The 72,089-nt window shown below is 39.1% G+C and overlaps 2 protein-coding genes across 4 annotated transcripts; one reads left to right on the top strand and one right to left on the bottom strand.

Annotated features, from left to right (window-relative positions):
* Positions 1–17,387: 17,387 nt before the first annotated feature.
* Positions 17,388–47,992, bottom strand: GPR180 (G protein-coupled receptor 180). Of its 3 annotated transcripts, XM_044249956.1 has the most exons (9): positions 47,761–47,992; positions 44,820–44,978; positions 36,987–37,187; positions 29,584–29,764; positions 29,393–29,442; positions 26,163–26,320; positions 22,974–23,165; positions 20,815–20,892; positions 17,388–19,682 (listed from the first exon to the last, which is right to left on the bottom strand). In XM_044249956.1, exons 1-9 carry the CDS (start codon positions 47,903–47,905, stop codon positions 19,524–19,526), a joined length of 1,323 nt encoding a protein of 440 aa, XP_044105891.1. In that variant the 5' UTR covers positions 47,906–47,992; the 3' UTR covers positions 17,388–19,523. The 3 variants fall into 3 exon arrangements, with proteins under 3 accessions (XP_044105891.1, XP_044105892.1, XP_044105894.1); XM_044249957.1 differs by lacking the exon at positions 22,974–23,165; XM_044249959.1 differs by lacking the exons at positions 29,393–29,442; positions 29,584–29,764.
* A 2,028-nt stretch (positions 47,993–50,020) lies between these two features.
* On the top strand, positions 50,021–66,126 carry TGDS (TDP-glucose 4,6-dehydratase). The gene is made up of 12 exons (XM_044249955.1): positions 50,021–50,235; positions 52,468–52,534; positions 53,539–53,607; positions 54,758–54,848; positions 57,202–57,344; positions 58,474–58,572; positions 59,463–59,522; positions 60,738–60,781; positions 61,392–61,557; positions 63,401–63,459; positions 64,090–64,187; positions 65,376–66,126. Exons 1-12 carry the CDS (start codon positions 50,150–50,152, stop codon positions 65,444–65,446), a joined length of 1,053 nt encoding a protein of 350 aa, XP_044105890.1. The 5' UTR covers positions 50,021–50,149; the 3' UTR covers positions 65,447–66,126.
* The last annotated feature ends 5,963 nt before the right edge of the window (positions 66,127–72,089 follow it).

The following is a 72,089-nucleotide window of genomic DNA, read 5'->3' as shown; positions in this document are numbered from 1 at the left end:
AACAACATCCCAATCAAGATGGGAGTGTTTCTAGCCCAGAAAGTTCTTTTGTGTCTCCTTCTAATCAATTTTCACTGTTAATGTTTCTATAGCCATAGATTAGTTTCGCCCATTCTAAAACTTTATATGAATGTGAGGATACTCAATGTATGACTTCTGCTTAACATAATACTTTCGCGATTCACCTATGTTGTTGTGTATATCAATACTTTATTCCTTTTCATTGCTGAGTAATATTCCATAACATGAATATACTGTAATTTATATATTCATTCCCCTATTTACGGGTTTTCCCAGCTTTTGGCTATTAGGAATAAAGCTGCTATGAACATTCTTATTCAAGTAAAAATGTCTTATGGCTATACAGGATTTTTCTCTTACAATAAAGACCTATGAGTGGAATTGCTATCCTAGATCAGTGTTTTTTTTAACTATACATGGAACTGACAATACATTTTCAAAGTGGTTGTGTCAGTTTACATTCCCAAAAGCAATGTATGTGAGTCTGACCTTCACATTCTCACCACTTAGAAACTCATCAGTCTTAATGATTTCAGCCATTCTAGTGGATGTGAAGTAGTGTTTGGCTGTGATTTGTATTTCCCTGATGGCTAATGTTGTTGAGCATCTTTCTATGTGTTTATACATCATGCACATAGCTTTCATTATAAAGGGTCAGTTGAAGATTTTTGCCCGCTTTTATAAATTAGGTTGTGTTTTTTCTTATTTATTTGTAGGGCTCCTTTATTTATTGTGGATAAACTCCTTTGATGGATGTATGTATGGTGAATAGTTTCAGCCCTATGACTGGCCATTCATTTTCTTCATATTATCTTTTGAAAAGAAAAAGTTTTTATTTTGATGAAGCCCGCTTCACCAACTTTCTCTGATGCTTAGTGTTTTTTGTGTCTTAAGAAATTTTTTGCCTACCCAAAGGTCATAAAGTTTTCTTCTAGAAGTTTGGTAGTTTCAGCTTTCGTATTTTAGGCATACTATTCCCCTCAAATTAATTGTTTGGGTGTGGTATAAGAGAGGAGTCAGGGTTCATTATATCATTGGTTTTTTTTTTTTTTGCACATCTGTGCAGTTGTTTTAGTAGAATTCGTTGCAAAGATTTTTCTTTGCTTGTTTAACTGCCTTGGCATTTTGTTGTAAAGGAATTGGCTGTATAAGTGTGGGTCAATTTCTGGACCCTATCCTTTGTCCCACTGATCTATGTTCGCAGCAAGCCATATCATCTTGATTATTGTAGCTTTGTAGTAAGTCTTTTTTTTTTTTAAAAGCTTTTGTTTATTTATTTGACAGAGAGAGGTTAAGAGCACAAGCAGGGGGAGCAGCAGGCAAAGGGTGAAGCAGACTCCCAGTTGAGCAGGGAGCCCAATGTGGGACTTGATCCCAGGACCCTGGTATCACAACCTGAGCTGAAGACAGAAGCTTAACTGACTGGGTCACTCAGATGCTTTATATTAAGTCCTAAAATCAAGTCATCTGAGTTCCATTTTGTTCTATTTTTTCAAGATTATTTTTTCTACATGTTTAAAATTATATACTGTTTAAGGGCACCTGGGTGGCTCAGCTGTTAGGCATCTGCCTTCCGATCGGGTCATGCCTGGTCCCTCAGTCCTAGAATGGAGCCCCACCTCCGGCTCCCCGATCAGCAGGGAGCCTGCTTCTCCCTCTCCCACTCCCCCTGCTTGTGTTCCCTCTCTCGCTGTCTCTCTCTCTGTCAGATAAATAAATAAAATCTTTTTAAAAAATGAAATTATATACCCTTTAATATAACAAATACAGTCTTTGGGAGAAAAAAAGTCAATTTTAATAAATGAACAGTTCCAAGATGCTTCTTTTAGCCAATAAAACAATAACCAATATTATCCCTCTTTATCCTGAGGGTCTTGCCAAGTCTGTTTAAATAGATTAGCAGCCTTATATTCCACATTGATATTTGTACCTAAAACCATCCAGGGAATAGTGTGAATGGAACAAACACTGAGTCAAATTTTAGAATTTCACTTAAAAATATGTCAAAAAGCAGCCGTGATGAGAGAGTCCCACGGCGATGCCGACATGTGTCGCTGAAGGGAGCCTTTCATTGTTCTAACAAATGACATACCTCTTTGAGGCTACGATCAACCTCTTTAGGGAATACAAGGTTACATGTCTGCAAAGCGCTGTAAAGAATGCTGAAAAACTACACTTGTTAATAATGGGATGAACTAATGGACAACTTAAAAAGTAATAAAAAATGCAAGAAAAGAATCTAATTTTCTTTAACATACCTCAAGAAAGGGATAATATTTAATAAAAATAGTAAGAATGTAATAAAGAATGATCTGGTTGATAAGAAAGAGGCAATGCTACCAATAAAAATCAGACATACAGTGACCTGGGAAAATGGAATGGCTTTTCCCCTCCCCTCGCCACAAGCCCAGCACAAGAGTAGCAGGGACAGACTCCTCCCCTCAAGTGTTTCCCCTCCTACTTCTCTCCCAGAGGGGCTGTGGACATTCTGGCAAGTCCGTCAAAGTATCTCGTGCAAACACGTGAGGCCCAGGATGCTCCTACAAAGTACCTCACTCAAAGTTTGTTTTAATCACAAAAGAGGAGTGGAGTAGAGCAGCTAACAAGCTTTCGAGTCTGACACAATCTGTCACTTACCTGTGTAACATTGGGAAAATTCCTGAATCTATTTGAAATCATTTCCTCTCAAGGTTGTGGAGAGGATTTCATTAAATAACGTGCCCTTGGTAGTAATACACTTGGACTCCAAGGGATGAATAAGTCGCCAATGCTAGCTTCTTTTTCCAGATTTTCCCAAAGTAGGTGAAGCAAACACTTAAAAACATATACGCCAAAATAACCACCTGATTTATAAATTCAGGCTCTCAAAATTACTTAATGACCATAATCTTCATCACTTCCCTGAATGCCGGGAGTATGAAACAGCGGGGAGGGTATACCAGAATGGGACCCCTGGGCCTGGCTTCTATCTGGGCTCTGCCTCTATGTGACCATGATCGTCAGCAAATTATTTACCCCTGGAGGCTCTCTAGGTTCCTTCACCATAAAACGAGGGGGTTGTTTTAAGAGAATTTCTAAGACTTCTTTTCAAATCTACGATTTTAAGATTTTAGCTAAGCAATATGATTGCTATTGTGTCATCTCTGACAAGTCAAATGTTTAGGATAAAGTATCTCACATACCCTCATTCCAATTTAGACGTGGGAAAGGTGCCGAAGCTAAGGCAAAGTAGGCACCAGAGTCATTTAACCAACCTCAAAGCTTTGGCAGAAGAACTCTTGCTGGCTATAAGGCATTATGTTTAATATGGCAAAAACAAATGTCTGCAAACAGGTCATTTGAATGTTACTCAGACTAGTAGGAAGACCTGGTCTCTGAAAAGTCTCAGGTTCGCCCCCCTCCATGATAATATATTTATCATCATGTGGACTAAAGAAGTCTCCTACCAAATTATCATATGAAACCTTTCTTCACTAATCTCAGTTATAACATCTACAACTTAACTGCAGTGTGTAGAACAATCTGGATATTGAAGTTCAAATTCTGGATGGATTGGACAAGAAAGTTTCCTCATCTTCCTGTATTCTCACTTGAAAGAATAATGGCTGTGTTTCATTGATGCTAAGATATATCTGTTTTTCAAATTTTAAGATCTTGAAATTGGACGCATCTATAGTCCATGTGTTTGGAAAACACTGTATCATAATTTGATTAGAAGCACTTTTTTTTTTCTGAGCAAAATTAATGGCGAGTTTTAAAAGCAATGGAATCTTAGATTGAGTTAAATACAGTAAAATCTTCCAACTTAATACAGGGATTTTTGTAAGGCTCTGATGAAATTATCTTCAGAGTCTTTTCAGTTGTAAACAGGAGAATGGACCGACCATTGTCTAAAGTTCTTAGTTCCTAATGTCTTTAGGAATCTGATATGAATGTAAGATTTTATTATTAAATTGATCTCCCTATGCAAAGTGAGCAAATGTGCTAACACAAGCTAAGATAAAACCATACTGTTATGAGTCTCTCATTGACCAAAGAAACCCAAATCTGTAATATTTAGATTCTTTTTACCAATCTTCTCCCAAATTATATTTCATTCTCAGAGAAAAGTGAAATAAAAAATTTAATAAACTCAAATCAGTTATAAATCAAATCAATATAGGTATAAAAATGGATAAATATCTATTTATTTATAAAAATACAAACTTAGGAAATCTTATGTATACCATGCATATGTCCTCATCTAACAACATACCTTTGCAAACTATAGCTTTATGATTTTGTCACAGTTAAAATATTTCTCATACTCATCTATGCACTGTTTAAGAAATAATGACTATAAATTAATCTTTCAAAAAAGTTAAAGTTCTTTTGTAACCATTTTTTTATTATAAATAAAATATAATAATTCTGCTTATAGAGAATTTGGAAAATGCAGAAAAAGATAAATAAGAAAATTTAAATCTCGCCACATTGAAATAATCACCATTAAAATTTCAATATGTTTTTTAGTCTTTTACGTAGTACTATATACATTAGTGTAAAATCAGAATTAGAGAGTACTGTCATATGTGCATACATACGAAGTTTGTATCAATATTTTTTCACTTATGCTTACTTTATCATCACCACTTTCATATCAGTCAATATTTTTCAAAAGCATCTTTGAGAGGTGGATCGGGACAATTTGGAAAAATAAAACATTGGATCCATACCTGACTCTGCATATTGATTCTTGACTCTGGTTGAACATCACAAATCATTTGCAGAAATTCTAAAACAATGCAATGGTTAGACCCTACCCTCGGAGATTCTAAATGAGTTTTTCTGGACTGAGATCTAGGCATGATTTGTGTTTTCATTTTGTTTTGTTCTGCTTTTTTCTTTTTCTCGTATAATTCTAAGGCATAGATTGGATGCTTCATGCATAGAATGGATGAGAACTATTGCTTTACATTAAGATAAATTTCAAATAGAATAAGAAATGATTGTAAAAAAAAAAACCCGTGGCATTAGTTAATAAAAATATAGGTGTACATGTAATTTTAGGGTACTAAAGAACACCAAAGGCAGAAACATAAAAAAAAATTAATATATTCAACTACATAAAAACCTTTAAATTTCTGAATGCCAAAAAATATCACAAACAAAAGCAAAGAGCAAATTGCAAAGTAGGAAAAATATTTCCAATGTAAAGTACAGGTGAGGCTCTTAGGAAATACAAAGGAAAAGATGAAGAACAGAAAGGGTTAGGTATAGGTAAATCACCCAGAAAAAAAAGTCACTACATATCTGGGGATAAAAAAGCATTTCCTTCTTAAATGAAAAACAAGCTGATCTTCACTTCAGAATGTATTTCTCTCTTCCAGACTCTTTCCCTGCCGCTCATAACTCGGGTTATACAGCAGCACTTACATTCATACCCTGAAGCTTTACCTCATTAAAAAAAAATCAAACTCTCAGCAAATATATTAAAACTAAAATATGAATACATAAAGAGGAAAGTCACACTGACACATAAAGGTCTCATAAAATCAGATGCAAAGGAACACAGCACCACTTTATTACTGCCTGAGTCCAACTCTGCCCAGGTTCAACTTGCAATAAAAGGAAGTCTTTTCAATCTTCCGGAGTGACTTGCCCCTTATTAGAATGCATGCTCATTATTTTCCGATTACTCCTCTCCATCAAACATTCCATTTTGTACGTTGGTTTCCACACCCCTTGTACAGTATTCATATTTTATCTCTAAAGATTGTAATAAATCACTTCAAACACAATAACCCGTTTAAGAATGGGTTTTATAGGCAAAAAGGCGCACCTTTTCGCGCTGCGATTGCAATCTCCAGATGCGCGCGTCTCCCCCAGCCCGGATTCGCCGGTGTGCATGCAAAGGATGCGGGAGCGCGGCGGGGACTCTCACCCGCTGAACAGGCCAACTCAACCCAATGGGTACGTCCTGGTTGCAGGATGTCGCCATAGGAACCCTTCGAGATGTTTTGTTTTATGAATTTGGCTCCTTCTGTTTCTCGCAGTGCCAACGCTTTCAAGATAATGCGGTTTAGACATGTCACAGCTGTTGAAACTCAGAGCACAAGCTTACGCTGACAGCGGTGTATCATCAAGCCCCAGAAACACCAAACATTATGATAAAGAGCAGAAGTATGAAAGATAAGAAGAAGACAAAGGGCAGGAAATATTGCCTTACCGACTTAAAGCAGAGCCTTGGGGGGAAACATCTGGCTCAGAGCAAACAGGGATCCTCCTAGCGCGGTGAGGGGGTCTTGCTGGAGAGAGTGAGGGCTGACCACAGGTGGGCCATGGGGACCCAGAAGCTGAAAACCGGGCAGTGGGGGTTGTTATCTGGAAGGGAATTTGGGTATTTAAGGAGGCGAGAGATCTAGAATCTTGAAATCCACATAGGAGCCCTAATTTGCGATTTCTACTCTTGTGTTTAAAATCTCACCTGGGACCCCTGAATGGCTCAGTTGGTTGAGCCGCTGCCTTCGGCTCGGGTCGTGATCCCAGGGTCCTAGGATCGAGTCCCGCATGGGACTCCTTGCTCGGCAGGGAGCCTGCTTCCTCCCCCCTCTCTGCCTGCTTGTGTGTACTCTCTATCCCTCTCTCTGGCAAATAAATGAAAAATCTTTAAAAAAATAAAATAAAATAAAATAAAATCTCACCTATGTCAGGGAGCTTTCTCTTGGAGCTCTCAGGTTAAGTTTATGAACCATTTTATACACATTGAGGAACAATCCAAGGAAGACTCTCCAGGGTTTTAAAAAGTATTGTTAGTTTGGAATTATTAAACATTAACAACTACTGAGTATCACTTGCTTCTACAAAACCTGATGTCTTTACAAAATGAAATAAAGAATATTTACTGATTTCATGAGGAACTTCAGTCCTAGCAATTGGTGATCTGAGGAAAAACCACTTTTCACTTAAAAAATTCACCTCCCTCCCGCCCCATAAACCTTTTACAGACACTCTAACTTCTGGGTAAGTCTTAAAAACTTATCTTCTGAAAGATCTATAAAGCTCACAGGCTAGGCAAGAGATTTAAAAGTTTATTTTGTGTGGGTGTAAGTTGGAATGTAGTCGTGTGTAAATTAGATAGAATCTTGAACGTTTTCCAGTCACGCCTACTTTCTGTTCTAACCACATATGTATGATTATTTAAAGCAAACACTTTCATCTCATGGACATTTAAATATTATCTCCGTGAATGAATAGATTAGGAAGAACCTCAAGTTCACTGAAAGTTTTGCACACAACCTTCAGGTCTGTAAATAAAGACATTGTACTGAGTAGGAATGAGCACATGCATGATCTTTACAATAATCCCATGAGTTAGTAATATTAAAACCCATCCCTCACATCTGGCCATTCCTCACTCTATTCTGGAGGACCCCTTCTCTGTGCCAAAAGAAGCACTATTTGCTCCAAAACCAGATTACGTATGAGAAAATCATCGAAACATGGCAGAGTCAGGATTTGAAATCAGTCTATTGTGCCAAAAAGTTCCCACTCTTTCCAGTAGGTCATAATACCTCCTAAATATCAAAGAATTCAGCACAAGCTATACTCTCAAATACCCACTGGCAATAAACCTGAAATATAAGTGACACATAAAGCAAATATTCTAAATAATACAACTGACTTTAAATGTACTTTTCAGAACAAACACGAGTTTTGTTTTTCCAGAACAGTCTAAAGAAATGAGAGATCTGAATATTTTCATTCTCCAAACAGCCCAAAGTTTCTACACTTTTAGAGATCCCAGATTTTCATTTTTTAATTTATTTTAAAAAAGATTTTATTTATTTATTTATTTGACAGAGAGAGAGAGAGAGACCGTGCATAAGCAGGGGGAGAGGCAGAGGGAGAGGGAGAACTAGATTCCTTGCCAAGCTGGGAGCCTGATGTGGAGCTTGAGCCCAGGACCCTGGGATCATGACCTGAGCTGAAGGGAGAGGCCTCACTGCCTGAACCACCCAGGTACCCCAAGATTCCAGGTTTTTAAAAATCTTATCATACTGGGTGGTAAAACTTCCCAAAATATATTAAATGTTGATTCTAGATCAGGAAATTTGCTAACACTACTCACCATATTAATAGAACAGAAGAAAAATTGTTCTATCATATTTTTGGATGCGGAAAGGATTAGATAGCACATCCAACATCCATTTTTAAAATTTTATTTTATTCTTTAAATTATGACACAGCAAAATGGACTTTTTTGATGTGTAGTTCTTTGAATGTTAATACATGAAACCAAACCACAATCAATATAGGGAAAATTCCCATTACCCCTCAAGAACTCCTTGCTGTTACCACTTTGTTGTCTTACTTTCCTCCCACCTGTAACTCTTGGCAACTACTGATCTTTTCCATCACTAGTTTTATTTGAAAATGCCACCTAAATGGAATCATACAATATATGACCTTTTAAGGCTTAAAAAAAGATTTATATATTTATTTATTGGGGGGAGAGGCAGATGGAGAGGGAGAGAGAGAGAATCTCAAGCAGACTCCCCACTGAGCATGGAGCCTGATGTGGGGATTGATTTCACAGTCCATGAGATCATGACCTGAGCTGAAACCAAGAGTCAGATACTTAACCAACCGAGCCATCCAGGGGCCCCAAGACTGGTGTTTTTACTTAGCATAATGTCTTTGTTTATTCATTCAAGTTGTATAAACCAATAGCTTGGTTTTTTTTTTGTTTTTGTTTTTGTTTTCTTTACTACTGATAGTATTCCTCTGTATGAATATATTATACTTTGTCAATGCAGGACATTTGGGTTTCCAGTTTTTTATGATTGTGACTAGAACTGCCATAAACATTTGCATACAGATTTTTGTGGGTATATAATGTTTCACTTTTCTAGGATTAATACCCAGAAGTGGGACTGCTGGGTCATATATTAATTTATTTAACTTTATATGCAACTGCAAAATTGTTTTCCAAAGTGGCTGTGCCATTTTGCATTCCTACCAGCAATGTAGGAGAGTTCTAGTTCCTCCACATCCTTGGCGGGACTTGGTATTTTTGGTATTTTTATTTTGGTCATTCTAACAGGTACACAGTGGCCATCTCACTGGGATTCTAATTTACAGTTTCCTAATGGCTAATTACATTGAACACCTTTTCAGTGCTAATTCGTTATCTGTGTATTCTCTTTGATGAGTGCCTGGTGAAGACTTTGGTCTATTTTTTTTAAACTGGGTTATCTTCTCATTGTAGGATTTTAAGAATTCTCTATACATTCTTTATGTAAAGTCCTTTATTGGCTATGTGATTTCCAAATATTTTTTCCAAATATTTTCTCCCAGACTGTAGTTTGTCTGTTCATCCTCTTTTTTTATTTTTTAAAGATTTTATTTATTTATTTGTCAGAGAGAGAGAGCACAGGCAGACAGAGTGGCAGGCAGAGTCAGAGGGAGAAACAGGCTCCCCACGGAGCAAGGAGCCCGATGTGGGACTCAATCCCAGGACACCGGGATCATGACCTGAGCTGAAGGCAGCCGCTTAACCAACTGAGCCACCCAGGTGTCCCGCCTGTTCATCCTCTTAACAGTGTCTTTTGTGAGCCTAAGTTTTTAATTCTAAGGAAGTTGAATTTATCAATATTTTCTCTTGGGGTTTGGGCTCTTGCTGTCTAAGAACTCTTTGCCTAACCTTAAGTTATAAAGACTTCATCCTATGTATTCTTAAAGTTTTATAGTGTTATGCTTTACATTTAAACTTTGATTAATTCTGAGTGAATTTTTGTATAAGATGGGAGGTTGCAGTTGAGGTTCATTTATTTTGCATATGGATGTCCAATAGTTCCAACACTGTTTGTTGAAAAGGCATTCACTTTTCCACTGAACCACCTTTACTTTTTCTCTCCCTCAGCTTATACTTTTTGGAAGAGATTGTGTAGAATTGGTGCTATTTCTTTTTTAAATGTTTCAGAGAATTCACCAGTGAAACCATCTGGGCCTGGAGATTTCTGTTTCCAAAGGCTTTAATTCCTTAGTTGTTACAGGACTATTTCGGACATTTAGTTCATCTTGAGTGAGTTTTGCTACTTTGGTGTTTGTAGTAGTATGCTTGGATCTCAGGCATCCCTGTATGGCCTTTCTGGGTATGCTAATAATACAAAGCTCTAACCTCTGCTCTAATAATGCAAAGCTCTAACACTCCTTCTCTGGGCTCTTTCTCAGGGCTATGTCTGCAGAGAGCAGGATTAGGGGACATTTTCCTCTCAACACAGTGCCAGGGGTTGGTTTGTTTGGTTTGTTTTTTAAGAGAGAGTGGGGCGGGGCAAGGGGCAGGGAGAGAGAGAATCTGAGCCTAATGTGAGGCTTGATCTCATGACCCTGAGATCATGACCTGAGCTGAAATCAAGAGTCAGACATTCAGCCCACTGAGCCACCCAGGCATCCCCACAGTGCCAGTTATAAAAGAGATAAATTTCCAAACTGTGGTGTTCCTTGGGGGCTATCTGAATCTCACTGCACATGTAACATCTATCTAATCCCACTGCAGAATATACCTATTGGCCTGATGGATTTAGGAGTTATGTGTACCTCATGCCAACCAATAGGAAGCTCACGATATTTGCTATACGAGGAGTAATGAAGTCCTTCATCTCTGACCTAGGAGTCTCCTGTGCTCTGCAGCCTTTATGAAGCAGTAACAGGTTAACCAGTTAGCTTGTAAGCAAAGTAAAATATTGGACTGTACATAGTTCTTGACATACACATTCCAGAGAATTGGTATTCAATCTAAATTGTCATATTTACATAGAGGATTTTTTTTTTTTTGCAGTATTTCCTTATTGTCCTGTTAATGTCTGCTGAGTCGGAGACCTCCTCTTTCATGCTTATATTAGTAACTCATGTTACCCCTTTTTTCCTTTGTCAGCTTTGCTAGAGGTTTATTAATTTTATTGATCTTTTCCAAGAACCAGTTGTTGATTTTCTCCATGGATTTCTGTGATCAAGTTCATTGACAATTACTCTAATCATTATTATTTTCTTCCCCCTACTGCTTTAGGTTTATTTTTCATTTCGTTTTTAAGTTAAAAGCTTAGATTATTGACACGGAGGACATGGGGGGATGGAGAGGAGAAGGGTGTTGGAGGAAATTGGAGGGGGAGATGAACCGTGAGAGGCTCTGGACTCTGAAAAACAATCTGAGGGTTTTGCAGGGGCGGGAGTGGGAGGTTGGGTGAGCCTGGTGGTGGGTATTATAGAGGGCACGTTTTGCATGGAACACTGGGTGTGGTACATAAACAATGAATTCTGGTACACTGAAAAGAAATTAAAAAAAAAAAAAGCTTAGATTATTGAGTCAAGACTTTTTTTTTTCTCCATAAGTATTTTTGGTTGCTTTTTAATTTTTTTTTTAAATTTTTTATCTTCTAAAGATTTTATTTATTTGAGAGAGAGAGAGAGCACAAGTGAGAGGAAGGGCAGAGGGAGAGGGACAAACAGACTACCTGCTAAATGGAGATCTTGATGCAGGGCTCAACACCAGGACCCTGAGATCATGACCTGAGCCAAAATCAGATGCTTAACTGACTGAACCACCCAGGTACCCCAAAGATTTTATTTTTAAGTAATCTCTACACCCAAAGTGGGGCATGCACTTACAACCCTGAGATCAAGAGCTGTATGTTCTGCTGACTGAGCCAGCAAGACGCCCCTCTTTAGAAGCATTTAATGCTAAGAAATATTCTTCCTTCCATACATTTTGATATGACAATTTTACATTTCCTCTGTCCAAAATATATTTAGTAAGCCACAGTTAATTTAAAAGTATTTTTTTTAACTATTTGTAGATTTTCCAGCTATCTTTTTGTTATGGATTATGATCAGAGAGCATATTGGCATAATTTCAGTTTTTTTTGGATTTGTTATGATTTATGACCCAGGTTATGGTCTATCTTGATGAGTCGTCCATGCGTACCTGAAAAGACTATATTCTGCTGCTGTTGGGTTGAGTGCTCTATAAATGTCAAGTAGATCACATTGATAGTCTTTTTCAGTTCTATACTCCAGCTTATTTTCTACTAGTTCTATTGATGATTGAGAGATGAGTATTTAAGTCTCCAACTACAAATATGGTTTGTCTATTTCTCCTTTCAGTTTTGTCAGTTTTTGCTGTATGTGTTTTGAAGATCTGCTGTTTGATGTATACATTTAAGATTGTGAGGTCTTCTTAGTGAATTAACTTTTTAATTTTTCTATCCTTTGTTTATCCCTGGTAATTTTCATTACTCTGTAGTGTACCTTGGTATTCATATAATCATTCTAGCTTTCACTTGATTATTATTTGCATGGGTGTATCTTTCCTGTCATTTTACTTTAACACAATATTTACATTTAAGTGAGTTTCTTGTAGATAGCATGCAATTGGGATATTAAAATATCTATGCTGATAATCTCTTTTAATTGATAAATTTAGAACACTTACATTTAGTGTGATTATTAATATTTAGATTTGTGTCCATCATTTTATTATTGTTTTCTGCTTATTTTTGTTTTAATTCCTCTGTTTCCCATGTCCTCTCTTCTTCTGGGTCATTTGAACATTTTTTTTAGCATTTCATTTTAATTTTCATATTGGAATTTGACAAAAGATTGGTGTGTGTGTGTGTGTGTATAGCTGTGTGTAGCTGTTGCTCTAGGGATCACTATACATTTCCGCCCCCCAAGTCTACTTGGAATCACATCAATGAGGAACGTAGAATTCTTACTGCCATGTTACCAAAACTAATTAACATGGTTTTGAAGATACTAGGAATAAGAGGGTAAAAATGAGAGGTAAAAAAGAGAAAGGATAGGATAAATATGATCACTATATATATGAGAACCAGCTAGAAAATTATTACAACTGTTAGGAGAATTCAGTTAAGATTGGGAGCAAAATTAAAATACAGAAATCAACAGGCATAACATGTAAAATAACAGCTATTTGCAAGACAGAATGAAAGAAAACACTAAAATACCCAGAGAAAGGGCACCTGGGTGGCTCAGTGGGTTAAAGCCTCTTCCTTCCACTCAGGTCATGATCCCAGAGTCCTGGGATCGAGCCCCACATCGGGTTCTCCACTCCGTGGGGAGTCTGCTTCTCTTCCTCTCTCTCTGCCTACCTCTCTGCCTACTTGTGATCTCTGTCAAATAAATAAATAAAATATTTTAAAAAATAAAATAAAATATCCAGGGGATATCATGAAATGTACAAGGTCTATATAAAGAAGTCCTTAAAAAATGACTGACAAACACATGTTCACATTAAAGAAATAGAAAGGTATTTCATACCAGTTTCTTAGATCGCTGACAGCAACCACAGGTTCACAGTTAATGAAATGCCCTGCTAAGGAGCCAAAAAGATGAGCAACCATCTATGGACTGAATATCTAACATGTTAAGGAAGTCAGATCTCCCTAAACTGATATAGAAATTTAATTCATCAAACTAAAAATAGTAAACAAGACTTTTCTTTTGAAAATCAGAAAAGTTGATTCTAAAGTTCATGTAAAAAACCTGGTAGGTATAATCATAAAAATTATAAAAGAAGAAGAGCAAGAGTACTGAGTTAACTCTCCCCACCAGACAGTATGGCATATTTTAAAGCTACATTAACTGAAATGGTTAATGGTTCTAGATCATGAATCAGACAGTTCACTGGGACAGCCTTAAGTCCAGAAATAAACTAGCAACAAATCAATAAGGAAAAGGTAGAATACACAATCTGTGACACTGTAAAGGTGGGCAACTATATGAAAAAAAAAAAAAGTTGGATCCCTAGTTCATATTTTTATAGTAAAAGGAATTCCAGGTACATCAAAACTTTAAACACATAAAAGACCAACTGAATCGTTAGCCACAAGATTGAACTTAATCTCTTTGAGTCCCTCTTCTCTCCCCAGAGGGCAGGCCACTATCACTGTGACTCAAAGCCCCAACTCCTAATCAGATGGTTGGTCTTTCTGGTGTGGTCAGTCTTCATCCAGAGTCATCTCATTAGCATAAACTTCCAGGATCCACCATGAATAACAAAACTCTTCTTAAACTCAGATAACTTGGGAAGAGGGGAAGAGGGCCAGGCAAATTTTTATTCATTTTATTTTATTCCAGGTATTTAGAAGCTAACCAAAGAGTGGAAACCAACATTGTCCAGTGACAGAGAACTGATTTAAAAAAATTAAAATATACCCAATTAATGGGGTTCTATGCAACCAAAGAAAAAAATGGGGCAATTCTGTAGACAGGGAAACAGAATAAACTGCTGAATGTGCGTAACATTGTATATGATATACTATAATCTGTGTTTCATATACAGCAGGCCATCCAGAAGAATAAACAAGAAACTGATAGTGGAGGTTGGATGCAAGGAAGGGAAATGAATGGTTGAAAGAAAATTTTTTTACCCTTTTTGACCTTCTGATTTTTGTACAACATGCATACATTACCTGTTTAAGAATAAAACATTACAATGTATTTGCACATTTCTCTGAGGATACTGAACATAATGTATAATTTAATCTTTGACTACTAAGAGCCATTGTAATATAGCTCTAAGAGTCTACTCGGCACACAGGGTTGTTTTCATCCACACTAAATGATCCCAGGCTCCTGTGATATGAGTTAGTGCCGTTTAAAAATTTTTTTGACTTCTCTCAGCTACTTCTCACTACCATCAACCTTCTTCCTCTGGTTGACTCAAACTTCTTTTAAATGGTTGTTTTCATTGTTGTGGGTTAAGAAACAAGGCACATGGTACTAATACTGTATAGAGGGAAATCTCCTCTTTGACAGCTTGAGGAAGCCTCTCATAATTGGTGAGTTTTTGAGATCAAACTTCTTAACAACTACTTGACTACTCAAGATTTTTACACATTCTTGGTTCCATGTAACTGAATAAAGAACAGACAAGGCATTATTTTAAGTCATTACGGGAGTTCCTATGATTTAATTAATGCTATATTGTCAAGTACATATCTGAAACTTTTTCAAAACTGCTGTCAATCATTAATTGAGAATATATTTTCGAGCATTTAGTGTGCACCAGGGAATGTCTGAGGTTCTAGGGAAGAGCAATGAACAACAGAGACAATGGCCAAAGTCCTTCAGAATGTACACTCTAACTGGACAGACAGGCAGCAGGCAGAGATCAAGTGGTAAGTAGTGTAACAAAAAAAGGGGAAATGTGACAGAGCAGTTAGGAAAGGGCAGCAGCAGACAGGATACCTATCAGTCAGCACCTCATCAGAGAACACTAGGGAATCACACACACACACACACACACACACGTGCACACACCATTTTAATATATAAAATAGTATATAAAGTAAAGGACTATAGGAGGCTGTTCTTTTGGGTCAGGCAGGTGGGAAAGAAGATGGGTGTGAGGTGGGGGAAGCGAAAACATACTGGGACCTGCCAGGAGGAGCAGAACCCGCGGGGACTCATGCCAGTCTCTCATTGCCGCCAAGCCTCCAACTCAATGAGGGGGCCGTGCGGCGCAACCTGGCACCCTCAGTCACACCTGGCTGAGGAGAAAATAAAGGAGGTGATCCAGTAGGAGCTGCCGTTCCTGTGTGCCCGGTTGTTGGCCCACGGACCAAAAAGATAAGCCTGCTGATAAGCAATGATGTGGGTGAGCGGCAACAATGCATGGTCTGCTTGGACCTTTCGATTATAAAAAGAATCTGGATCCGGCTACTGAACTTCTGCTTTCTAAAGGTCATACCGCACATCTCTTGGGACCACACTATCCTAGAATTATGCAGGGAGAATTAAGAGGAACGTATCTCCAGCTTAGCCACAGTGGCACTAGGTAAAGCCACTACAGATGGTCAGAGGTCTCGGAAAGGTATTTGAGCTGAGAACCTGCGGTGAGGAGGATTCAGTCGCACAACCACGCCAAGATTTGGAAGAAAGTATTTCAGGCAGAAGAAACAGCTACTGCAAAGCCCTGGGGCAGTGATATAAATGAGGTATTTTTTAATGATGAGGCTGGAGTATGGTGAGAGGGAGAGTGGTATGAAATGAGATCAGAGATAGGGGTAGGGAACAGATCACCTGGGGCCTTGGAGAACACAGAAACGAGCAGGGATGACTTTTTTCAAAGTGCAATGGAAAGCAAATGGAGAGTTTTTAAACAAGTCAGTTTGATCTGACATATTTTTAAAAAACTTTATTTTAAAATAATTTCAAACTTAAAAAGAGGCATAAGACTACCATAGAGAATGCCATTATCCAATTAATTTCCCTTCCCTTTGCAGAGAATGGACTTCGGTGGGCAGGGCCACTCCTCCATCTCCTGGCGTCCTATGCGAACAACACTCCCAGAGGACAACAGGCACGATGCCATGGGGGTTGTGCGGAAAAAGCTGCCCAAGGACGGAAGCAGGAATATTCCTTCGAGAACTTCTGCAAGGAGTTCAGGCTACTGTGCTTCCACAGTAGTTTTCAGATTTCACAGGAAAACCGATCTTGTTACTTGTCTCAATTCTCGAATTCATGTTGGTCCAAAAACCAGTATGACCTCTTAGATCTAGTGTCAGATTGATTGGTTACTGCATTACTTCTCAAAACCAAACAGAAAACCTCAAAGATTTGATACCAGTGAAGCTATTCAAAGAGAATGTTATTCAAATAATTCCAGAGACTAGGCAGAGTCTCCTAAGGGAAACAGGCAGAAGGGCCACCGTTCATGTTACTGTATACGTTCCAGTCTCTACATTCCAGTTGGCCTTACACTTACAGATCTTGTTTCAACAGACTTGGCTTAAGAGTTCAGACCACAGAAAACCTTCCTAAAACAAACTCTTCTGTCTAGATCCTCTCTCCCTCTAGCTGAAAGCCAAGATTCAAATATTGACATGTGCTGAGGTCCATACTTACAGATAGATATGCAAGCTCATTTCTGACTTTAGTACAATTCCTTAAAGTCAACAGCTAAAATTAACTACAGATGGCCATGCATTTTCACTAAAAACATGCACACCTAATAGGTGCTCATTAAGTCATGAGGGTAAAAAGTAGAAAAGTGAAAGAGAAGTCTGGTGCTTTAGAGAAATCATTTTTTCTTATACTCAGGTAAAGGGGGGCTCTGCTAGCACAGCAGGGCTCAGTGACAAGAGGAAGTGCTCGACGCACAGCAGACTTTCAGTTAAGTAGGAGCTAATATTATTACATGTGTCAATAAAGGCAAATATTTTCCACACCTTCCTAAGAGAAAAAACAAAAATGCATCTGAAAAAAAGGAAAGAAAAAGAGCTCTGGACACAAGCATTCATCTTCTTTAAGAAAAATATAAAAATATATTTTAAAAAAGCATGCTCTGACAGAACAAAGAGTAGGAAAGTTTCGATCTTTAATGAGAGTTTGCAGTATATCCTTATCCCTCACGCTCCGTGCCGACAGAGCTCCAGGTAAACGTCCAGCAAGAGAACAGCGCACGCTGTGCCACGACTTACGGACTATAAATTTTCAGTTCCGATTACTAAATTTATTAACAATGTTTTCTACGTTATATGTTCATTATTAACAATCGTTTTCCTTCATTTAACAATGGCTCTTGAATAACAAAATAAATTATCAACAAATTCAACCATAAATTAAAAAATAATAAAGTAAAAAAAAAAAAAAGACCTCGTAAGTTTCATATACGCAAGACCAACAACACATCTCCTGTATTTGGATTACAGTTTCTATGTTCTTGGTGTAAGGTAACAGAAAAATTGTTCCCTATTTCTACGGGTGCCAAGTTCACAAAATTTATGAAAAGGTTTCCCCATCTTTGTTCTGTTTAACTCACAGGCAGTACCTGGGGTTATGAGTGAGATGTGGGAAAAGGAAAGGTCATGATCACACAGCAGATCATGAAAACCTAAAATAAACCTCAGACTTCCTAGAGATACCCTGTAGCCCTCCTTTATTAAATAATTTACAAAGACCCGTTAGAAGGAAGACTTCATGAGCAGGCTGACCTCTGTCACTCTGTCAGTTTGCTATTCATGAACATATATATTTTGCCTTTAAAATGAGACGGAAAACTGTTCATTTCCACGGAGACTAGGTGTAAGGTAAGAACAAAGACGAAGCCATAAGTACTTACAAGTTATAGTGTGTTGTTTTAACTATTTCATTAAAGACTTTAATTACCAGGTCAGTGCATCATTCCTTGCTTAAAAATGTAATACTTTGGAAGTAGATAAAAAATATTAAAAAAAAAAAAAAAAGCCAGATGTAGAAATGAAAAGGCCTGAACAGCACGGCACGCAGAGTAGTTTCCAGTCAGCGGCCACCAACGGGAATACTCGCTCTATACGGCGCGTATTGACATTCATTTAGCAATTCTTTAAACAGGCACTTGATAGAGTATTTCGTCGCTAGCATACTCAATACTGGGGCATCACATACACACAAAAATATGGCTTTATTACAAAGGATTCAAGATGGCAACTACTTAGAATCCAGTGCCAACACGGATTAGAACAAATCCAGTGAGTATTTTGTTTTTCAATTATTCATAGAAAATTTAATCCTGATTAAGTATCCTTGGGCAGGAATTCATGGGTAGTTGATGACTGAAACCAACATTTATGTGAAATGCTTCTGTTAATTTAATCTGTGTATACGGCTTAATTATGATTGGGGATTCAATGTAAGAGAAATGAATTATACCGGGATTAGAATTTTAGTACCATATCACATAGTACGTTTTTCTTCTTTCTTTTTAAACACGTAACCCTGCTTGTCCCTTCACCTAAGTGTTCAGATTTTAAAACTCTTTATAAGGAACAGCCAATAGTAATGTATCTAAGCTTTATTTTTCATAAATTATATGTCAAAAACCCTTTGCTAATCAAGCCAGAACCTGAACGACAGCCAGAAAGTGATAGAAGATGGAGAAGAACCCTACACACAAACAAAGAAACACTTACTCATTTAGCTATAAATACATTTTATATTCACATTCTGAAGTAATCTCATTTTTAATTCCTTTAAACTCCAATATGAAATGCATTTTCCTTAAAGCATAAAAAGAAGCAGTTTTTAACCAGTGTTACACTGATTTGGAGTCATTGGAGTTAGTTTAGATATGTACAAGCAAGTAATCATTTAACTGATTACTCTGCACAAAACTATCAAACCTGAGTTAACTATTGATATAAGATGATGAAGCATTACAAGTGGTGAATCTTTTACCAAAATATCATGTAATTCTTTTTCATCTTAATTTCCACAGAGAAACTGCATAAGTCACCTTAGAACAACACACTTTCTTGAAAGTTTATTAAACATATTTCAAAACATTTCATTTATTACCTTTTTTCAGTTTGCTACTGCTTAAATGCAGCTGTATAAATACCATGCTCTGCCTTCTGGGTTGTTTTTCATACCAAAGTATGAAAAAAAAAAAGTCACTGTATTTGGATCCTTATTGCACTCTGAAATCAATTCACTTTTCCTTTAAAGAAAATCAAGTATCAGAAGTGAGGCCGACTTTTGTGTCCAGATGATATGGTCAGTGGTAGTGTTACTGAAGAAAGTGAAGAAACTTCCCAGTATAGACTGTGGGACAGAAAGAGTCTGTAGAGAATAACCATGGAAACAGACTGGCAAAGGATAACACCTATTGTAATAACCTGGAAAGAAAAGAAAGGGAATGCTTTGACTGCATGCGGAAACAGACAAATTACATTCAATTTATCATGAGCCTATATCCGTCCCACTTACATACAGAACATATATACACGTACCCTGCTCTGTCCTCTGTCTTTAACATGGGTATGTTTTACCAAAGAAACTTTCAGTAAGAAAATACGACTAACATTCAGAACTGTCATCGTTCAAAGGCAAAATTTATTCAACAGTTAGTTTACAGACTCCAAAATAAGACACATTCGGTTTGCTAAAGCATTTTCCCCTCAGGGTGCACACACTACAGAAGGTGGGAAGAAAAACCAGGTTCAGGGCTGATCTAGTAGGCGGAGTAGGGCATGATGCACCTGAATCCTGAAAAGTATTCTAAAAGCTCTCTCAAAAACTCTCAAGTTGTGGGGCGCCTGAGTGGCTCAGTGGGTTAAAGCCTCTGCCTTCGTCTCAGGTCATGATCCCAGAGTCCTGGGATCGAGCCCCACATCAGGCTCTCTGCTCAGCGGGGAGCCTGCTTCCCTTCCTCTCTCTCTGCCTACTTGTGATCTCTGTCTGTCAAATAAATAAATAAAAAATCTTAAAAAAAAAAGAAAAATTCTCAAGTTGCTTCTTTCTGTCGACTACCTTCCTACCTATTTCCCCTTTGTGAACACCTCAGGCCCGAGAGCCATCTGTGTGCGTTCAAGGCCACACTGCACTGCTTGGGAGCGGTGGCTGGCAAAACGGCGGCAGCTACACAATCAGGTGCGGCATCCTTGTGCACGGCACTCTGGTCTGTGTCTTGTGCAGCCACTAGGTTGACTTTTCACAGATCTACCCTGGTTTTTAACTACTGTGTTGTAAAAAATTTTAATCAATTGTTCTTAACAAAGATGGATCATGAACAAATTTATAAAACAGTGTTACAAAATAGGTTGAGATAATAAAAATGATTCTCATCATTTTTTAATTAGCTAAAATTGAATGTTTTTCTTTCAAAGTTTTAATTTATATACTCACCAGTTCAATTATCTTGTTTCAAAGAACTCAGAAAACCTGGTACGTGGATAAATATGCTTTTCTACTTTAATAATTTGTTAATAAAGACAAGAAAAAACTATTGGGATCAGGTGTATTACTTACCTTATCTCTTTGGTAGTCACTAAAAATGACAGAAATACATGCCAGACCTGGATGGCATAAAAACCACAAGATACAGCCCTGAAACAAATGACAAATAAGTAAAATGAGTACAGCTGTGTGTTTATTTCCAGAATATGCCAGATAAAAAACATTACTAACCTCTTTAGGAGGTCCTGATTGACCTCAACTGGTCTTTAAAAGTTCTATCTAATAAAATGTAAAAATAAATTTGCTATTGCTATGATAATGTTTCGTTTCTCACCAAACGCAGACTTTAAATTTTATAAATCTCTTATATATACACATTTTAATATATTACATTGTATATATATTAAATATTTAAACATGAAAATGCATTAATAGAACATTAAAAATTAAAACATTAAAAATTGAGAAAAGCAAGGTACAAATGTGTAATATTCCCATAAAAAGAAATAAATACGAATTGCATATAGAGATACACAAAGAAATTCTGTAAGAATACCCAAAACACTGACTAATAGCAGTGGCCCGTTTGTGGGTTAACATATGAGAGTAGAACTGGGCAAGTAAGGATGGGATACTTTTGAACATTAAACTCTTCAAGCATCTCTTTTCTATTTTTCCAAGAGCTGCCATGTGTTTTCTTTTTCAAAATTAAATTTTAAGTAAAAGAATAAGTTAATAAAATAGTAGCTGTGGAGATGCTCAGTATGTTGAAGATACGGGAAAAAACATGATGCTAAAAAAAATGTGTTTAGGGGCACCTGGGTGGGTCAGTGGGTTAAGCCTCTGCCTTTGGCTCGGGTCATGATACCAGGGTCCTGGGATCGAGGCCCGAATCGGGTTCTCTGCTCCACGGGGACCCTGTTTCCTCCTCCTCTCTCTCTCTGCCTGCCTCTCTGCCTACTTGTGACGCCTATCAAATAAACAAATAAATAAATCTTAAAAAAAAAAATGTGTTTAGCATGCTACTGTTTGTGTAGATAAGGGAGGAAATACACAGGAATATTAAAAATTCTCTAGGAAGGTAAGTTAGGAATTAATAGCAGTGATTATATAAGGAGATAATATCTGAGTAGATGGGAGAGATGTAAAAAATATGTTTCTTTTTAAATATTTTCAGATGTTTGAACCCATTTAAAAAGTTAGATTGACACATATAAAAATAATTTTTTTAAGGTCAAGAAAAAGTTCAGAACAAAAGAGGAAATTTAGTTCTAAAACACCGTAAATATATGTTAGCTTTCCGAACAAAAAGCACTTCTGTCCCTGCGCAAAATTCAAAAGCGAAATGGCATTTTCTTGCCTGTCTGGTACACAGAAAGCTGACGTGGGTTCCAGGGGCTGCCTGAGCAGCTTTAAAATGCTCATGGCTGGGACAGGACGCCGGTGCTTTTGCCACAGCCGCCTTGGAAGGCGGAGCCCTGGCACTCTGGTGGGGGCGGGAAGGGGCCGCTGACGGAACAGCTGATCTGAATGCTGTTCTGAGGCACCAGGATGAAGGTACATGGATTCCCTCAACCTGACAGAGAACCAGAACCTTCTAGGGAGATAGGCTCCTGCGATGTTACTGCCCTGACTTCTCTCATCTTTTCCTTTGTTAAATGGGTAGAGAAAAAAAAAAATTCAATTTGCTTTGAGATCCCACCTGTACAAGAAGGACATAGAAAGGAGGAATAAAGTCAATGTGATCTCACACGGAGGTGGTGAAACGGCTGAAACACAGTATGTCCTCAGTCTCCCGCTTCATCTGCTTATGCCACAGAGAGCTCCTCGTGGTTAAAAAACACTGCCACTCTGATGGTAACAGTTCACAATTAAGAAGTGCTTTTTGAGAAATGTAAACTGTTTTCTAACTTATATTTTTAAAACCTTTGACACTACAGGAAAAAATGTGAAATTCCTATTGATAAAGAAATTATGTATGACCCAGGCAAAACTGACCTATCTAAGATTATATGGAACTACTATTTCATAGGTTCTGTAAAATGGGATAATAATATCTACATCTCATAGGCTGTAAAGATTAAATGAGTTAAAGAACACGAAGGGCATATCTTCGTGCTCTAATGTGTCAGAAGAGTTTAACCAGCATCAGCATGGGGTTGCTTAACCTTCCCAAAACAGCAGAACAAAGCTGATGATCAGAAGAAGCCATTTTCTACCCAAACCCATACTTTGGCAAACGTGATGTAAAACTCCCTTTTCAGCGTGCTTCTCTCCACTGTGATGATCTGGTAGAGTCCACAGCCTAATGACAAGGCTAGGCAAATCCTTAAAACGATTAGCAAGACCCCTGCTAAGCTGTGATGCGAATGGTAGCTGTGAGGACTGGTATCTTCGAACTGTTCCCAGAGCAGCAAAATACTCTGCAAAATACAATATTACATTTAGAGAAAAAAAAAATCTTGTCTACCCATATGTACTTTGTCAACTCTTTTCAAACATTCCCTTAAAGAGTATATAACCATTCCTAAGAGGTTCTAAGATTTACCGGACTATAAATGCTGCTGACTAACAAAGCACAGGTATTAGGCACAGACTTTTCCTCCCTGATGCCCTAAGCTAGAGAACAGGGATTTTTATCAAAGATCACATACAAAAGATAAAAAATGCAATTGGGACTACAATTCAAGTAAAACATTTCTAAAGATGAAAATAAGCTGGGGCACCTGGGTGGGTCAGTGGGTTAAGCATCTGCCTTTGACTCAGGTCATGATCCTGAGGTCCTGGGATCGAGCCTCACATCGGGCTCTCTGCTCAGTGGGGAACCTGCTTCCTCCTCTCTCTCTTTCTGCCTGCTTCTCCGCCTACTTGTGATCTCTTTCTCTGTGTCAAATAAATAAATAAAATCTTAAAAAAAAAAAAAAGAGAGAATAAGTTAAAACATTAAGAGAATAAACCTAAACTTTCTTCTAAATCTCTCTTCCTTCAGCACCATATTAGGGATCAAAATTAATTTTGAATTTTGAATACAAAAGTTTGATATTTGAATACAAAAATGTACTCAAGCCCATCACCTCAGGATAACTTTGAAATTATCTTGGTACCTTCTGTAATCCAGAAGTGAGTAAGTCGGACTTGTTGATTTTAGATGTCACTCCCCAGGATAAAGGGGAGAGAGAGAGAGAGAGAGAGAGAGAGGGAGAGACTGTGTATTTTTTTGTTTTTTTTAAGTTGAGAGAGAGAATGAGTACATACACACACACAAGCAGTGGAAAGAGGCAGAGGGAGAGGGAGAGAGAAACCCCAAGCAGGTTCCACATCCAGTGTGGAGCCCAACAGGGGGTTCAAACCGAGGACCCTGACATCATGACCTGCGCCAAAATCAAGAGTCGAATCTTCAAGTGACTGAACCAGCCAGATGCCCTAAAGGAGAGTATAGCTTTAATATTCACTCTAAGTACCCAGGCTATTCCTGCATAATGGCAGTTACTCATCCTTTTGTTTGTTGACCCCCCCAATATTGTTACCATTACAGTAGAAAGCTCAGCAATTCCTCATTAGCTCTTCTATTTATTGCTATTCAGTAGAAACACTTTCCTTCCATCTTTTCCAAACACAAATTTTCAATCACAAATTACTATGATGTTTTTGCCATCATAGTATCAGTAGCTCTGTGTATCCTTCATTTGCCAACTCAGCCCTCAGAATGGTTTTCAGTGGCTTCCAAACAATTGAGATCGAAACTCAGTCATTAAATCCAATTTTTAGACTTTACAGGGTTTGTCAGCAACCCCTTCCTCTTCTTACTCTCAGATCATCTATCCTGGTCTTAGACCTACCTGGGCTCCTCGGCCATGCTGCACACATGCATTTCCTCCTTAGGCTGAATATTTGCTCTCCATTACTGAAGTGTTAGTTCTTCACTTCCCCAAGTTACTATACCCATACGATTCCTTAACCTCTATTTCTAAACTTAACTTTTGCAGTGAAGAAGTGCTCTTGTACAACTACTATCTCCTGGTATCTATGTAGGTGATGGATATGTTAACTAGTCTGACCTGGGGGATCATTTCACAATGTATACATATATCAAAACATCAAGTTGTATACCTTAACATGTACAACTTTTTTTGTTAATTATACCTCGATAAAGCCAACAAAACTCCATCACTTGCCATGATTCACATTTGTACATATTCAAACTCTACATTTTCCTGATGTGTACACTAACATGTGACCTGTGGGAAATACGCATGTATTTATGTAGTCATGTGGACCTCCTCCGGGTGCGTACTGAGAACCAGCGCTGATATAAGCTCTAGAGCAGTGTCATCATCTCGGTTCTCAATTCATATTTGTCTAGGATAATGGATTCAAATTATAATGAAATAATAAAAGTTCATTTCTTAAGAAAGCTCTTTATTGAGAAATGAGAATTTGATGTTATTAACACTACTCTCCATAAGCCCTAGATTAGAAACAGTAAGTTGGTAGAATCTTGCCCTTATCTTAATCACTTCTAACACAGTGCCTTAGAAAGGCATTATTTCCTATCTAAATATCATTACTTGTGACATGATCTCTTTCTAACTCAATCATGAAATCCAATACACCTATTTCACATGGCACCTACTTTACTAAATACATACTATGAGTATAGAGATGAGCAAAGCACAGGACTTATCCTTAGTTAATGAATTTTTCACTCTAATGTATTAAGATTTAGATTATAATGTCCTTTGTAGAGCCCAGGTACAGATTTCATTTTCATCTACAGCTAATGATGGTCACAAACTCAGTATAAATTTTTGGTTATATTTTTCTTAATAATTTTTATAAAATCCATTGCACATAGGCATATGGAGATCCTAGAATAGAAGAAAACAATCAAAAAAAGGCCTAAGAGGACTAAATTTTCTAAAAGACTAAATTCGATCTTGGACTTGTTTTCAAAAACTAGATCCTATTCATTCTTATTCCATTTTTTGCTTTTTCATTAACCTCAGATTTCCTTTGAATTCTCTCATGTATAAAGTAACAGAACTGGACCTAAAAATCCTTGCCCATGGATGAATCTCAAATTCACTGATGCACTCATTTAAAATGTTAAGTTCTTACTATGTGTTAGAAATTATGAAAGAAAGCTATTAAGTAGGAAATGAAAATCTATCCTAATATTAAGCATTCTGCACATTTAAAATAAGCTGATTGAAAGCTCAAAGTCAAGTAAATTATAACTAAATTCTGCAATCAACATATACAGCACTCAATACTGTACATTATTTGATCTATCACTCTTTAAATTCATGCTTTAAAATGACAAATTCCTCATGGGTCCCGTTTCACTTTTCAAATGAGGTTTATGCTCAAGGTCACAGTATTGTATATTTGAAGTACAAACACTGAGCATCAACACTCACCTGTGTGACGACAATGAACACCGCAATGCCTGTGGATGCGGGAGTTGAATCCCACTGGAGAGGTCTGCTTTGAGACTTCTTCATTCTGACTATCGTCCAACCCATGCACAGACTCAGAAGCAGGTATAACATTTGAATTTGGGACGCAATGTCAAAAACTAATGGGAAATGAAAACCAAAGTCAACCAAGTTTTCATAATACAAAGGATTAGGTCCTTTAAGCATTGAGAATATAATTATCTTTTTAAACGCAAAAAGATAGGCATTTTCGAAGATTAGTTGATAAAATCCAATAATAAATATTCAAGTAGAACTCTAAAAATTAAAATGTTGCCACTAAGTCTGTAAACATTTCTGAAAATAGAACAATGGCAATATTCCCTTTCTCTCTCTCTCTCTATAGATATATCTTTATTAAGACCAACTTTAAATCTCCTTGTGTTTCCCATTTTTCTTAGCCTTTCTTACTATATAATACTGTTCTCTATAACTGACTGCTCATTAAAATAAATTTAAATAATTTTAAAAGTAATTTCTGCAATGTGGAGAATACTAGTGTCATTTCCAGGTCATTATTTTTTGATGGTTGAAATCTATAATGTGACCTCATCTTCTAAAATTACTAATAAGAAATAGCATGACAATAAAACACATGGCTACTGTAACATTCAAATTTGTTGGCTTTAGTGTTAAGTCCCGGGGTATGAATGAAACGCTCCGTGCGTTAGTGTGATGCGCCACCACGTGGCCGTCACCGACACTGCAGGGAAGGCTGCTACTTCAAAAAATGAGACCACCCATCCAGTTCCCCATTTGGAAAAGACAACACTCTAAAAATACCCTAAGTTCCACGCATTTTTATTTTGGAAACTAGTATTTATTGATTTAAAAAAGATGATCACTTTCTCATAGGGTATTCTGATGTGGATTTTGGAATAAACGTGATTAAAATTTAACAAAGTGAAACTTTCTTCAAATTGTCAGCTGTACCTTGGACATCTAAGACTTTCACTTCTTTTATATAAAGCAATTTTTGCCGAAACAGGTAAAAGTAGCTGTACTATAATATACTAAAAAGCTGCAAGCTTAAAACCTTTTAATGATACACCTTTTCACATATATTTTTTACCATTTTCCCTCTTCTCTGCCATCCAAATGAAAACCGGATACTCGACATTTATGCTCATGTATTTGTAACAGTGAATTCTGATAATGAATTGTTACTACACTGGAATAGTGCAAAATGCCATGGCCTTCTAGATCAAGCACAATTTTCTTTCATCACGGGTTGTAAATGACTGTGATGCCAATTATTTTATCAAACATCTCACAAATACATACTCAGTTACTTAAAGAACTCACTCAAAGGAATAGTCCTGCATAAGTTGCTAATTAGCAAAAACAATACCTGGGGGGAAAAACCCTGATGTTCTGGCTCTTTCCTTTGTATACTAAGACACACACTGACAGAATGCCGTAACTGTATGTATAGGTAGAACCCTGCTTACCTGTCACTGAAAAATACCCAGTTGTAGATAAAATATACACATCACACAAAAATCCCACTCTTTGTTATTTTATTAACAATCTTGGCATTTTAACCATTTAATAATCAAACCTGTTGTTGGAACACCAAAATTAATCAACATTCATTGTTAGTTTAATGAAAAGAAACCTTTTAACCTTTAACCTGCAGTGAAGATGCCAGACAGCCTCAAACACTACTCTGTGCGCAGCAGCACTGACAAACATGCAAAAGACCCTGGTTATAGTACTGGCTTCCACTGATGGGCTTTTGTGTGCTTTGCCTTTCAAAATACAGAAGCTAAATTATTTCTCAGGTTCTGTTCAGCTTTAAAATTCTATGGTCCTCGGGCGCCTGGGTGGCTCAGTTGGTTAAGCGGCTGCCTTCGGCTCAGGTCATGATCCTGGAGTCCCGGAATCGAGCCCCACATCGGGCTCCCAGCTCCACGGAGCGTCTGCTTCTCCCTCTGACCTTCTCCCCCTCTCAAGCTCTCTCTCTCTCTCAAATAAATAAAATCTTAAAAAAAAAAAAAAAAATCTATGGTTCTCTTGAACATCCTGAGTGACCGAAGAGACAAGAGCAGGAGACACCAGAGCTCTCAATACTGTTCAAAAAGGAGAAGCATCTTATTCGTGTTGAAGAGGTGACCAGCACACATCCTTTGCAGTAGAAAAACAAAGGTTCTAAGAGGTTTAAAATCTTAAAATAGGCAGCAAGATGATAAATGGATCTGAGATCACTACAGAGATGACCATGAGCTACCCTATTAAATAGAGATGAGACTAGAAGAGAACTATGGAAATATTTTAAAAAGTAAATCATAGAATGGTTTCATATTCAGAATCTCCTTTTTTAGAGTAAATCTTGACTATTTTTCTGGGACTAAAAATGGCATTATAGATTATGGAAACTTTTAAATATTTTCCCCATCACGCTTAGTTGGAAAATTACGTCATCAAAGTTCTTCATATATATAAAAGAACGAAGCTGTGAGGTCAGTTCAATGACAGGTATCATATGCGCTCTGGCTTTTATTTCTGTGTCAGAAATAGGAAGAGTCAAAAAAGGGATGAAAGTAGGAAAACCACCTTCAGCTTTGGGCTCAGAACACTTGGCTCTGACTTTGGTGTCTCCCACGCAACAGCTGCTGACATTGGGAAATGTGCTTCCTGTCAATGACCCCAGATTCTTTACGTGCAAACTAGGGATAAACGTCTGTACTTCACTGAGTTTTTTGTTTTTTTTTTTTTTTTTTAAAGATTTTATTTATTTATCTGACAGAGAGAGATCACAAGTAGGCAGGGAGGCAGGCAGAGAGAGAGAGGAGGAAGCAGGCTCCCTGCTGAGCAGAGAGCCTAATGCGGGACTCGATCCCAGGACTCTGAGATCATGACCTGAGCCGAAGGCAGTGGCTTAACCCACTGAGCAACCCAGGCGCCCCTTCACTGAGTTTTTATTGAGGTAAACTGAGAGAAGGCATATAAATATGCTCCCGAAACAATGAAGAAAGACACTTGTTACGTATTATCAAGAAGAAACTAAACAGGACAGATGGGAGCGAAATCTTTTCATTTGGGCTGAATTGTACCCAACCCTGGATAGAAAAACTGTATCAGGATGAACATAATTTACAAAAAAAGCAAAACAAGCCAGAAGCAGATAGCAAGTTTAGGTTTCAAAAAACACATCTCGGAAAGATACTCACATTCTGCCAAAGTTCCCATAAAAGGTATCCCTATTCCATCTTTGGAGTAACTGAGGAATTGAAGAGAAGAGTATTAGTGTAAATTACAAATGCGCAAAGATGGTTCATAATCAAAGCAAGCATAATTTTGGCGAACTAATTAGGATTAATTAGATGTAATGGTGAACACAGCTTTAGTGGTTTCGAGTTACCTGGAGAAATGAATATAATTAGCTAAAGCCGAGGCGGCTTGCAGCAGCAGCGCGGTTGTCAGAACCTTGAGGATCACGTGCATGGGCCCTCCTTTCTTGATAGCCTGCCACAATGACTGAGCGTAAATGCAAGCAAGCACAAAGTACACCAGGACTAGGAGGAAAAAGAACTCATGTAACCCTGTGAAGAGAAGAAAGGAGTTTGCTTCAGTACAACAGAGCCAGGGACAGTGTGGGGCTGTTTTCAAATCTTCCCTCAGTATATTTCTAGAACTTGGCATTTTAACTGGAGTCAATGCATTCACTTGTGTATGGAAAAAAAAAGGGAGACTGTTAAAATGTAAACAATTTTTTACTTTGGGATAAAGATTTAAATCTAAGAAGACGGGTTAAATGACAGAAGGTAAAGTCAATCTATAAAAATCATCGTGGTCGGGGGATAAGCCTGAAAACTAACCCTAAGAGCACAGTTTCGTTAGAAAACAGTAAATTAAAACCAGGATTTTAGCAGTTAGACATACTTTTTACCCCCAAAGTGGATTACATTAGTGTGAAACTCAGGAACAGATTTGGTCAACAATAGTTTAATACACCCTGACGATGCTTCTCAAAGTGCCATCCTGCGCCAGCAGCAAGGAACTCGTTGGAAATAGAAACGCACATTCTTGGGCCTTATCCCTGATCTGCTTTATCAGAAATTCTGGGAGAGGGGAGTAGCAAGCTGTGTTTTAATAAGCCCGACAGGTGATTCTGATGCAAAAAACAGCTCTGGAATGTACCATGACCTTACATTTCCGGTTGGACAAAGTTTCAAAATACCTGTTATGACCAGAGGCCCCTCCTGAAGAAAACTGTCAGCTCCTGTCAAGAGGAAATCCTACGGAGACCATGAGACTCCATTCCCAGTTGACTGACACTGAAACACCTAATCAAACGGCCACCACCCGAAGACCAGCCACTGCCCGCCGGACTAATTTGGTTCTCAAAGAGAAGTCAGGCTAATCCTCTTCTCTCAGGAAATGACACCACAAAACAGGGAGAGAATCAGGCAACAAAAACTGAAGCTGAAGGGAGCCGACGTTGGGACGGACCAAAGATGTCAGATCAGGCCACAGTGAAATAAATATTTTGAGTAAACAGGAATTTCAAATAAGCAAAGAGAGCTGGTTGATAAAGACAAGAACAAAGCAAAGCAAATGAGCAGACTCGATGTTAGAAACGGTGCCAGTCGTTACGTAGCCTCTAGTTCCTACTAACAGTTTTCCCGTACGGCGTTCATGCAACCACAAGATCAACACCCCCTTTTTTCTGCATTACCTGGAATCTTTTGACTGTGCCTTCATTTTTCAGAAGTTTCAGAAAATTTTTATCATGAACTAGAGGGTTAGCTTTGAGTTTACTAGCTTCTGTACATTGACTTGGTGACATCTACTGCTAGTTCCTAATATGAAGATTTTATATTGTATCTAAATACACCGGATATTGTATGTAAACACACCGGAGTGCAGCACGGGTGGCTGGGAGGGGAGCTGCGTCCGCTGATTCTGGGGACGAACAGTCCGAACCGCGATCACTGCCATCCGATCGCGGGCTCGGAATCGGCTCCGGTTTCCCACCCGAGCTAAACTCCAATCAACAGGCAGAGAAGGGAGTATTCATTTTGAAAAAAGCAATCCAGAAGATGCAAACAGTAGGAAAAACAGTCAATAGATGCTTCAATCTCAGTCATGTTTTTAGAATGGGTAGGAGTAAGACAGAGAGAAGTAGTGTTTCAGCCACTGGGTGTCTCTCCTGCTCTGCGTATATAAATGTCGCTAGTTCTCTCATGCAGGTGAAAAAGCATGTTTGGACTTCAGGAAGAGAAGATCAAATAACTGAAAAGGCATAATTTCTTTTTAAACTCGAGAGTATTCCAGCTTCAGAAATAATGGGACAATAAGCCTGGGATGATGACAGTAACGGAACAAGACAGAAAACACGCTAAACGTGTTATCACTACAGTAAAAATCCTTTATGAGGTCCTGTCTTTTGAATCTTAGTTTTTATTTTCCCTTCTTAGTATACAGAATTAAGTATGGCATTCTTTTGTTTTATTTACTTAAAACACTTTACAGAGTATCTATTACAAGATCAAGTTTCAGACTCCATCAGGTTACAAATCCACGACAAAAAGAAAATCCGCAGACTATTTACTGAATATTCAGAATAATGTAGAAAGTACTTGTGAAAAGAAGACATATGTCAGCAGCACAAAATAGGATTATTCAATATTAAATGTACCCTCCAGAAAAGCTAACATTATAAGCAACAAATCATTTCATTCACATAACACGTTAGGTAACTTGAACTAGCTCAGGACATCTGGGTCCCGTACTCCATTCATCATTACTCTTACCTTGTTCCTGCCCACGAGACAGTCTAGAGGTAAAATGCAGATTCTGCATGCACTGTTCTCTTAACTAAATCCCTTCTAGAAAAAAGAACTCTGTTCTTTTCTCTTCAGTGATCAGTTTTATTCTGTCACCACCCTTCACAAGAAAGCCAACTCTGTTCACTGTGAAATTAGATTCTACTTTTAAGACAGGTGGGTGGTAAGTATTAACTCTCACCTGTACACAAGGAAGAAAAATGCTGTCGAACGAGCATGCAAAGAGGTGGCCCACATGTATGCTATGAGGGAGCATGTACGCAGATTTTAAGGTGAACTTAAAGGAAGCAGCACTGGCAAAACTCAGCAGGAAGAAAACTTACAGGACAGCTTCAAACAACTCAGCTCCAGCTACATGACAGGAGAAAAAAGGGTAAGAAAAGAGGAGAGTCGCTGGGTCAGGGGAGCGGCACCGGAACACTCCTGCCGACCCCGAAGTCCACAACACCTGCAAGTGTTTCAAGATACATCCTGGGGCGCCTGGGTGGCTCAGTGGGTTAAAGCCTCTGCCTTCGGCTCGGGTCATGATCCCGCATCGGGCTTCCTCCTCCCTCTCTCTCTGCCTGCCTCTCTGCCTACTTGTGATCTCTATCTGTCAAATAAAATAAATAAAATCTTAAAAAAAAAAAAAAAAAAAAGATACATCCTGATTAGCCTCGACTGATCACAGAAATTCCAATGGCCCTGCCAGTAAGAGGTAAGCCTCACCCTTCACTGTGACACATTGGTCTATTCCTATCCCACTTCGGACCCTTCCACTTACATTTCTCTTATGATGGTGTAGAGTAAGGGCATGTGCCCCAGCTCTGGCCAGTGAAGTCTAATGAGGGAGTTTCTGAGAAAGGTTTCCTTGCTCTCAAAAAAAGGGATACTGAATCTCGTCATTATCTAGGTGTGACGCCCAAAGAGTGAACTGCGGTTACCCTTGAACATGAGGGAGCTAGCCTAAGGACAAAGCTGTCGGTCAGAAGATAGGAGGGTAGAGAGACGCTGAATAAACCGGGAATTCTTGTTATGTAAGGTAATTTCCTTATTGCAAGTGGTATACTGCTTGCATGAGAATTTTCCATTACTTTAAGCCAAAAGCATTCTAACATGTTACCAGGGCTAGTATCTGGAATCTTAAAAACAAGTGAGATAGCAGATGTTATAGAGAATAATATTATTCTGATGAAAACCAGCCTACTTTAGATGATAATGCTTTAACTCTCAGGATTCTGAGTACTTCTTTTGGTCTCTAACAAGAGCACAAATGTAGTCAATGGAGATTCTAATTTTATTAAGAAGCAGTTGAACATATTCTACCTTAAAGCACAATATTCCTATGTAGTATCTGGTCAAGTGGCATCATCCTTGCCTTGGTGTTTTTCTAAAACCTAAACCAATCTATAAAATATGAGATGAACCAAAGTTTGATAGATACAAAAAAAAATTTGTTTGAAAGAAAACAAAATTATAAAATCTAACCAGAATAACATGTAACATTAATTGCAGCTATCTGCACCAGGTTATTTTAATTCAAGTTCCTTAGACATACAGCTTAATCGTCAATTCTTAGCAAAAACCATAGCAAATCAATTTTCCTTACTCAGGGCAGAAAATTAAACAAATGAGCATAAGTTTCTAAAATGAACTAACTGGGGATTATTCCCTGGGAAGAAATTCCACACCTGAGGATACAGAATAGGAAGAATCCCTCTCAAGGCTCTACTGTAAAACTCCGATGATACCAAAACAATGTGGGATATGGACTTTTTTTTTTAATGATTTTATTCATTTATCTGAGAGAGAGTAAGAGAGCAGACTCCCCACTGAGCAGGGAGCCCGGTGCGGGACTCAGATCCCAAAAGCCTGGGATTATGACCTGACCCAAGGGCAAATGCTAAACCAACTGAGCCACCCAGGCGCCTGGCATATGGACTTTTAGATCACTGGTTCCGCACATTAGAATCAACTTGGAGCTTCGACAAACCACAGCTGCCTGGCTTTCACTTCAAAACCAAATCTATCTGAGTCTCACAGGGTGCACATCTGTCTTGTTTTTAAAGGTCTCCAGATGCAGAGTGATGGGCTGAGGACCACTGATTTAGACTTTGATGTAGAATTAATCATGTCATGGCAATGTAGGATTAATCATATTTTAAGAGTTTTAGGCACCTTAATTGAGAAAATGATGCGATGCCTAGGAATTAAGCCAACCACCTAACAACTATGAAGACTTTTGAGTATGGCTGGTACTCGTTAATAATCCATTCCCACAGATGAGCCTTGCACAGAATCATGCTTAATGAGCATACATACTGTAGTGAGGTTTTGCCCCTCATTGAAATATTGTTGGTGACATGACCAATGTAAATTTCTCCATTCTAGTATAAAACAGATTTTAGGGTATCTCCCTCTGACTTTCTCCCCTCTCATGCTCGCTCTCTCTCTCTCTCTCTCTCTCAAATAAATAAAATCTTAAAAAAAAAAAAAAAGATTTTAAACATGAACATGAGCATCAAATCAAAATCAGTCTTGGAGAAGGAAAGTCAAAAAGAGTCCGGACTAAGAGCTGAATTAAAATGGATCACGTGAACCCTAAACAAAAAGCCAGCCATAATTCAGGATGCTGGAAAAACACCGGAAGATGTGGGCAAGGTTCAGGGTGGGCCTGGGCAAGTATGGCTGACATTCAGTGGCCCAGGAGTGGCAGAGGCCACAAATGTGATCACTCTATGGCCTACGGTCAACGTTCAGATGTCTAATTGGGAATGAGGAAAGAGACCAAAAATAGGAGCCTGGATAAGGAAGCGAAAAGAAGTATATCAGGAGCTAGTAGAGTCTTGTGGATTCACACAATAAATAGAACAACCTCTTGAGCTCTACGCAAATTGCCAGGATGCCAAGAGGGGAAAGGGCTTTTGGACTCACTACACTACAGGCCCTAGTGTTTGCACACACAGTGAATGTAGCAGAGTAGTACTTTCTGCTGAGCCTTTACCAGTCCTAGAAATAACTGTCACATGAAGTAAGAGAGAGTTAGGGTTAAAAGGGACCTTACAAGCAATTTAGTTCACCTGTCATCCAATGCTGTCAGTAGACCTGAGTTTCACTAATGCCTTTCTAAACTACAGAAAATAAATGTCAACAACTTTTATAAACATTTAAAAAAATGGAGCCCCTCGGTGGCTCAGTTGGTTAAGCATCTGACTCTTGATTTAGGTCAGGTCATGATCTCAGGGTCACAAGATCAAGCCCTGAGTTGAGCTCTGTGCTGGTGGCTTGGAGCCTGCTTGGGATTCTCCCTCTCCCTCTTCCTCCCGCCCTCCCCACTCTAAAATAATAATAATGATGATGATGATGATGATAAAAGAAATGGTATGACTGTACTGACATCCAATAATGAACCATACTGATCCAAAATACTATTAAGTAAAATTCAACCCCCCTTTTTTTTTTTAAGATTTTATTTATTTATTTGACAGAGATCACAAGTAGGCAGAGAGGCAGGTAGAGAGAGAGAAGGAAGCAGGCTCCCCGCTGAGCAGAGAGCCTGATGTGGGGCTCAATCCCAGGATCCTGAAATCATGACCTGAGCCGAAGGCAGAGGCTTAACCCACTGAGCCACCCAGGCGCCCCGTAAAATTTAACTCTTAAGTTCGTTTGCATTCAAAAATAATTTGAGTAGCTTACCCTTCTGTCATTTCCTTCACAGAAAGAACTTTTAAACTTAACTATTTAAAAATGTTGGTCTCTCCGGTATGTCACTATGTAAATATTTTTTCAGATTACAAGACATAAAAATAAATTTATCTCTTCATATGTTAAGTTACTGGTAACCTACTGTCCATAAGACATGTTCCTTGAGTTACATTTCTAGCTGTGGCAATTTACACTTTGAACTAAACAATTGGTTTCATTTAATATAGCCTCAATTTCTTCTACCTGCACCCACTCACCTTGATGGCCAATGAGATTTAATGGGATTGGATTTTTCTGTAAGCAGATTGATTCTCCCAAATGGGTAATCATTAAGAAGTAAACTCCTTATCCTTTTGATAGCTGTCCTATAATCTTAGTCTTTATTCCAACATGTAAATTTACACATCTGCTATAATACTGTATAGGATGTTTATCATTAATCACAAGAAGTCATTTATTTCTGTATTTCTGTTCAGGCTAGGAAACTTACTCCTGTAGGGCAACAGGCAGTCAACCAAAAATTTGATGAAACATTTTATAGGAGTAAATCGGATTTTGGAAAACATTATAAAACTCTGATCATTCCTAAAATGGTTGCAAGCTCCCATGCAGGCAATCCCTAATCTCTTTAAACAACTTGGTGAAAGGCCAGCCATACAAAATAGTGCAGTTTCCACCTCACTTAAAAATGGATTTACCAATTTAGGTGGCTCAATTTATTGGCATTTTTCTGTTTTATGATAACTAGGTTATCATAAAAATAACAAAAAGGTTTAGAATGCATGGGGGAAAAAACCTAAAAATCCGTTATTCTACTACCCAAAATACAGAAACAATCTATTAGTATTTTTACACTTCTTTCTCAATTCTCTGCATTTTTTAACATACTTGAAATATAATACTTAGTGTTCTGCTTTTCTAACTTAATAGTATGGCTATTAAGATGCTATTAGAGGGGACAGCTGGTTGGCTCAGTGGGTTAAGCCTCTGCCTTCAGCTCAGGTCATGATCTCAGGGTCCTGGGTTCGAGCCACACATTGGGCTCTTTGCTCAGCAGGGAGCCTGTTTCCTCCTCTCTCTCTCTCTCTCCCTGCCTCTCTGCCTACTTGTGACCTCTGTCAAATAAATAAATAGAATTTTAAAAATAAACAAAATAAAATGCTGTAAGAAGACTCACTTACCACCTGCCTACTGTTGGACACTTAAGTTGTTTTTAAATACTCAAAAAACATATTTGATATGCACAGGCTTTTTCTATATTTAGGATATACACTTAAGTATATATTCTTACCAGATTCTCCAGCACTAAAATGATCAAATGGATTCCCTTCGGCATCCGGGTTTAGTAACATCATTTCAAATGGGATATCTTCCGCCTGAGAATTCTCATTGTCATCTTTGCACGTATACTTGTCTGCATAAAACACGTGCCATGTTTGTGGATATGGAATCTGGGACACGGTCAGATTATGTTCAGTCTGATTCATGGTCACTTTAAAAAGAAAGAAAATAGCACTTTGAAAGCAAAATTCTCAAACGTACTCATTGTTTCAGTCATAAATTAGAATTCTTTTGTTTTGTTCCTACTACCTTGAAAAGCGAAGCCCCGGTGTAGTACTGGAATAAGGCCTGTAAACCTTAAGGCAGGTAAGAATAATAATGTATCTTAACCAAAGGGATCACTACAGAGGTACTGTCAAACACCACAAATGAGCAGAATGGTTTCAATGAGATTTTGAATATGAATTTTAAATTTTAAAGTTTCCAAGTGGATTAGTAACATTAAGAATTTTTTATTATAAGGAAATATACATAAACACAAAAGTTATCATTTTAACCATTTTGAAGTGTACAGTTCTGAGGCATTAAGTACCTTCACAATGCTGTGTAACAATTGCAGTGACATTTCTGAAAATTATATTTGAGTTAAAATTAAAATGGAACACTCAATTCAGAGAATCATTAGATCTAAAAACAATGACCCACAAATACCTTCAAAAGATTTTCCAAAATCTTTTTCTCATTGATTATTCTTTAAAAAGGTACTGAAAGGAGAAGAGTAGAAATGACCAGAATATCAAAGTTGTTCTACTGGGTCAGGTCTATATAGTGGGGGGACGGGAAGCTCATGAATGTTGGCATCCCACAGATCTGTCTTTGAATCCTGGCTCCAATACTTACCTTTGGTGTAAACTTAAGTTATATGTTATGATACTTTTTCACCTGTAGAATGAATTCTTAGAGCAAAGAGCTGATGGAAGGACTAAGTTATTTGAGTCACTTACCATGATACCTGTCCTATAGTAATTGCTGAATAAAGACTGAGTCTCCTTTTTCTTTCTTTAAAACAAGGTAGTTATACTAATAAATGGCTCTTAAACCAGGGTAATCCTGCGGCCCTCCAGTACATTTGAAAATGTACAGGGACAGTTCTGTAGTCAAAATAGTTGAGAAGGTCCTTGGAGGGAGGCTGTGCTAAGCCTCATGCAATCCAAGGTAAAGTTTCATACAATAAAAACTTGTTCTGCCCAAAATGCCAAGAGCACCCCCTTTGAGGAACACTTAATGATGTCTAAGATGCCGCCCAAATCTGAAAGTACGATTCTGACTTAAGAGGCACTCACGAACACTACCAGGAAGTTGTAGGACAGTAGTGTCTCAAGCGCTATGTATAATAAAAAGAAGAGAAGAGTTAGAAGTCTTGGTGATGTTACTTAATAACCTTGCGACTCAACAAAGAAATTGCTTACCCTCTTGAGATGTGTTTCTTCAGCAGTAAAATTCAGATACCTGACTTAACTCAGAGTTCTTGTGAGGAGCAAATGAGACAGTATATGAAAATCCAAATAAAGAGCCTGATTCTCTACAAAGTTATTCTTTTTTTTTCCCCCAAAGTAGAATATTCTTAAAATATAAGATTATGATGGGCCCAGTTCCCAACTCCCCACAGCATGTCAGCTAGTCTTGATCTTTTTCTCAATGAAGAAAAAAAATGCTTTTTAATAAGCAAAAGATACTTTCTGAGATAAACATGGGGATTTGCATGGGGCCATTATGAATTACTCATTTTCTTAGATGTCATGATAGAATTGTTGTTATGAAAAAGTGCTCACGACACCCATGGCCTATGTCTAAGCCTCGATTAAAAACAAAAATCACACACATACAAATATGAAGCAAATGTAACAAAATATTAACAATTACTGAACCGAAGCAAAGGATACACTCATGTTAGTTGTACGACACTTTAAACTCATCTGTATGATTGGAGACTTTGCGAGTAAAAATTTTAAAAAATGCTATTTATAAATTATCCTTATAAATGAGATACACATTTATCTAGTCAGGATTCACATTTTGAGGACTTAAGACTTTACAACTGGGAATTTCATTAACAATAGTTCAAGCGGACAAGATGACTTTTATTAACAATGCCTCAGCATTGTTTTTTGGGCTATATTAATTTAGCTGACATTTATACTTTTGTTTTTGGTTTATTTATTTATTGTATAGCTTCTTGAAAAATGTAGCAAAGACTCTAGTTTCTGTTAAATATTTGAAGACCTTTAATAAGAATTCAATATATGACCAATAGTGGCTCAGAAATTAGGTTTTTGAAATGTGCAGCTCCCAATTACATAATCTGGACCTTATAACATAAAGGGTCTGAAATGTTCCATTTTATCATGATCACTTGCACTTTTTTCTTAGATAAAACAACATAAAAATTAACCACTGTATTTTTCACCAATATACTTCTGAATGTCTCATTTTCAATTATGCAGATTTATATAAAATAAAAACAGAAGTGTGCTTCAAAAAATGATATTGGCCTTCGATTTTTTGGCCTTGTGGCCCTTTTTAGCAAGCCTAGGAAACAAACATCTTGACAAAACTGTACGTTCATTGTTTTTGAGACAAAAGATTAGCACACAGCATGCATATTCCATGCTGATGTAATTAGTATCTCACATATTAACAAAATCTCACATATTAACAAAACTTGAATTACAAAGAATGGTGTTACATGGCTAGCTGCCCAATCATGTTATAAAAGAAAATACACAGAATAATAAAATACTGACACCTTTAAATGATTTATAAAATACATTAAATGTACAAAAGGAATTATTGTGCATATGGTATACAAAGACAATACTAAAAATGTTTTATAAGCAAAATATTTAGCTTTTGTAACCTGAATTTCCTCGTTATATTTTTTTTATATAATGTCATAATTTTCAGTGTTTTTAACTGTCTCAGTTGCTTTAAAAACCTTTACAACAGTTATCATTAAAAAAAAATCTGGTGTAGTATAGCTTTACTGAAAGAGGAAAAGGAAGACTAAAAAATAATTTCTCAAACACTAATTTGAGGGCATGTATACGCACAAGCAACATTTGACACCACAGAATTTTTCAGATCTGTCTTTGTCTTTTCATATCCGTCTTAGTCTTTTCATAGTTTCATAGCAGCAGTAAGGTTTTACATAGAAATTTGGCATAATTAATGAACTCATTACCAAGGAGGTGAAAGGCTCTTAATTCTGCCACATTAATGGCCAGGAAATGAGAATTATTTCTATAAGAAATTATTTAAAAATATATGGTACCACTACACTGTCATGAATTTAGGGATATGCTTTTTGTTTCAATGCACCTTAATAATAATATACTATACGTATGACAACTAGTATGTAAAAGTTGGAGGATATTTCTTAAGACTTGGCTTCTATTGCTGGGAAAAGAGTTGATGACATTTGCAGAAAGCAATATATATATATATATATATCACCAGTACTTAATTTAGTTCAGGTCCACCAATTTAACAAAACAATCTTCATTCTGCACAAACGCCTATTTCCTGAGATCTTCCATTCCAGTTATTCCAAAGAATATCCTTGCACTCAACAGAAGAAGAATAGAGAAGAGGGAAAAATAGTTTGGTAAGAAACAACTGCAAGAAGTTTTGGAAGTTGTAGCTTTATAAATATGCAACATCCTAAAAAGTTGTAATTAGAATCGCAGCAGTTTATGACTTTCAGGAACCTTAATGAAAACTTATCCAACTTTCTAGCTGTATGAATAGGTAAAGTGAGGCTCAAAGAAAACAAGCAGTGATTCTCAGTTTAGACGTCTCCACTGCACCGTGCTTTCCCCGTACACCTAAAGTCTGTGACTGAAGGTATATGACTAATACAAAAATTATGTTTTTGCAAGTGTATAGTGTATAACATTAATCAGGTAATAAAAAAACTAAATCAATTCCTACAGCTCAGAGCTTTAAACTGCCTGCTAAGTTTTTACTGGAAGAAAAAGACCAAATATAAAGCAATCAACCTAGCAACCAAAAAAAAACCCCTCAATCTCTTCCATAAATGGAGTTAGAAAAACTGGACAGCTACATCCAAAAAAAAATGAAACTGGACCACTCTCTTCTAGCATACAGATACACAAAAAAACACCTCAAAATGGATTAAAGACCTAAATGTGAGAACTGAAACCATAAAAATCCTTGAAGAGAGCACAGGCAGTAATTTTTCTGACCTCAGCTGTACACAACATTTTTCTAGATATGTCTCCTGAGGCAAGGAAAATAAAAGCAAAAATAGATTATTGAGACTACATCAAAATAAAAAGCTTCTGCACAGTGAAGGAACCAATCAATAAAACAGGAAGACAACAGGGGAGAAGATAGTTGCAAATGACATATCTGATAAAAGGTTGATATCCAAAACATATAAAGAACTTACACAATCCAACACCAAAAAACCACAAATAATACATTAAAAAATGGGTAGAAGACATAAACTGACATTTGTCCAAAGAAGACATACAGAAGGCCAACAGACACATCAAAAGATGTTTAACATCACTCATCATCAGGGAAATGCAAATCAAAACCACACTGAGATATCACCTCACATCTGTCAGAAATAAAAAACACAAGATGGTTGGTGAGGATGTGGAGAAAAAGGAGCCCTCAGTGCAGTTGCTGGGAATGCACACTCGTCCAGACACAGTGGAAAACAATATGGAGGCTGCTCAAAAAATTAAAAATAGAAATACCATATGAGCCAGTGATTTCACTACTGTGTATTTACCCAAAGAATACAAAAACATTAATCTGAAAAGATTTACACACCCGTATGTTTACTGTAGTATTATTTACAATAGCCAAAAGACGGAAGTGGCCCAAGTGTCCACTGACAGATGAGTGGATAAAGAAGAGGTGATACATACGAAATCTTCCATTTGCAAAAGCATGGATGGATCTAGGGATCATACTAAGTGAAAAAAGTCAGTCAGGGAAAGACAAACACCATAATCTTAACTAGAGAGAACAAACTGATGGTTTCCAGAGGGTAGATGGGTGGAGGGATGGGTGGGAAAAGCTGAAGGGGATTAAGAGAACATTTATCATGATGAGCACTGAGCAATGTACAGAGTTGTTTAATAACTATATTATACACCGGAAACTAATATAACACCGTATTAACTATACCGGAATTAAAATAAAACAAAATACCCTTCGAGCCCTAAGCTCTATGACAATTCATCCTACAAACATTTAGTAAAAGCTTAGCTAAGCACTAGGGTATTGTAAATTTTCATTCTCATACTACCATGTAACTAACATGCATAGTACTTAATCACAATTGTAATTTCGCATTTATTCACATCGATCAGATTCATTTCTGTCACCCCCACTAACCCTAAGGGCCAAAAGAGTATATTTTGGTCCCTGATTCATCACAAGGGCCTTGTCTAGTACATGAAGCAATGGAAATGAATGAGTAGAGCAAAACAGCCCTGCTGCTCTGACTGATTTTATAATAAATACATGAGATACAAAGTGGGAACTATAATATGTGCTATGGAAAAAAACTAGCTATAAAAACTCAAGTGTCAACTTAGTGTAGAGAGGGGCCAAAGAGGGAAGGAAGACCAAACAGAGGAAAAGTCTGTGCAAAGGCCCAGGATAGCACTGAAATAAAACAAGCCTACAGGTAAAATGAGCCAGGAGGGGACACTGCTGTGGATGGAAGTGGGGGGTAAATAATGGCTACACCACGACAGCTTTGCTGAGCAGGCCAAGGAGACCTGTCTTGGTCCTAAGCGCAAAAGAAAATGACTGGAGTATTTCTGGGTGTGGCAAGGAAGTGAATGCAACATGATCAAATCTGCTGTTCAGAAAGATCGCTCTGGTTAAGGGGGGCACCAGTATGGCAGCTGTGGCCAGGAAAGAGACTACTGCAACAGGCAAAAGATTATGACAGCCTGGAATAACATGGGAGGGGCAGAGACACAGAAAAACAGATGAATTCCAGAGATATTCAGAGGTCACTTACTGACAGATTGGAAGGGGACGGAGAGGTCAAAGCGAGAGTGTTGGAAGACTCCCTGGGTTCTAGCTAGGACAGATGGTGGTGCCATCTTGAAACAGGGAACACCAGAAGTGGAAGACCAGGTTTGGAAGGGCAAGATGATAAACTGGTTTTGGACACTGTAAGTGGAAATGGAAGGTTATAACTTTTTACCCATCTGTGGAGCATTTAGATGACGGAATTGGTATAGAAAGGAAAAGACAAATGATAATGAGCGTTTGACAAATTTCCCAGGTGAGTTCTGAAAATCCGGGCAGGGAAAATAAGTTTATGTAACCATCTCTTTGATACCTAAATCTAGTCATTGAAGACTTATTCTGCATCCTGTCATTGTCATCTCATTAATCTAGATAAGAGATCCCCACAAGAGGTGGCAGGGATTGTAGGGCTTCTACCCTTTTCTTTTTTTTTTTTAAAGATTTATTTACTTGAGAGAGAGAATGTGTACATGAGGTGGGGGAAGTGGGGAGAGGGAGAGAGAAAATCTCAAGCAGACTCCATGCTGAGCACAGAGCCCAGTGTGGCGCTTGCTCTTGCAACCCTGAGATCATGACCTGAGCTGACAACAAGAGTCAGATGTTCAACCAACTGAACACCCAGGCACCCCGGGGGCTTCTCCTCTTATCCCTATTCCTGCTGGCTGCCTTGTGAGGGACCAGAGAACTGCTGAGACTAAGACTGAAAGTTCAGAAAATGGCAATGTTTTACTTGACTAGATTAAAAGAAGATTCAGACTCACTGATCTGCAGAACATGGTAGGGGAAACAAAAGGGGGGAAAGAGAGGAGAGGAATAAGTCCTATTTTTTTTTTCCCGGGTGCTTCATATTCCTACAACCAATTACCTTCCAAGGCGTAGAATGGGTAGCATGGCATATGCGCTTCATTTCCACAGAAATTAAAAAGAGTTTCACTAATTCTGGATAATACATGCTAATACTTGGGACAGTGTTGATGAGAGTACAGGGGTTCAAAGATACAGGCAACTAGGATAACAAGAGAGCTTTTCCAGAAGCAAATCTAGAAGTTTACAAATGATGCGGTGCTGGTACATCCTAAAACGACACTGTGTCACCCTATCACTAGATCCCACGTTCCAATAACATGTTGCAAAACAGCATCACTTGAACGCGCCTGGGTGGGTCAGTTGGTTAAAAGCAACTGCTTTTGGCTCAGGTCATGATCCTGGAGTCCTGGGGTCAAGTGCTGCACTGGACTCCCGGCTTGGTGGGGAGTCGGCTTCTGACCTCTCCTCTGACCTCTCCCCTCTCATGATCTCTCTCTCTCTCAAATAAATAAATAAAATCTTAAAACAAACAAACAGCATCACTTGGGCTAAATCATACAATTAACTGAGATAATACATATTTAGTGCTTAGGTCCGTGCTAGCAGATAATAAACATTCAACAAATGCTATTATTCATTTTATGCTGCCACTAGGCCAAAATACATTTGCCATATTGGTATGAATTATGTGATTGACTTGTAAGAAGTCTGAATGAAGGAGAGTATGCCTTTTATATTACCTGGATATTTTTCACAAAATTTTAACAAGGGGAGGGGAAAGTCATTCTATCCTTTGATCAAGGAGAACTTCAGCTTAAAATGTTCTAGACAAAATGTCATCACAGTGTGATGTGTCATGAAACATGCTGATATGAAAACAAAGATTTTAACATTCAAGAGGGAAAAAAAAACCCACAAAATCTAATGATCAAAGAAAAGAAGATATACTCACTTGTCAACTGAGCTTTGGATAACTTTTCACCACAACTATAACCATGACTGCTCTCCTGTAGCTTTAGCCACTCCTGGGCTTGGAACAGGTAGAGTTTAGCTTCTTTTCCAACAGCTACTGCTATGTTGTTGATTCTGACACACAGAAGAGCATGGTCACCTTGACATTAAGACAAAAATTATTAAATTGTTTGGTCTTGTATGGAACTCACCTGATAAGACAATTCAGCACCTTTATTAATCAAAACAGGAATTTAAAAAGCATAGTATTTCCTTTTGCTTTTTAAAAATTTAAATTTAATTAATTAACATATGGTATATTATTAGTTTCAGAGGAAGAGTTCAGTGATTCATCAGTCTTATAGAATATGGGGGGGGGGTGCACTCGGTCCCAGGATACTGGGATCATGACCTGAGCCAAAGGCAGAGACTTTAACCCACTGAGCCACCCAGGCACCCATTCAGGTGCAAATCAAAAGACTATTCATATTAATTATCCAAATTAATGTGTGGTATCTCCTTACACTTCCAATGAAAAGTGATGCCATTTCACTGAATAAACAGCAACATCTGCTGTATTTGAACATTCACCATAAGAGAATTTTGGCCTCATTCTACAACCACTCCACATCTTTACTAGTTGTTCATAAACTATCTACAGAAATTTCCCACCAAAGTTCCTCTTGTTTTCTAATATAACTTGTGAGTTAATATACTTTTAATGTAAAAAATATGCATAGCTAATAGCAAGAAAGTTTAAACAAATGAGTTTGGAGGTAGACATTTTACACTTGATAAAAGATTCGACATCTTTGACTTTTACAAAGGAACTTGCAGAACAATAGATGTTGTGAGACATTATAAAATAAGCCTGGTTGTACACACAGAGTACACTGAAGGCCCGAACAGAAATGGCAAAAGTAGTTGCCTCTAGGGAAAGGGACTCTGGGTGAGAGGTAAAGCAGGAGACGGTTTTCAGTTTTCATTTTAAGATGTCTTCTCCTGTGCTGTTGTCATGTTTGTTATAATTATCACTTTGACTAACATTTTTTTTTTAAAGATTTTATTTATTTATTTGACAGAGATCACAAGTAGGCAGAGAGGCAGGCAGAGAGAGGAGGAAGCAGGCTCCGTGCTGAGCAGAGACCACGATGTGGGGCTCCATCCCAGAACCCTGGAATCATGACCTGAGCCGAAGGCAGAGGCTTTAACCCACTGAGCCACCCAGGTGCCCTGACAAAACATTTTAAATAAATTCATGTTAATATGTACCAAGGAATGTCCAAGTCTCCTACATAAATTGATTACATTATAAACTATCCAAAATTTTAGAAGTGACTTGAAGGCGTAACATCCTAAATCACATTCTGAGTTAGTTAATTATTTCGGTATAACTTAGTATTATTATTTTACTGAATTGAAATTCACGGAAGACTGGAAATAATAAAAAAATGTATATACATACACACAACACACACATACACAGAAAGAGCATGTATGTGTGTTAACGTACTTGGAACACTCAGGTCCTCAATCTTCCTTGAGATATCTGGATTATCTACCGAAGTTTCCCTCCATGTTTACCAAGGAATCATGAAATATCCGGGTTTTCTAAGTCCCTCTGCTACTGATAACCCACATCATAGCTTCCATATATCCCAGATTTTCTAGCACTGTCCAGGTTGTGTTATTTATTGTAGTGTCTTTGCTATCACTGTCAATATTCAAAGTACAGTTACAGCCAACTGATTTAAAAAAACAAAAAACAAAAAACTAAAAATGTGACCTAAAAAATAATAAAGTGTTTCTAGAGTTTCTTCGTCACCCAAGGTCTGTGCCACATAGGATATTGGAAAACTGGTTTGGGTTCATTTTCTTAGCTATTTTAAACACTTTGATTAAAAAAAATTTTTTTTCAGGTTCCCCTCCATTTACACCAATTCTGTAATTTTAGGATACTTTAATTCCTTTCCTACACCAAAATAGCTTCTTGTCTCTATTACCTTCTCTGGGACAACAGTCTGATATTTTATCTCTTAACGCTAAAAACTGTATTAATCAAGGATACCAGCCTCATCAGGGCAAATAATTATTTGGAATACAACACCAGTCAAATAGAGTACCAAAAGTACGAATCAAGAAAATCCCTTAAATTTCGAGAGTGCAAGTAAAGCAAAAATTAGAATGAACTGCAAATTCATTCATTTAAGACATTGATTTTTAAGGGAGACCAGGAAGTCAGAATCAAATGCAGTTCTCGTTTCAGAAAGGCCAGAAAGGATACATTTATGAAGAAGCTTCCAGAACACACTTACATGCATTTCTGTCAAGTGAATTCTAGGCCTCCTGATCCATGGTAAATCTACTCCTTTAGTAGTGGGGTAACCAAACTGTGCCCCCTCGGGACCACTAGATTAGCAAGTATTTTATTTGGTTTCCAAGACCTCTCTGCTTCGAGTAGGTTTTAGCAAAATTATCTTAAAAACAAAAACTAAACCCAGTAAATCTAAGTTCTGGAGCTTAAATGCATCCATAAGTACAGTGTCTTAGTGTATATAACCAGGCTGAGACAGGACTGAGCAAAGGATGCTTCCTTGAGGGAAGGATCTCGAAAGATGCAGCAGAGGAAGTCCTCGGTACTTTCGTCCGGGTGAGGAGGGAGGGGGAAACGGTGTTTCCAGTGCGGACCACAGTCACTAGTCGGGGGAGGGTGCAGACCAGGGAGGGGGGAGCAGTGGCTGCACGGCGGGCGTTAACGCATCCCGGATCCCGGCAGCTGCGGTCGGGGGCGGACTGCCGGCGATGCGGGAAGTCCAGGTGCAGCCGGGGCAGTCCCCCGCGTCGCGGCCACCGGCTCCAGGCCTCCCCCAGCGAGGCGGGGAGGCGCTGCCCGCGGGATGGGCCCACGCGCCTGCATCCCGCTCCCCGCCCCCCGCACCTACCATGGAACTCGAAGTGGCCGATGCTCTGGCCCTGAGCGTCTCGGGCCGCGGCGCTGCTGAAGCTGCCCCGCAGGGTCTTACCCTGGCTGCCCGGCGGCCACCAGCAGCAGGCGAGAGACACCGCCAGCAGCCGCAGGGCTCCCATCCCCCCCTCTTCCTCGCGGCACCTACACCCGGGCCCCAACCGCCTGCGGCCGCTTTCCCCACGTCGGCAGCCGGGGCCGCGGGAGGAGGGAGCAGAACCGGCGTCCCGGGCCCGCCCCCGGGAGACTGACAACCTATGTGGCAGGCCCCTCCGCCACGAGCCAAGTACACCCACCAATCAGAGGCCGAGATGGGCGGGACGTGTGGAGGCGCGCGTCCCATCACTCCCCAGCCTGCCGGCTAGTTCCCGCCTTTTTTATGGAGACTCGGAAGGATGGTGCCTCCAGTTACGGAAAAAGCCTAGACCTCCGCCTAGTCTCCGTGCGTGGTACTACTGCGCATGCGCCAGGCTCCCGAGGACTTTCCAGGGAGTTTGTAGGGTTCTGGAAGAACTGAGAAGAAGCGCACGATGGCACCGGTTCTGGTGAGCAAAAGAAAGCTCCCGCAAAGGCCAAGGTGCCTATGCAAACTACTGGACTTTTCCGTTTTACTGTCCAAAGACACGTAGCTGTAACTGTACATGTCCAAGTTTAATGCAAGAATTCTCTTGGCGCATCTAACCGATTTTAACTTCTTTGGTTACCTGTCTTCTTGAATTATATCGTCAGACAGCTGCGAAGTACAGCATACACCCGTACATCCAATTACCTCAATGAAACATATCTATTAGCCCCTCTTCTGGGAGGCGATGGTAGGAAGCAGCTGCCACTCTGGATATCCAGGCCATCCTGGTCTCATCTTACTTGTCCTGTGGCACAGTCTTAATTTTCTCCAGTTGGCCACACACAGCCCATCTCTACCCTAGAGCCACAGAAAGCTTTGGGAAACAAAATTTGACTGCATCACTTCCTTAAAGGTTTTTGATCACCTGTAGTACACAAACCAGACTCCAGACTATAGCTTTCGAGTCTCTCCAATTTCCAACTCGACTTTTCGTCTCCATTCTTACCGAGCCACTGTCAGTTCGCTGAACACCCCAGGTTCTCCTGTCTGAGCCTGTAGCACTCGAGATCCATTGTATTTAAGAAGTGAGACAGTATTATTAGATTGTGTGCACGTTTTCACTATTACATATAAACAATATTGGTGAACATATTTGTGTTTTTCTGCAATTATCTATATTATACATCATGGGATTTGGGAACCATAAGTTATGCGCATTTGACCTTTTCCTATATGTTACCACTTTGTCCCCCAAAAAGGTTGTAACAAATGATGTTCCCACATATACTGGGTATTCTCATTCTTTTTATACTTTGCCAACACATTATATGAAAAAAGAAAAAAAAAACAACAATCAGGATATTTATTTATCCATTCAACATTAACTTATCATTTATTCTGTGCCAGGCCTGGTCTCCCGGAAATATTATAGCAGGAAACAAAACAAAGACCCTGCCCTCTCTGGCCAGTACCAACGAGTAGTTCAACATAATGTTGATGACTGCTATGGAGAAAAAAGAAAGAAGCATAAAATGGTTCAGCAGGACTGCGGTAGAGCTTGCTATTTTAACTGGGGTGGTCAAGGAAGGACTCTCTACAAGGGTGACCTTCAACCTGAGAACTGAAGAAGTAAGGGTAAAAACTAGGCAGGCATCTGGGGAGAGGGCATCCAGGCCTAAGGGAAGTAGCATGCTTGACAAATTCAAGGAGAAACAAGGAGGACAGGCAGGGTGAGCAAGAACCGTAGGGGTAGGATCTAGGGAACCTCTTTACCAGGACTGCCAGCAGCCTGATTTGTCGGTAATGATATTAACACCCAAGCATAACGCATTTTGCAGTTGCGAACTCCCATTTCCACACTTTGCAAGCAGAGGACTTCTGAAGTTCTCAGCTCAACCGGTGAGTCATGTGTGGAAATTGTCCAGCAGTACAAGAATGAAACGAAGGTAATCGTTCATAACTTTGACCATCTGCGTACCCAGGTAAAGCCTGATCCATCTGGTATCACCTGACACCAAACATTCCAGACCCCACTTCCCAGCCACCCCAATTACACCTAACGGGCCCTGTTTGGGAAAGAGAAGAGTTACGGCTGCGCAGAAGCGTGGCGCTGCCCGCGCACCCGAGGGCCCCGCCCAGCGCGCAAGGGGGCGGGGATAAACGGGCCCGTCTCCGGAAGCTGCTGCCACCTTCCCCACTGACGTGTCGGGGCCGCGAGACGCGTCGCGCAAAGTCGCGGTGGAACTTCGCTGCGGTGTACAGATCTGGCGCTTGCCGCTGCCGGGCACTGCCGAGCTGGGAGATGTCGGCTGCGGGCCGGACGGAGCCCTTGGGTCCTCCCAGCAGCTTTGCAAAGCGGCTCCTGGTGACCGGGGGTGCTGGTTTCATGTAGGTAACGGCGCCGCTGGACGAGGAGTGGCTCCCCAGAAACCCCAACCTTTTCCTGCGCCTCTGCTTGCTCTTGGCAACTTGGAACCAGCTTGGGGGGTCTGATGTGGGAGGGGCTTAACGCACGAACAGCACCAGCCTGCCTTCTTCCCTCTCTCCCCGCTTGCGAAGTCTTCGTTCCTTTGAAACCGCGACTTCTTTTAGGCTCCTCCCCACCGAAGCTGAAGCGCGGTGGTGCTCTCTGCCTTCTTACCTGGCCGGGGATGCACCTGACCCTCTTCCGAGTGCCCCCACAGGGCGGTAAACTTCTCACCAACGGCCCCAGCCTCCAGCCCGCCCCCTCCGTACGCAGACAGGCCTTGTGCATGTAAGAGCCAAGAAACGATTTTTGGATTATAGCAGGACATTCATTTATTCAGCGGGCTATAAAACAACGACGACAACACCACCACACCCTCTCTTGGTGCTTTGGGCTGGACGAGTTGAGCGATGCCTCTTGCCCTTCCACACCCACATGCAATCAGAGAGTCCTCGTTCACTGCTTCCCACGCGACCACTTCTCGCCCCTTCCCCCTCCCATCCTAGTCCACGTTACTGGCTTCTGCCTGGATTGCGACTGTAGCTTTCTGATGGGTCCTACTGCTTCCCCCCTTGTTGCCTAAAAGTCTGTTCTGCACACAGAAGTCAGTTTTCATTAAGTAGATAAGTGCACAAAGTTTTACCCCAGTTTTACCCACGAAGTTTTACCCCAGCCTTTCAAACTTAGAATAAAATCCAAACTCTTTTGCATATCTAGAAGACTCAAGTGCCCCGGGGCCTGATCTTCCAATCTGATCTGCTATTCTGCCTCTTTGTTTTTCTGTACCTGCTGCAGTTAACCTTTTTGGAATTTCTGGAACGCATGAGACTCATTCCTCCATTCTCGAGGCCCTTGCACTTGCTTCCCCTTTGGTTAGAGCGCTTGCATCACTCATTTCCGATGGTTGCGTAGACATCATCTCCTGGGACAGGCATTACCTAGCCATCCTACCTAAAAGCGCCCCATTCCCAGCTAACACACTAATCACTATCTGAAGTCCTGACGTTGTTTTGTGTATTAATGTTTACTGGCTTCTTGCCTGCATCCCTGCTCTAGAATGTAAACTGGATGAGGGTAGAGACTGCTGTTCCCTCAGCATCTGTAAGAATGCCTGGCTTGTTCTACAAAGGTCTTCCGTAGTTTCTGAATGGATGAATGCACAGGTACCAACAGGAAACTCCCAATGTCTAGTGGAAGAGAACATGGAAACATGGGAATCACGCCCCCCATTGGCACATTAAGTCACCTCTTTAAATCTGACAATCACTTGGAGGAGGGTACCAGGCAGGCAGGGTTTATCTAATGAGAAGAGGGGCATGGCGGTAAAAGGGTGGTACTTGTGTGAGCGTGCTGGTCCCGGAAGGGCAGGTTCTAGAAAATGCTGTGAGAGGGCTGTCAAGTACAAACTCTGAGTTCATAATTTGGTCAAGGGCTGCCCTTATTCGTGGGAGCCGAATGTTTTGGTGTCTATGAGGAAATCTGGTGGACCATCTCACTGAGAGATGCCTCTGGTTCCACTCCTGGTCCTGGGAAAACCAGGAGCCAATATGGTTACCCAATTCAGGATGGCCTCAGCCATTATTAGCTTGGAAACCTCAGTTTAATCTAGAACCTCCCTGAATTTTCTAGTTAACACCACCAAATTCTTGCACCAGGAGATAGTAATTGCAGTAGGGTTACTGTGAACATAAACAACTGTGCTCATACTAACTGAAGTTTTGCACAGTTATACCCACGGTCTCTTTAAAGGTATGGTATAGTTTCAGTCCATCTGTACTGACCACCACCCATTGTACTTACCATCCTGCTTCACTCCCACACTCAAAGCACGTGGACACAAATTGTTTGGTTAAACAATTTTTTTCCTTATACCCAGGACCAGTAAATTCTCTTTTCTCCACAGTGCCAAAGGATATCGATATATCAATACCGATTATTGATCCTGTTGAGAAAGTTAGTGAAAAGTGGTGGGGGTGGAGGAGGGAGTGTATTCAGTGTACTTAATGTTATTTCTGTTATTTTGCAGAACCTTAAAGATATCTCTGAATAGTTTCTAATAGTCGACAGGTTAAGGTAACATTTAGGAAATGTGAAGAATTTAGGGAAAAGGTTACATCTTCTACTAACAAAATATACTTTTTTTTTTTTTAAAGCGCATCACATATGATTGTTTCTTTAGTAGAAGATTATCCAAACTATATGATCATAAATCTAGACAAGGTGAGTTTTATAAAAATGAACTTCATGCACTGATACTTATATATATTTTTTTCTTACGTATTAGAATCTTATCCCGCTGATATTTTAGTTTTTATTTGGTCATTTTGGCAACTTAGGGATGTACATAGTCATGTGATCATGCTATATTTAATCTTAGTCTTTTAGAAGTTTTTCATTATGATAGCCCATAAAGTAAAGGTTTTAGTGCAGTATTTTTACCAGAAGAATATCTTCAACTCTAAGTTCAATATTTAGTGTAATCTTGTGATTATTAATCTTTTTCTGGAATTGGGATACTTTGATTATTTGATTTTATTATTTTATTATTTGATATTATAACTGCCACCTTCTGGAAAATTACATACTTATTTCTTAAATTAAAACTCATTTAGTTTTGAGGATTTTTCTGTAATAATTGAAGTCTCCCTGAAGAGTCTGAGAGCCATGATTGGTAATCACTGGATTTTTGACTTGAAACACAAGACCCGGTTACCTTAATTTCATAAGACGTAATAGTAAAAATCTATAGACAGAATTATCTGTAGGTCTTACCAATTTTTGCCTGCCTTACTATCAGAGACAGTAATTTTTTCCCCCTCTGTACAGGGATTTACCAACAATTAACTCAGGAAACAGTGTAATGAGTTATAATATGCATAACAAAGGTGTAATTGTTTTCAAGTACTAGTTCTTTTGCAGTAAGAAATGGTAAGCTTTTCTGGTGGCTGGGGGCAAATCTGGGCCAGAAAATTTTTTAAAAGAAGGGTTTCTAAAAAGTAATTTTTTGTATTTTCAAACAGTAACAAAATTACATGGTTTTTGTTTTTTTACTTTCTAATATACCAGAGACTTCTAAAAGCAAAGAGCAAACACTTTAAGAAAACATGTTTTCGTATCGCGATCAGAATAGCTATAGCCTTTAAAATAAACTGATATTTTATAGGAAAAACTATTATCACTTTTTGTGTTGTTTCTCTCCCTCTCCCTCACTTACGTATTTTAAGCTGGATTACTGTGCAAGCTTGAAGAATCTTGAAACCATTTCTAACAAACAAAACTACAAATTTATACAGGTATGAAATTTTTCTTATAATTATATAATTTTTTGATGTGCCTATGTAGCCATTCAGACATTGTTTCTACTTGGCAAGCTTGTGTAGTGTGGGCTTGGGAAGCATGCTTATTGAAGACCTTCTAATTTCCAGAAGTACCATGTGCTACAGAGACGACTACTTTTAGATTAATACCACTATAAAGCTGCGTGTGATAGTTGGTGCCTTGGCAGCTCTGTGGATAGGTGACTGACCTTACATGGTTTATGATTTTTAGGTCCTCAATAGCCTTCTTAATGAGGTCTTGCTGGGTTTTAAAGAGATTGGTGTAAAGGGGACTGTTACTCAGGCCAGGCAACAGCCAAAGAGCCTATCATACAGCCCGTGGGCTAATGTTCTTCATTCAAAGTGGACTGATTGACTCTGGAAGGCCGGTTTACTAGGCACTCTTAGAAGAGTCCAAAGTATAAACCAGAGAGCCAGGTCATTAATTTGCAAAGGGAAATTTTAATGTCAAATGAAACTATTTAATGATTTATGGGGTTTTTTTTAAAGATAATCTATAAACTCTCCTTTTCACCAGAAATTATAAAGAATATACTGAGCACACTCTTCTATATGAAAGTGTTTCTTTCAGTCACCAAAGAATTGTTGAGAATACATATTTTTAGAAGAGTTAAATGTACATATAACATCGAAAGTCCTTTAACGAATCCACTTAGTTCACTCAGTTGTGGGGAAACACATTTTTAAAAATGCGGTTGTAAATGGTTACACTTACTTTAAATGTATTGCAATAATGGTTACCTCAAACTTTAAAAATATGTTTATAAAAATATCCCGTTAACATGAGGTTGGCAAAAATGTTATGGGAAAAAGCTAGCTTGGTTCTTAGTTGTCATTGGTGCTCAATAAAATACTGTTTTGGACACATATTTGCAAATAAGTATTTGGAACTGATTATCTCATATCCTCAGATGCTGGAGAAATACATCATTACTATACTTATTTGGCCCCTTGGTTGGCTTTTCAAGATAATCTCTATTAAAGCAGGGTGATGGGGGAGATTAATTTTTTTCTTATCATTGTTTTGGTTCATGTAGTAAAATGGCTATTACCAATTGCAGTATTGAGTGAAATTTCACTTTCTCCTGTTTTCTTTTTTGTATAGGGTGACATATGTAATTCTCACTTTGTGAAACTGCTTTTTGAAACAGAAAAAATAGATATAGTACTACATTTTGCTGCACAAACACATGTAGGTAAGCATTGTTTTATCTTACAGTTATGATGGGCAAATTTTTTTCCCGGTGACTAATTACCCTAAATCAAAGTCCAGTATTGAAGTCAAGCAAGTAGGGACTTAATATGTCTTTGAAGGAGCACATACCATACTCTTCCATGAAAACTCTGTGCTTTTCCAGTCACTTTTATTCATGTAGGTTGAAATATAACCTTGAATGCTATCTTAAAACATTGAGTTTAACTAAATGCAATATAGTGATAACTTCTGGGGAGATGGGCCTTCACCTATATTTTTAATGTGCGTGCGTGTGTATGTTTTTTTAAGCTGGGTGGGGGATACACAGTTGAACATTATATTATCCGTAGTCGTCTGTGCATCTGCGATATCTTTTAACTGTCTACCATTTTATATTGGGCAATATACCATACATTCAGAAGAATTTAGAAGTAAAGCTAAATGAGTAATGATAGTGTGAATACCCATATAGCCATCACCTACACAGAAGATAGAATATTGTTGAATCCTCATTAGTGGTATATTACTGCCTTGTTACTTGATTTTAAAATTATAATTTCCCTTGCTCTCCTCCATAGTATATTTAGGAGATTATTCTGTAGCAGAATATAACATATTCCTCGTTCCTTTTTATTTTCATATGCTCCATTATATAGCTGTACTCCATTTGTTTTCGTTTCCTGCATTTTGCTATTTAAATAGTACCGCAGTGGTTGGCTTCATGCCTGTGTCCTTGTGTATACTTGCCAACTGATGTTGGGTAGGGATTCCTAGAAGGACAAATTCAGGGTGGATTAGTTTGTTAGGGCCGCCATAACAAAATACCAGACACTAGGGGCTTAAACAACGGAAATTTAGTTCTCACCTTTCTGGAGGCTGGAAGTCCAAGCACCAGCAGGCCAGTTTCTCCTCAAGCTTCTCTCCTTGGCTTGCAAGTGGCCACTCCCTCTTTGTGTACTCGCACAGTTTTCCCCCTGAGCATCCCTAGTGTTTCTCTTTGTGTCAAAATGTCTTCTCTGAAACATACCAGTCATGGTGGACGAGGGACCTGAATGGCCTTATTTTTATTTAACTACCTCTTAAAGGCCCTGTCTCCAAATATAGGTACATCCTGAGGTACTTGGGGTCAGGGTTCCATCATGAATTTGGGGGGAGCACAATTCAGCCTGATAACCAGGGTGAAGAGGGAAAGGCGCATGTAACTCACTTGGCTATTGAGAAGTTTCCCTCCTTAGGGGTTGAAAACACTTTGCATTCTTACTTGTAATATATAAAGTATCTTTTCCCCCATAGCCTCACCAACAGAAGGTGGTGTCACATTTTTTAAATTTTTGCTAGGATCTGATAGGTAAGAAGTGGCATCTCTGAGATTTTGTTTTGAATTTTTCTTCTTGTAATTGAGGCTGAACATCTTCAGCTTAAGGACCTTTGCATTTCTTGTCTAAACTACTTGTTTATGTCTCCTACCCAAACGGGTTGTTTCCTTTTATATAACTTCTTTTTAGATTAACTATATTAGCCCTTTGTTTCTGATAAGCTCAAATATTTGTCCCAGTTTGTCATTTGTCTTTTTAAAAAAATTTTATTTTTTAATTTATTTTCAGTGTTCCAGAATTCATTGTTCATGCACCACACCCAGTGCTCCATGCAATCTGTGCCCTCCATAATATCCACCACCAGGCTCACCCATCTCTCCACCCCCCACGCCCCTCCCAAGCCCTCAGATTGTTTTTCAGAGTCCATAGTCTTTCATGGTTCACCTGTCATTTGTCTTTTTACTTTGTTTATAGATTTTCTGGTTGGTTGTTTTTTCTGTGCAAGAGCTTTGACATAGTTGAACTGATCAGGTTTTTTTTTTTTTTTCCTCCTTTTGCTTCTGGATTGTGAGCCATTTTTAGTAAAGTTTGCCTCATTCCCAGATTATAGAGAACCTATTCTTCGAGTAAATTTATTTTAAAAATAATTTATTGAACATTTGTTGTGTTTTCAACAATAACAGATTGATCTGAAAAGCCTTGCCATCTATGAAACTGGAAGTTTCAAGTTTTAAATTTAAGAACATTTTAAATTTAGATGTATCCTTTTTTTTTCTTTTTAGAATAAAAAAAAAGTGTTTCCTGCAAATTTAGCACCGATAGTTTTCTAGGTTCTAAGAATTTACATATGCTTCACAATTTAGGCTTAAAGCAATCATAAATAGCAATATGTTTTTGTTATTTTTTTTAAACTTTTGCAGTTATGGTGAGTGAAGAGACGTGAATAGAACTTTCCTTAAACCTGAGTCTACTGTTGAGTATTTGTTTTGTCCCCTGGGTGGAATTATTCTAGATTTCTCTCTCTCTCTTTTTTTTTAGATCTTTCATTTGTACGTGCCTTTGAGTTTACGTATGTTAATGTCTATGGCACTCATGTTCTGGTGAGTGCTGCTCACGAAGCCAGAGTGGAGAAGTTCATTTACGTGAGCACAGATGAAGTGTATGGAGGCAGTCTCGATAAGGTAAGCTCAGAAATGCTGTGTTTCTCCTCCTTACCATGGACCACGATGCAAATCTGTCTTCTTAAAACCTCTTCTGGGTTTCTTTCATCCCCTCATTACATACACTGTGGGACTCTCCAAAATGTTATTCCTTTGTGTCTTCTGTTCAGATCAAAGAATGTCACCCTGAATGACAACAACCACCTAGTCTTGGTACAAATTAATATGTAATTTGACTGATAGTATTTTGCAAGAGAGCAGAACATCCCACCTTTCTGTCCCAGTCCATATATGACAAATGTCCTTCCCACGGGCCAGGCGTAGGTAACTAGACTACGGCATACTGCCTGCTCACCTTCCTCCTCCCCTCAGGAAAGAGTGGAATGTTAAAGAGTGAATGTGAAATTAATGTAGGAACTGGCGTCTGTTCTTTATCAATCGTTTGTACTTACTGTACTTTTTATGCAAAAGATGTCTCCATTCTCATCTGCATTTTTCATCATCACTGTTTACAACGAGTGACCTCATTCTGTTTTATATTTTTACCAAAACACACACATGGCGAGAAAAAAAATCAAGCAATTTGAAACAACTTCTAATGAGAAAAAGCAGACCCTGACCACTTTTCCTCAGTATCCAGTCCCACCTGTGAGAAGCTATTATTCTCAGTTCTCATTGCAATTTTTGTGAGGTGAACTTTTTTCTTCTTGTACCTTTGTCACCCTACATCAGATCTGACACAGTAACCAGAATGATTTTTAAAATAAAAGTCAGATCATGACATTACTCTGCTCAAAATCTATTCATCTTGTTATACTGGCCTTCAAGGTTCTACATGGTCTGGCCGCCCTCCAGCTATCTGGCTTCATCTCCCATGTCTCTTCTCTCACATCAGCCACCTTGCAGTTCCTCTGGACACAATTCTGCCCCAGGACCTTTGCACTTGCTGTTCTCTCTGCCTTTCTTATAGGGTTGCTGTGAATGCTACTATATAAAAAATGCTTAGAAAAATGCCAGGGATGTAGTTGGGGTTCAGTAGTGTCTTTTAACATGTAGTAATTAACATTTCAAGTTTATTATATGTTTTCTTATTTTTTCTACTTAGAAACTATGCATAATATGTATTTTTAATGCATCTTTTTGAAATTAGGAATTTGATGAATCTTCACCCAAACAACCTACAAATCCTTATGCATCTTCTAAAGCAGCTGCTGAGTGTTTTGTACAGTCGTACTGGGAACGATATAAAGTAAGAGCTGATTTCAGAAACTCTGGAATCATTTTTCTTTTGACTTAGGTGATAAAACTCCAAGTTAGCGTTAGCCACATTCCATTTTTAAAGTTGAAGACATAGATTCAGGAGTTTATATATTAAGAGGTTAAAATATTTATTTCCTATATCATGTAGACAAAGTAGGACCTACTTTTTGTTTAGTTCACCACTTAAAGGAAATCGTTTTTATATATGTTTTCCCACTTCAGTGGTACATGAAGTATGACAGCTGTAGGGAAAAACCCTATTGGAGTATCCTGATTCCCAGAATCCTCCGGGGGGAAGCAGACAAAGTAGGGCAGATTCCGTGACCTGCACATGGTCCCCTCTGCCTGATTCACCTCTCTTGGCTCCTCATGAATGGGACTTGACATTTTCTTGCCTTTTGTGTTCCAAAGCATTGCCCCTTTGCCCTTTCATGGGAGATGGGATTTTTCACTTTCCAGCTCTTTTTATTTGTAAGCGTTGGTGCATCAGAGAAAGACAACGTGAAGTTTCACATCTAACCAAACCTAAGGTCTGAGACGCAGTCTCTGAAATCATCTGGTGGAAATTCCCTTGATTTTCTGCTCTCAAACCTAACCAACCTGCCCCCATCTATATGCATCCTGCTCTTGTCCCAGGAAAGAAAATATTCCTCTTCCGTTTAGGAGTCTCTGCCTTTCTCTGAGTCCTATCCTCTCCCATATTTTCAGGAACCTTATTTCAGAAAAAAAAAAACAAAAAAAACAAAAAAACTCTTCACTTCTGTCCTTGATGTGTGTGGAGTTACTTAGCTGCAAGTGCCCATTTTTCAGGACTTCTTAATCTTAGAGAACCATTACAATTGGACCTCTTACTGCATTAACGTTGACTACTCTTTTAAGTTTCCAGCTGTCATCACGCGAAGCAGTAATGTTTACGGACCACATCAGTATCCAGAAAAGGTACATTTTACTTGTGAATCCACACTGTGTTTCAGTGATTGTAGCTTCTTGTTATTTAAGATAATCTCTCGTCAGTTATTTGTCTGAAATATTTTCTGCTGTAATTATACATAATTATAAGCACTGTATGGGCCACGTGCAAATCTCGTCAGGTGTAGAGTCTGAAGACGTGAGTTGAGGTCTAAACCTGACATGGGCTGGTGTGACCTTACGCCCTTGGAACATTGTCTTTAAACTGGGGGATAGTGAAAATACTCAGAAGGGATTTTGAGGGGTCCAGTGAGATCACAATGTGAAAATGCCTGGTGCTCTTCACGAATCTGAAGCTCTACAGAGCATTCCCTTCGCCTCTGCCATGCCGCTGAAGACTCCTTCCTGGCTTGCGTCCAGGAATTTGAGAGCTAGTTAGAGAGTCCTGCGGGAAGCTGGTACAGAAATTTGTCTTCCCGTCAGCCGTCTCACTGTTTTCCCCAGCTCCTCTTTATAGTTGCCGGCCTGAATGTCTTCCAGAAAATAGTATGAGTTGTGAATAAAGAAATGTACTTAAAAGTCTGAACCAACTGTGCAGTTGGTTCTGTATCATTAAACCTAATTTGAACGAACCATTGCCTTCTGTGCTAAAAATTGGGAGATGGGATTTTTCACTTTCCAGCTGGTTGCATTGATCTCTTTGGCCAAAGAAAGGGGCCGTGTCATGATCTGTTGGTCTTAATGTCTCCTTTGCTTAATTTGGGGAGTACCTTTCAGAGGCGCATTATAAGGTGAATAATATATCTCACCCTGTTTAACATAACCTTTCTTTAAATTCAGTGGCACTGGAATTTACTTTTTATTAATTTCACAAGCACTGGTTGGGTAGGTGCTGTACACAAAGCAGAAAGTGGGCTATGATTCCTGTCCTCAGGAAATCAAAGGTGAACTTGTGATGAGACCAAACTGTTCACGAAGACAATTTTCTGAATTTTTACACTATTTGTATCATTTTGTCTTTATATTTGTCCAGCAGATGACTTGTTTTTGTGAAATAGGAGGCTATCATAGAATTCTTTCACTTATCAAAATTATAATAGCTTTTTTCTTGAAACTGATAAAAAATTAGAATTTATCTATATGCATATTTCTTAATAATCATAATCTTTGAATCTTATGATGAGTTAGATTCATATTAATGAGTGAATTTCCAATATCTGAAATGATATTTAAATATTCTTTTAGGTTATTCCAAAATTTATATCTTTACTACAACACAACAGGAAATGGTATGTTATTATTTACCTTTGTACCCATATGTTTTTCTGGTATGTGGAAAATATTTGGTGACAGCCTGTCTTGAAAATCATAAAGTCTTAAGAGTTGAAGACCATAGAATTGAATGTTTCAACAGATGTATGTATTCCTTGTACACTCAGTGTGATGGTTCTTTAAATAATTATAATCTGTTACTCATCTTTATGATTTACTTAGATAACTTGAATTTTTTTTAATAATTTCAGTTCTTAAATAATGTAGCCTAGAACTTGGAATTATCTCATTAAGATCCAACATCTTTATATAACTTTGCTTTTCCAATTCACTGAGCTATACATATTTCTTCAAAATGAACTTAAGGTAGAAAGTGGGTGAATAAGTTATTTCTGAGGGGTCATTTATATGTGTGTTACTTCCTTACTGAGTGCTGCATGAGGTTCAGGGGTCATTTAAGAATTATGGATAAAATTTAGAAAAGTCATGAGAATAAGTGTTTTCGGTAAAAGATTTCTAGGCTCCCCATGGAAATTGGCTTCTCTGGAATTGTATCCAGGCGTTGTGTTACCCTGGTTTGGGAGAGCTTTTTACACTCTATGATTCCCTTTCATTTAATCTTTCTAGCTGCATTCATGGATCAGGGCTTCAAACAAGAAATTTCCTTTATGCAACTGATGTAGTAGAAGCATTTCTCACTGTCCTCAAGAAAGGGAAACCAGGTGAAATTTATAACATCGGAACCAATTTTGAAATGTCAGTGCTCCAGCTTGCCAAAGAACTAATACAACTGGTATGTATATATTTTAAGAGGGTAGTGTTTTCAAAATGGTCCCTAAATCAGTGGCAGTCATCACTCATTTAGTCAAAATCAGTTTATAATTTACTCAATTAGAAGGTGAATGAGTAAAAAAATGAAAAGTACATGAAGATATATAATTATTGGAAGTTATATCACTCATTTATAACAGCTTTTCGGGAAAGTAAAAATCCTAACAGATTGGATGTAGAAACTTATTGTAATAAATACCTCAATGTTAGAAATACAAAACAGTGTGTGCTAATCTTAAGGACTGATGATATGGAAGTAATTATAGTTAGGAGTATATGTATGTATTAGTGAACATCAATTCTCAGTCTCAGGATTCAGTAGCAAGAGAGACTTGGTGTGTGGAAATACTTTCCTTTGCTTGGTTCTCTGAATACTCTGTACTCCAAACATGTGGGTTTTCCACACCAAGAAATTCTCAGAGACAAGCTGGGTGGCCTATTATTTAACTCAATTCTGACATTATCTGCCTAGAGATGGCTCCAGATCCCATAGACAAAAGGCTCAGACCTCCAGGGCTCTCCCCTGCTTCACGGGCCAGCCACAAAACCTGGTTGTCACCTGGGCTTCTGACTGACGATCAGCAGAGGTGCTTAGCCGGAGTGACTCACAGAAGTCAGAAAAACAGTTTATTTTCTAGATTATTGGCTCATTGCAAAGGATAGAACTCAGGAACAGCTAGACGGAGGAGATGCTGGAGCATGGACTGACCATGCACTGCCCCGGCCCACCGCTGACCCAGCACCTCCATGTTCTCTGCAGCTCAGAAGTTCTCCAAACCCCATCATTTTGGTTTTTCATGGAGCCTTCCTTAAGTAGGCATGATTGGATAAATCATTGACCACTGGCTATTAATTCAGGCTCCAGCCCTCTAAACACAGGCTTGGTTCCCTTGGCCACCAGCCCCCATCCTGTGGGGCTTTCCAAAATTCACTCATTAGCATAAACTTGGTGTGCTTGGAAGGAGCTTGTTGTGAATAGCAGAAGACACTTTTCTCTCACGTCACTTAGGAAATTCCAAGGGTTTTAGGAACTTGGATAAAGACCAAATATATACTTATTATAAATTACAGTATCACACTGAATAATAACCAAGAGCCAAAAAAATTAATATTCTCCCCTAGTTTATGCAATGTGTATTCTTTGTGAGCTTCAGATGGAATATAGGTTATCAAGCATGGAAAGTGTTCCTAAAATGTTCTTCATTTTAGCTGTCACCCCCACTTTGAAGGGGTTATTTTTCTTTTTTAAAGATGTATTTATTGGGGCACCTGGGTGGTTCAGTGGGTTAAAGCCTCTGCCTTCAGCTCAGGTCCTGATCCCAGGGTCCTGGGATCGAGCCCCACATTGGGCTCCCTTCTTACTGGGGAGCCTGCTTCCCTTCCTCTCTCTCTGCCTGCCTTTCTGCCTACTTGTGATCTCTGTCAAAGAAATAAATAAAATCTTTTAAATAAATAAATAAATCTTTATTAAAGATTTTTTTATTATTTATTATTTATTTTATTTTTTGTTATTTATTTTTTTTTATTATTTATTTTTATATTTATTTATTTTAGAGAACTAGAGATGGGGGAAGGGGTAAAAAGAAAGGAAGAGAGAATCTTCACGCAAACTCCATGGGGCTCAGTCTCATGACCCTGAGATCATGACCTGAGCCGAAACAGGAGTTACACGCTTAACCCAGCGCATCACCGAGGCACTCCAAAGGGGGTGTTTTTCTGGTCTCTTTAATCAGCTATTGAATACTTTGTTATTCTCTGATCTCACTTTTATAATTTTGACTCAAAAGCCTTCTCCATTTTGACAGATCAAAGAGACCAGTTCAGAGTCCGAAATGGAAAGCTGGGTGGATTATGTGAATGATAGGTGAGTAACAAGTTAAAGCCTTGGGGAAAGGTTGTGAAATCTTAGATACTTACGCAATTCTAAAATATATGGACTTAATCAGAAACTAGTATTAGTGCTCTTGATTTTTCCACTAAAATATTTTTTTCCTAATTGTGTATCAAAAGAATAAAGGTAACATTATTGCTTACTAGCTGTGTGACTTAAAGAAAGTTACTGACCTTTTCCAAGTCTGAGGTCTTCTGGAGTGTGAGATATGGATAATAATGTCTTGTTAACAGAAGTATTTGAAGGTTTATTATAACGTATATAAAGTACCTGATCTAGGACATAAGAGCCCTAATATATTTATGTAGACTTATTTATTCATTCATCAAACATTTAGGTATGAGGCATTGCATTCATACCTAGATTGTGGCTGAAAGCAGAAAAGGATGAGCCATAGAGAGGATTAGGCATCTGGGATTCCAGATGATTTTTTTTCAACGTGTACTTTATTTTACAAATTGTCATCAGGGAGAATTTTTTAAGAAAAAATTTGAATTATGGCAAAGGTTCATGGACAGACATTAGTTCTCTTAGTATTTAAATTTGTAAATATGTATCCACAGTGTCATTTTAAATCTTTTATTTTCTTTTTTCTTTTTTGAGACCTACCAACGACATGAGATATCCAATGAAGTCAGAAAAAATACATGGCTTAGGATGGAGACCCAAAGTGCCATGGAAAGAAGGAATAAAGAAAACAAGTATGTTATGCATTGATACTTTCTGGGGAGGGGGTGAGATTCAGAAAAATTTAAAGGAAATGTAATTTACTTTTAGAACACTATAAATTCAGTAGACTGTAGTGATGAATCATTTTCACTTTTCAAACTGTTACATTTCATGTATTTCCAGCAGCAACAGTAACATATCTCCTACAACATACTCCAGTATGTTGTATTTCACATACTGACTTCTACTCAGGCTTCCTGTGTCTTATCAGCATTTGTCAGATACCTAGTTCATTGGTTCTCAGGTGCAGACTTCTCACTTTTTTCCATATTCTTTAAAGGTGTGAATTTTAATGTTGCCGGTGTTTTCTTCTTACTGCTCTTTCCTTTCTTTCTTGGCAATATGTAAAATAACAGTCCATTTTAAGGTCTGTGGCATCTTCTATTTGAGGAGCGATCGAGTTGCCGTCTTTGAGTGTCTTAAGTCTTTTTATGTTGAAACCAACAAAATTTAGTATGTGCAGAAATAGCCATTAAGATGAATGTATATAAAATCTGTATATATATGTTAAAGTTTGGTTTAAAAATGTGTTCATGAGAAAAGATAAACTCACATGTAGAAGAGAAGTCTTTGTCTAGAGCTTGACACAGAGTACTTGTGTTGAATTTTTAAAAGCTAATTCAGAGATAATTGATCATTTTTTAACCCAAAAAAACTTTACCGATAGTATAGCCACATAAACTAATTTTACATATTACCAGAAGGAAGACCACAACATCGCTTCATACCTGTAATGCAGTATTGCTGCATTTACATGAACAAACTGTACATTTCTTTCTGTAACTTTAAAACCAGGGCAAATAACTTAATCTCTCTCCCTATTTCTTGAAATCAGAATGTCTTAAATACTTAACACCAGCAGATGCAGTATCGAAGGACTTTTGAAGTTAAAAAGAAAACAATAACTGATTTTTAAATCTAAGTTTTCAGGTATTGAGACATCTCGTGATTAATGACATTGATTAGTTCAGAATCAAATTGTTTTCTTCGTGAGGCACCCCTTTGGCAAGACTGATTGTTACTTAAATTAAAAATCTAGGTAAAATGAGCTGCGTAGCTGTGGGGCAGGATTTTTCTTACTTAGCAGAAGCCCAGTAAATGTTGGCTAACTGGTGTTCGGTGTTTTAATTTTATTTTTGTCTTTTGGTTTTTCCTATCAGTCGACTGGTACAGAGAGAATTTTCACAACTGGAAGAATGCAGAAAAGGCATTAGAACCCTTTCCAGTATAAACACCATTTGTATAGAAAGGACAGTTTTCAGAGAAAGAAGAAAATTATTCTACCTCGACAAATGATATGAAATCAAGTGACTAATGAAATGTCTTCTTCATATGGAATTGATCAGTGACTGTTTGTATAAAATTCAAATGCAAAATGCTTCAATCTTCAGGGTAGTTTTAGTATTGCCATAGGATTTAAATATCAAGGTTCTTTCAAAAACCTTTTCTCCTGAAAGTTTGGAACCAGGAGGCCTAGAAAGGCTTCTCTATAGGAGGGAGGCCAGGAAGGAGGGATCTCACGGTTCTGAGAACCAGGATGGGGAATAGCTCTGTGCAGGTGACAGCCTTGGCTGGACGGAACTCAGCTTCCCAGCCTTTCCCACTGCCCAGAAACTCTCAAGTTTTCATTCTTAGGCAATAGAGGATGGGGCATATGCCCTCATTCATCTTTTTTTAAATATCTGATGTTCTATAATTGTTTTAAAATGGGAACAATGGAAGCATATTTAGCACTTTTTAACTTTTAGTAATTTTGTAAAATTAAGTTAAATGTTTTTTAAAAGAAGGATGTAGTTTTTATATTTTCAAAGTCAGTTGTTGTACTATATATAAGTAACTGCATATGAGAGAAATGTTATGTATTTACCATTTAAAATGATTTTATTTATAAAATAACAGTATTTTAATGTATTTAACGTAGAATGTGGCTTTATTTTTAGTAAGGTATGTTTTTATTTTGCTGTAGAAAAAATTTTATATTACTTGATTAAATATTTTTAATTCCTCTGTCTCCTAAAGACTTTAAGACAACTTGAAAAAGCAACTGACTGGATATTACACTGAGAAAGGGAAAGGAGTCCAAGATTGTGCCCAGCTTTCTGGCTTCCATGCATGAGTGATGGCTTGTTTCCTCTGTGGAGTGGGTAACAAGGTCATTAACTTGGAGGTGGCTAAAGGAGGGGGATAAGACTGGAGAAGGGCCTTGAGGAGGTAGACATTGAGAAAAGAATAAGCAAATCCAAAGTTAGTAAGAGGATTTGCCAAACAAGAATGAAGCACAAACTGAATTGAACATTGTAATTCCAGAATTCCAAGAAGAATCAAAATAGATTGATCAGAGGTGGGCAGAGTTGGAGTCAGGAGAGGCGGACGGAGCAGAGGGCTGAGAGAGTGACCAAAGTGATGCCCACTGCTCCTAGTTGTGTAGGAAAGAATGTGCCTCTTGGGGGTGGCCCAGTAGCTAGAGGAAATAAAGCAGGGGAATGGGCACAAGGGTGTGGAGGTAAGAGCGTGGAGAGACAAGGAAGTTACAGGCAGAAAATGGGACCAACTGAAAGCAAATGGTCTTTGGTGAACTTTGGTCATTGAGGTAGATGACAAAATAAAAAACGTTTTTTTCTGTGTCATTTGTTTTTGCACATATTTTTGTGTACACTTTTATTTCCAACTTCAATATACTCAGTATAGCTTCACTTTTATCATTTATCTAGTCTCAGGACATGACCTTGACAAACATTAGGAACACATGATAATAAACCAGTTAAAAAAAACTTTATGTATAAAGTGTAAAAAATGAATGTTCTACATCATATGTCATCAGAGAAGTACAGATTAAAACAAAAATTAGATACCTATTAGAATGGCTAAAATCTAGAACACTGACAACACTAAATGCTGGTGAGGATATGGAGCCACAGGAACTCTCATACATTGCTGGTGGGAATGCAAAATGGCACAACCACTTTGGAAGATAAAACTAAACACCCTTAGGGTGTGATTCAGCAATCACACCCCTTGGCATTTACACAAAGGAATTGAAACTTACGTCCACACAAAAACCTGCAGATGTTTCTATTCACTTTATTCGTCATTGTCCAAACTGGGGAGCCACCAAGATGTCCTTCAGCAGGTGAATGGATAAATAAACTGGTGTATCCAAACTATATGAACTGTCAAGCCGCAAAAGGACCCAGAGGAAGCTTACCTGCCTATTACTAAGTGAAAGAAGCCAATCTGAAGGGAATATGCAGAAACAGACGGTCAAAGTTAACATCTGTAACGATAAAAGAAGGAGCAAGTTTGGGTACGGTGATGGTACTGGCTAAGGCTCTGCAGGCAGAAAGGGCAAATACGTACGGAAAAAGGATCATGAGACTAGACCACTGGCCCTTTCAGGCTGGAACGGACTCAATGAAGTTAACTTGCCACCAAGGAACTGGTTGGTTCTTCAAGGAATGGTGTCCTACTGGGGCTCAGCCTTTATCTGCTGCCAGTGGGTTGGGTGTGTAGCAGCGTCTGCAGCTAGACTGGCCTTGGTAAGTGAGAGTCCATGCTAGGGGGCCCAAGGGCAGGTTTCATCTCCACAGCTATGGTGAGTTCATTCAGGTGCCCATTGCGGCCATTCTGGGGTAGTCAATGGTGAAGTATAGCCATAGTTAAGTAACCTACTCATTTTGTCTACCTGATTGTTAAGTGCCGCTTCCACGGTGTTTGCTTTCTAGGGGGTATTAATACGTGACACATGGATCTTCACACTCCCCAGCCACCCCCATGTGGCCATTCACATGCCTCCAAGCCTGCCTTATCTCTGCCTCTAGTCTTTTCCTTCCAAGTCACCAGACAGGCTAACCAGGCCATTCACCGCTGCCCATGGGTTCATGTATTTCTCACTTCTGGTCACCTCCGATCCGTATAAAGCACAGGAGCAGGGACACTGCTCAAAGCTCTGCCATTTGACAGATTGCTCCTTTGCACATTTTTTAAAGCCAGCCTTATGTGGCTTTAATGCAGCCACCATCTGTTTGTGGCTTGTACACACATTACAAGCCAACTGGTCTATAACATTGGTTTTTTTTCTCTCCTTTCAGGAGGTTGTATAGGCCCTCCATGACCACAGGTAGAAGCTGAGAGAGGTAGGACCAAGCTGGTGACCTGTGAGTCTAGCCTACGTACTCCTGCAGCTTCCTGGTGCCCTCTGATTCTACCCAGGCTCAATCCCAATGGGCCATTTTTGTCTCACCATGCACTGCTACTGGGCCCACCTGACTTAATGACGAGTTGGGTGCATGAGTTTCTCAGAGCTGCCGTAACAAAATACCACAGACCAGGTGGCTTAAACAACAGAAATTTATTTTCTTGTACTTCTGGAGGCTGGATGTCTGCGATCAAGTCGTTGGCAGGGTCAGTTTCTTCTGGAGCCTCTCTGTTTGGCTTATGAAAAGCTGCCTTCTCCCTGTCTTCATGCAGTCTTCTCTCTGGGCATGCTGATGTCTCTGTCTAAATTCATTCTTGTGAGGACACTGCTCACCCCAGTGTGTTTAGGACTGAATTGGATTAGTCCCAACCTCCCCTTGACCTCATTTTAATTTAATTTTCTCTTTAAAAACCTTTTTTTCCAAATGGGGTCACATTCTGAAGTATTAGAGCTTAAGATTCCAACACATGAATTTGAAGAGGCAGGGTGGGGACTCAAGTTAGTCCATAACAGTGAGTCCAAAAGAACTCAGCATGTGATGGAGAGTTCTGGAAACATGGTCACTTGAAGTCCTCTAGTCAAGTATTTTGTTTCTACCAAGGCCTAGTAACCTGCCAGGAGCTGTTTTCTAAAATCATAAAGTTCTCCACTGTCATTGGAAAGTTTTCCCCCCCAGAACCCTAGGTGCATGCATTGTGATTCTCCCACTGGGGCTCACCATAAAACATCTCTGTCTATGATTGACATCTCCACTACCATAGGGCCCACCAGAGCATATGGCCTGAGTGGCAGGGAAACTTTCCCCCCAGCTTGGCCCTGCCTCAGGGTCCTTTCCCTGCTCCACACAGCCTCTGTGTCACCCAGTTTATGGGCTGGAGCCTTATCCCTAAGTGTGGACTGCATTGCCTCCAGCATCCACAGAGGCCTGCCAGCTTCGGTGCTTCCTTCTTTGTGGAAGGGGATGCAACATGCGGCAATTTGATTTTCACCACTGGACTCCCAAGAACTTACTGAAATGGCAAGCCCTGGATCTTCATGGGGTTTATCTTCCACCTTCTAGGCTGCATGTGAATTACCAAAGCCAACTGTGCAACCCCTTCTGCTAATTCTGCCTGACTGGCATGCGACCATCAGTTTAATAGATCAATGTGACATTCTGCAGGATGGTTGGAAGACCTGAGTCTCTTCAGAGAGCAGAACCAGAAACATAGCCCTGGGGTGAAACCATAAAGTTACCTGGTTTCTGATGTTTGTTTTTGATCGAGTTCAGAACACATTCACCAGGTCCATAGCTGGATACCATGTTCCAGGGACCTTGTAATCTGCTTTAGCAAAAGAGATGCCACAGGGGCATGGCCACTGCCATGGGAGCCACTACTTGATTGAGGGGGCAGCTGCCTGTGGCCTTTCTCCAAAATCCAGCCAGGCTGGTGAATTAAATGGAGACTTGACGGGGACCCGCCCTGTGTCCTTGCCACCCTTTCAGGGTGGTACTCATCTTCCTGGGCAGATCCAAGTTGTGATTTTTTTTTAAAAGATTGTATTTATTTATTTGTTTGTTTGTTTATTTATTTATTGAGAGAGAGAGACAGAGAGAGTGGAAGTGGGTGGAGGGAGAGGGACAAACAGATTCCAAACTGAGCGTAGAGCCTGATGTGGGGCTCTGTCCCATGACCCTGAGCCAAAATCAAGAGTTGGACGCTTAACCACCTGAGCCATCCAGGTGCCCTGCCATTTTGTTTTTGATGTACTATCTCCACCAGAGGAGGGGTTCAGGATGTTTGGGGAAACCTGGACCCCTATTTTAAGAAATAGGGCCCCCACCCTCAAATGTCATGTAATCGTTAACTGCCCTCAGCTTTTCTTCACCCACCGTGGGGCAGCCATGTGACTCCATAACAAGCAGCAAATTCTATTGTCCTCATATGACACGCTCCCTGAGCATTTTCAAATGTCCGAATGATTTATTGCAAATTTTGGCACTTGGGTCGCCACCTTGCGCGAGGGATGACTTGTGCCTCATGCCCCACTCAGGATGTCCTTCTCACGACCAGTCCGGCAGACAGTGATCTGTTCCCAAACCTTACTTACGACTTCCTTTGTGGCACCAACTCTTGGGACCCTCTGTATCAGTTGGATCCTCTGGGGACTGGTGACTGAGACAGAGGTAGGGGTGCAAGCAGTTTATAGGGAGGAGGGGAAATTCTTGTGAACGATGTGCAAGGGAGGATCTTATCTGGACAGGAGGGATCCCCAGGCTGCAGTGCAGGTCAGAGAGCTGCAAAAAGGAAGGGGAGGGGAAGGGTGGGCAGGGAGAGTCTCAGCCCATGCTGCAGATCTGTCCGAACAAATGGCAGCCAACTGGGGAGCTCCAGAGCAAAGATGGTTTGGCAAAGAAGTCTCCAACTGGGCAGAAATGCCACATGCCCCATTGTGCTCAGTCATGGGCTTGTGGCTGCTCTGAAAGAACTGAGGTGGATCCTGATGACTCTGCAGACAAAGGATGTCTGCTAACTGCTCTCTTGGCTGCTGAATGGCGAGCTCCATCTTGAAGGGAAATCCAAGTGGTGAGGCCGCCATAGCCGCTGTTGGGCTCTTTGCCATGGGGAAGGGGTCTTGGGTCTTATCAGCTCCCTGCAGACTTTCAACCAAACCACTTGCTTTTAAGCCAGTGCCTTACCCACCGCCCCCTCCCCTGTGCTCACCTTCCATGGCTCCCGTGCTCTGGGAGCCTTTTGTGAGGTCTGCCATGCCAACCTAGAGGTTCTGAGAAAACCTTCAGCAGATGACATTTGACTTGTGCTGTGTTTTAGAGGATGAACCACAATCCGTAGAGGAAACTGGGGAGGATCCCAGGCAGAAGGGCCGGCCCTGTGGAAACACCAAGCTACGAACGATACTGTGTGTTCCTGGAACAGAGATCCTCCATCGTCCTCTAGCACGGACATCCTCACAACATGTCGCTAGTCCAGCAGGAACATCAGAACTGTGATGCGATACCACGGAATACATTTTAGGATGGTATTTGAAAAAAGCAGAAAATAATAAGTAATTAGTAAACATTATGAATAAATAAATAAGTAAATAAATGTTGGCAAGGATGTGGAGAATCCTTGCCGGCGGGAATGTAAAATGGGTCAGCCGCTGTGGAAAACAGGATGGCAAGTCCTCCAAAAGTCAGACGTGGAATTACCATGTGACTCAGCAATTCCATTTCTAGGTATGTGCTTGATAGAGCGGGAAGTAGGAACTCAAACAGGTCCTTGCACACCAACATTCACAGGGTTATTCACAGGAACCGGAAGGTGGAAACAACCGAAATGTATGTCTCTAGATGAGTGGATAAGTAAGTCAAGGTATTCACAAATGATGGTGTGGTAGAATTCCACTTATACAAGGTACCTACAAATAGACAAATTCATGGACACAGGGAGTAAAATAGAGTTTACAAGGAGAGAGGGGAAGAGGAGATGGGGGTAAAATTGTTTAATGCCTTCAAGTTTCTGTTGGGAGGGTGAAAATGTTCTGAAAATGCCTAATAGTCATGGCTACCCAACATTGTGAATGCACCCCATGCCATTGAATTGTATGCTTGAAGGCAGTTATGATGGTAAATTTTATGTTGCGTCTATTTCGCCACAGTTATAATTTTTTAATGTGTTCCCCAGAACAACAACAT

This window comes from Neovison vison, chromosome 5 (genome assembly GCF_020171115.1).
Source record: "Neovison vison isolate M4711 chromosome 5, ASM_NN_V1, whole genome shotgun sequence".
NCBI lineage: Eukaryota > Metazoa > Chordata > Mammalia > Carnivora > Mustelidae > Neogale > Neogale vison.
This window is presented reverse-complemented; position numbering and strand designations above follow the sequence as displayed.

Excerpts from the sequence above, each read along its gene's own strand:
- GPR180 (XM_044249956.1), bottom strand. The coding sequence starts at position 47,905 with ATGGGAGCCCTGCGGCTGCTGGCGGTGTCTCTCGCCTGCTGCTGGTGG. Across the intron at positions 29,765-36,986 it reads TTTTAGTGCTGGAGAATCTG|GGTTACATGAGTTCTTTTTC; the intron begins GTAAGAATATAT and ends TTCTCTTCACAG. Across the intron at positions 20,893-22,973 it reads TTTACATCACGTTTGCCAAA|GGCTGTATCTTGTGGTTTTT; the intron begins GTATGGGTTTGG and ends CATTTGTTTCAG.
- TGDS (XM_044249955.1), top strand. The coding sequence starts at position 50,150 with ATGTCGGCTGCGGGCCGGACGGAGCCCTTGGGTCCTCCCAGCAGCTTT. Across the intron at positions 53,608-54,757 it reads AAAACTACAAATTTATACAG|GGTGACATATGTAATTCTCA; the intron begins GTATGAAATTTT and ends TTTTTTGTATAG. Across the intron at positions 54,849-57,201 it reads TGCTGCACAAACACATGTAG|ATCTTTCATTTGTACGTGCC; the intron begins GTAAGCATTGTT and ends CTTTTTTTTTAG.